Raw genomic sequence first — 72,089 nt, 5'->3', positions numbered from 1 at the left:
TCAATACAACATGCAGTTTTAAGCAACTTTCCAATTGATCAAATTTGGTATTCTTTGTTGAAAGGCATATGTACATATTGTCAGCACTACTGGGAGCTAGCTGGTGATTGGTGACTGTAGAATTATGCTTTTTTTCATTGGCTCACCAGATGTGTTCACTAGGTCCCAGCAGTGCATTGCTGTACCAAAAGAACAAAGGAAATTTTACATTAAAAGTAAATTGGAAAGTTGTATAAAATTACATGATCTATCTGAATCGTGAAACTGTCCCTTTAATTATGCATAACGAAAAGAAAAAAAAATTCAAAGACTTTGCAATTTATTACAGATAGAAAAAAACATTCTCAAGCTGCATGCTGAAAGGCTCATCAGTTGTATCGCCCTAATGATTGTACCAATGGACTCACAACTTAATATGCATGCCCAGACACGCCAAACTTTTTATAGGTACTTTAGTTTACTGCAGCATCAAATACTTCCCATTACTTTTAAACACATTGAGAGTGTAATTCAACATTTGCCTGAATGCAAAACCAGTGGTTCACAGTTTACTTAAATGTTTGTGTTACTAGGATCAGAGAGCTTCTGCAGGAGGACTGCCACACAGAGTCTTCTAGGATACCAATTTGGGGGTCGATTTATCAAAGGCTTTGCAAGCCTTTCGACCCATTACGGCTGCAGGTTCTTACAAGAGAACCTGCACAACGTATTTAATAAGCAGCGATAATCTAAGGTGGCAAAATTCAATCTCCCCGGTCTTGTCCGACCTTGGAGATTGACAGCTCCTGCCTGCACGTGATTGGCTGTGTGCGGGCAGGGGGTGGGATTGCACACAAGCGCAAAATAGTGCTCGTGTGCAATGCTGAATTCCTCCAGGGGAATTCAGTCCACCAGAGGTGAGCTGCAGCAGACAGGGGCTCGTATATGCTTAATAATAATCTACTTGACAGTGACAAGAGGGCGATTTATCATTATTATTATTATCGGTTATTTGTAGAGTGCCAACAGATTCCGCAGCGCTATGATAGATATCTATTTAAAGGGATATTAAACAGTTCCTCTTTGGTAAAAACAAATATGTAAAATCAACGTAAACGGAAAAAGGAACAGAAAAAAGAGCAAACAGCATGATCAAATCTGACTCCCTGTTATCTGGTCTATTCACTAGCCTAGCTAAGATAAAACTTCCTGCAAAGGCTCCTCATCCTTGTAGGGCTGTGACAGGAAGAAAAAAGACGCTGCACAAATGTAATGCAAAAAATAAATAAAAGGTAAAATCCATATAAATAGAAGAATAATACATATTGCAGTGATTTCAATTAAATATAAGCGACTGCTTAGTGATTTTTTTTAATATAGCAATGAAGTTAACTGTTTAATATCCATTTAATTAGGTGCTACATGCCTAAAATGATTTGTTGGTGCAACAATATAACAAGGGAGTTTACTAGACATGTGCACGGACAAAACATTGCTTTGGATGAATTGTTAGTCCTGAGCAGCTGAACATTAAACACTAAATACATTTCATGCACCAACCTCCAATTATGGGTGCCACCATTTTGGAACCTACACTGCAGGTATCTGAAAGAGAGTTGCTACGTGAACCCGTCAGCACTGTAATGCAATGAAAACTGAGTTTCAATTGTTACAATGTGTAGGGTTGTTGGTTGCTATGCTCATGACAGATAGTTGCTAGGACAACTTGGCATCACCCACTAAGTAGAGGGAGGCAGTGAATGACCTCAATACTATGCTTATAAAATGTATTTAGCATTTAATGTCTGTTACGGTACCAACAGGATACCAAGGGTTAATACCAGATGAACGCTGTACTGAATATGGGATCAGCAACTCACAACCCAACCAGTTCCCCCCTCAAACATGAGACCAGGTTCCACATTGAAGGTAAAAACAGAATGTACTTTATTGAAGGCCATATGCCCAGTATTTATGCAGGTCTGACCCCAGATGGGGGGGTTGAAAGAATATTGTACATTAGATAGAGGGAAAACGCCCTTTGACAGGCCACAATAGAATTACATTACTTAAGCAGATAACCAATTTAAACACAAGAAAACAATCCTTATCACCAACAGTCTGACTCTGGAGGTGATTAAACAATGGGAATGTTTATCACTAAACTTAATTACAGCACACAATAGCTGATGCCAGCAACCTTGTATTTAGAAAATAGATTCTTAAAGCTGAACAAAGTTAACTCTTTCAAGTTCTGACAGAAGGGTCTGTCACAATGTCCCTTTAAAAAAAGTTAAATAAGTAGCTAGTGCTGCTGCTACAAGCCAGCAACAGCACAAAAAAATATTTTATTTTTTTGTTTCCAGGATCAAAAGTGAAGCTTACATCAATCAGCTAATAAGGACATTTCTAAAGCGTTATTGATTAGTGTCAATTTGAAGCTTACCCATCCTTACAGTAATGGTTTTAATTTGAACTTCTGTTATTGCTGCGTGCATTCTTTAGTTTATCGATTCAATAAAGGGGCTACTCATTTATCGTTAATTTGACCATTTCTCCAAAAATTAACGCACATGTCTAGCGTTTATATTTCTGCTCCATTCATCATGTGCACCAAAGTGCTCAAATAAAGAAATAATAACATCAATTAAAGAATTATACCATGACTGTGACAATACGGTCCTTTTAAAATACTTATTTCTTCAAAAAATATAAAGGTTTTAATAATGTGAGAAACCTGTGTGTCCATTGTTTCTCCTTTTGTGCGATGGATTCAAATTTGTGTACACACGTGTATAAGCGAATGTTGTAAAATGGACGTAGCTGTCAAGGTTGGGCTGTCAGTGTTTTTGAACAATTTATAGGGACAGTAAACAGTTAGAGATTTATATATAAAATATTTAGTTATGTGTAATGTAACAACTTTGCAATATATTTTCATTCTTTATTTTGTCCCCTTTCCATGTAATTTAGCTATCAGAATTTAATAATTTCGAATTCTTAGAACTTAAAGGGCAAATTTTACCTTTCTTGCAGGAGGACAGTTTTGCAAGTAGTGAACCTGTCCGCCTGCAATTGCCACGGTTGCATCACGTGGCAAAATTTAGCATTGCACGAGAGGTTTCTTGTGCAATGTGGCTCCCTGCTCTGGTGCAACTTATTGATCTAGAGCAATGGCTGTCAGTCACCCGAACAAGCAGGTGATGGGGTGATTAATCTCATTGCCCCTGAAATATGGGACAGCAGGCTCACTTATGCACTTTCCCCACATAGCGCAAAAAAATCTGTAAATGCAGCTTCTTAAATCCCCTATATATACCCTGCTGACTTCTCAAGGCTTACTCTGTTACATGCATGTATTTAAATTGCTTTATCAGATAACAACTGCAAAACAATGCATTTTATACTAACTGTGTGAGAGTGACTAGCCTTGTTACCTGTGAGCTAAAGTTTAGATTAGTATTATATTATTATATACTTTATTTATGAAGCGCCAACATATTCCACAGCGCTGTCCATGGATACAATTAATTTATATAAAACAATATAAGACTTGTAAGAGACAGGACAAGATTTACAAACACATACAGGAGGGATTGAGGGCCCTATTCCCGTGGGAACTTACAATCTAGAAGGGTAGGAGGTTGAGAAACAGGAGGTGAGGCCTGCAAGATTGAGAAGGATGTTAATACAGAGTTAGATGAGGGAAATGTTAGGTAAGTGGAATTCATTTATTATTGAGTTGGGTGGTCAGCTTCTCTGAATAGAAAAGTCTTCAGGGAACATTTAAAGGAAGACAGATTTGGGCAAAGCCTGACAGCACGAGGGAATGTGTTCCAGAGGGTAGGTGCTGCACGACAGAAGTCCTGCAGTCTAGCATGAGAGGAGGTGATAGTCGCGGATGCAAGAAGCAGGTCATTGTTGGATCTTAACTATGTGAATCTTTAAAAATTTATTATACAATAATCGTATAATCATATAACAATAGTGCCGGCACTGATTAAAACAGTATAGTAAAAGGACATAAACATAAAATACATAAACAATGGGTGTTGATTTCAAGTAATATTGGCAAAGGATAAAAATGGCAAGAGAAAAAGTTAGCTTGCTAAGTATTTGGCAGCCTAAACTTCAAATGTGTCCGTATTGGATAATTCACAACTGTTCTCATATAGGGCACATTAAATTACCGTCTCTGCTATGTGTGGAGTTGTCCGTTGTTTTTATTAAGTCCCGTGACTTTGTGCAGAGTGATTCTCCTGGTGTAAGTAGAGCAAGTATTAATGTAGAGAGCACGCTGGTAATTGTAATCCTTCAGTGCTTGCTGTGAGTGATCCTGTAGCGTCCTAGGGTAATGGCCACATAAAGTGTCAACGCGTTTCGGCCCTTCCTTAGGCCTTTAGCAAGACCCTAGGACGCTACAGGATCACTCACAGCAAGCACTGAAGGATTACAATTACCAGCGTGCTCTCTACATTAATACTTGCTCTACTTACACCAGGAGAATCACTCTGCACAAAGTCACGGGACTTAATAAAAACAACGGACAACTCCACACATAGCAGAGACGGTAATTTAATGTGCCCTATATGAGAACAGTTGTGAATTATCCAATACGGACACATTTGAAGTTTAGGCTGCCAAATACTTAGCAAGCTAACTTTTTCTCTTGCCATTTTTATCCTTTGCCAATATTACTTGAAATCAACACCCATTGTTTATGTATTTTATGTTTATGTCCTTTTACTATACTGTTTTAATCAGTGCCGGCACTATTGTTATATGATTATACGATTATTGTATAATAAATTTTTAAAGATTCACATAGTTATTATCTTTTTTAGACATATTTTTTATACATCACCATATTAGTATAGATATACCATATACAAATTGAGCTCTGTGCTTTCATTAGCGCTACCCTGCACCTTTTTTCCATGTTTTCTCACATTAGCGTTTTGGAGATTCGCTAATGTTCTGGGTCAGCTACAGAGCCTGAGAGTGTTAGTATCTTTCACATTAACTTTTGCATTGTTGGATCTTAGTGTGTGGGCTGGAGTATACTTGTGTATTAGAGAGGATAGGGAGAGGGGAGCGGTGTTGGTGAGAGCTTTGTATGTAAGGGAGATAATTTTGAATTTAATTCTGCTGTGAATGGGGAGCCAATGAAGGGACTCGCAGAGAGGCTTCTCCCAAAAAGGCAAATTGTGGGTGGAGCTTGTATATTGAAAAATTATTGCAGCAAAAAACATGTTGAATTTTTGTTTTAAAAACATTAAGACTTCACTGTTATGTTTTTTTCTATTCTATTTTGTAATTGCAACGTGTTTAGTGTCTCTTTAACCAGTTTTGTATCTATTTATTTTCAGTATTACAGTTCCAACCCTTGAGTAATAAAACACATGCATTTTTTCATCATTTACTATAAGAGAATTTTTTTGTTGCTGTTTCACAATATTGATTTTAGAACATAGGATCTATTACATCTTCAAGGCTTCTATACAGTAGCTGTAGGTCTGTTATCAATCTACTAGGAATTCCTCGTCCATTAGCTTGTGCAGTATTCTCTGTAAAATCCTTTGAACCTGATGGTGATCTATACTTTGACACGACACACTCACCCGTTGCATAACTGACTCTTACTCATTATTCAGTAATTCAGTAAACGTAAGCTCAGAGCTATTTCATTAGTTGGTGGATACCCCTGAAGCCTGACTCATTTAAAGTCTCACTGAGCTACAGTGGGATAAGATGACGGATGCTCAGTAATAATGAAATGATATGTGCAATGTTGCAGGGACAAGGAGACATGTATAGGAGTGATCATCTATAGGGTAATGATAGGAAGCAGTTTTCAGAGCTCTCAGGCAACAGTTTGCTGCTCTCCATCCTATTTATGTAACAATTTATTTCTAACAACCGCAGAAGTATCAAACTGACTGTGTGTCTTGTTCTTTATAGGTCTCTGCTGAGATTATTCCCAAAACAAGTTTCACAAGACAGTCAAATCAATTTTATATTTCTGGGGGCTTTGTGCAACCCTTCATCATGGGCGTCCACCGAACATTTTCCAGGGAGGGGCAATATAGTTAAATATTCCCTGAAAATACTTTTAACAACTATTCCAGTACGTCAGTAGGAGGACTCTGCACAGAAAGTGTTAACTCAGAGCACATTACCATTAATGAGATATCTTATTCTTTGCTGCTGCTATAAAGGTGATGGGTGTGGAAATCCCCCTACATGTCGCTTAGCACATACACACACACAGCATGGAGGAGGGGGCACAACCTCATGCAAAACATTCTGCCTTCCATGAAGCTCACTTCCCACCACTGTAAAACGTATGCTGGGAATTAGAGTCCAGAACTGTAGTGGTGCAATATGGAAAGGGAAGTGAACTATAATTTCCAGAATGCTATGTAATTCCCAGAATACTGTGCTTCTTCCTCTAAAAGGAGTTACATTCAGGGGAATTAAATTAAATTGTCTTTTTTTTCTGCAGTTTGTTCTCCAGGTGGGGAGGAAAATCCAGGGGGGAGATGCCCTCCCCTGTGGACACCCATGCCCTCTATAACTGTACAGGTAGAATAGCAACCTATTTAAGGGACAATAAATACTTTGCAATATAAACTGTTTAAATATTCACACTGTGAGAATGCTGAATTGTGTGTAGTAAAAAAAAAAAAAAAATTGAAAATATAGTCATTATTTATTTTGTCCCCTTTTCCTACAAATTCAACAAAGCCTTACACTGCAATACTCTCCACAGTCTTTGTTTATTCCCTTTAGTAGCCCATTTATATATATATATTTTAATTGGCCTCAGCTAAGGTGATAAGGGAGTTTTAGATTTATTATGGTGGGGCTTATTACTTTATAGAGACTAACATTTTACACTAACGTCTTCAATATTTAAATAACTAATACAGTTTTAAAACACACATCTGCATATTACTCTTTGGCAAATATTTTCTTTAAATAATGTCTAGCATTTATTTAAAAAACAAAAAAACAAGCAAACAAAGAAAACTTAATATACCAGATAAGCGGCTAGATTACGAGTTGTGCGTTAGGGTAAAAAAGCAGCGTTAACAGGTCCTAACGCTACTTTTTTGTGCCCGCTGGTATTACGAGTCTTGCAGGTTTAGGGTCACCACACACTTTTTTGGCCTTACCGCAAAACGACTTACGTAAACCTCGTAAAGTCTTTTTTCTATGGGACTTCCATAGCGCAGGTATTACGAGTCTGTCCTGGGAGGCCAAAAAGTGAGCGGTACACCCTACCCTGTCAAGAGTCCTAACGCATTTAAAAGTCAGTAGTTATGAGTTTTACACTACAACGCTGTAGCATAAAACTCATAACTAAAGTGCTAAAAAGTACACTAACACTCATAAACTACCTATTAACCCCTAAACCGAGGCCCTCCCACATCGCAAACACTAAAATAAAAATTTTAACCCCTAATCTGCCGCTCCGGAGACCGCCACCACCTACATTATATTTATGAACCCCTAATCTGCTGCCCCCAACATCGCCGACACCTATATTATATTTATTAACCCCTAATCTGCCGCCCTCAATGTCGCCGCAACCTACCTACACTTATTAACCCCTAATCTGCTGCCACCAACATTGCCACCACTATAATAAACATATTAACCCCTAAACTGCCACACTCCCGCCTTGCAAACATTAGTTAAATATTATTAACCCCTAATCTGCTTCCCTAACATCGCCGCCACCTACCTACATTTATTAACCCCTAATCTGCCGCCCCAATGTCGCCGCCACTATACTAAATGTATTAACCCCTAAACCTAACCCTAACACCCCCTAATTTAAATATAATTTAAATAAATCTAACTAAAAATTAATATCATTACCTAAATAATTCCTATTTAAAACTAAATACTTACCTGTAAAATAAACCCTAAGCTAGCTACAATATAACTAATAGTTACATTGTAGCTATCTTAGGGTTTATTTTTATTTTACAGGCAAGTTTGTATTTATTTTAACTAGGTAGTAACTATTTAATAACTACCTAGCTACAATAAATACAAAAGTACCTGTAAAATAAAACCTAACCTAAGTTACAATAACACCTAACACTACACTATAATTAAATAAATTAACTAAATTAACAACAATTAAATAAATTAAATTAAATTAGCTAAAGTACAAAAAAACAAAACACTAAATTACAGAAAATAATAAACAAATTACAAGATATGTAAACTAATTATACCTAATCTAATAGCCCTATCAAAATAAAAAAAAAGCCCCACAAAATAAAAAAAAACCCTAGCCTAAACTAAACTATCAATAGCTCTTAAAGGGGCCTTTTGCGGGGCATTTTTTTAGGTTTTTTAGATAGTATTTTATTTTGGGGGTTGGTTGTGTGGGTGGTGATTTTACTGTTGGGGGGTTGTTTGTATTTTTATTTACAGGTAAAAGAGCTGATTACTTTGGGGCAATGCCCCGCGAAAGGCCCTTTTAAGGGCTATTGATAGTTTAGTTTAGGCTATGGTTTTCTATTTATTTTGGGGGGCTTTAGATATCTTGTAATTTGTTTATTATTTTCTGTAATTTAGTGTTTGTTTTTTTTGTACTTTAGCTAATTTAATTTAATTTATTTAATTGTTGTTAATTTAGTTAATTTATTTAATTATAGTGTAGTGTTAGGTGTTATTGTAACTTATGTTAGGTTTTATTTTACAGGTCAATTTGTATTTATTTTAGCTAGGTGGTTAGTAAATAGTTAATAACTATTCTACCTAGTTAAAATAAATACAAACTTGCCTGTAAAATAAAAATAAACCCTAAGCTAGATACATTGTAACTATTAGTTATATTGTAGCTAGCTTAGGGTTTATTTTACAGGTAAGTATTTCGTTTTAAATAGGAATTATATAGGTAATGATAGGAATTTTTAGTTAGATTTATTTAAATTATATTTCAATTAGGGGGTGTTAGGGTTAGACTTAGGTTTAGGGGTTAATACATTTAGTATAGTGGCGGCGATGTTGGGGCGGAAGATTAGGGGTTAATAAATGTAGTTAGGTGGCGGTGATGTTAGGGATGGCAGATTAGGGGGTTAATAATATTTAACTAATGTTTGCGAGGCGGGAGTGCGGCGGTTTAGGGGTTAATATGATTATTATAGTGGCGGCGACGTTGCGGGCAGCAGATTAGGGGTTAATAAATGTAGGTAGGTTGCGGAGACATTGGGGGCGGCAGCTTAGGGGTTAATAAATATAATGTAGGGGTTGGCGATGTTGGGGGCAGCAGATTAGGGGTTCATAAGTATAATGTAGGTGGCGGCGGTGTCCGGAGCGGCAGATTAGGGGTTAATAAATATAATGCAGGTGTCGGCGATGTCAGGTACAGCAGATTAGGGGTTAATAAGTGTAAGATTAGGGGTATTTAGACTCGGGGTTCATGTTAGGGTGTTAGGTGTAGACATAAATTTTATTTCCCCATAGGAATCAATGGGGCTGTGTTAGGGAGCTTTACGCTGCTTTTTTGCAGGTGTTAGACATTTCTCAGCCGGCTCTACCCGTTGATTACTATGGGGAAACCATGCACGAGCACGTACGACCAGCTCACTGCTGATTTAAGCAGCGCTGGTATTGGAGTGCGGTAAGGAGCCAAATTTTGCTCAATGCTCACTTCTTGCCTTTTAACGTTGGGTTTGTAAAAACCTGTAATACCAGTGCTCTAGGTAAGTGAGCGGTGAGACAAAACTGCTCGTTAGCACCGCACAGCACAAAAAGAAAAACTCGCAATCTAGCCGAAGGTGTATAAAAAAAAAATTGAAAAAAAAAGGAAAGAGTTGTGCTTAACAGATAACCTCTAGCTCTATTACCGAACTTGCTCACACATGCAAGTGGAAAATAAGTGTAAAACATGGGTGGGTAGTTATAAAGCGCTGGGAAGCAGTGAGGTGACAGATGGATAATATTAGACTCTACTAAGTGTGGTGGGAAAATACAATGTGAAATACAAATTGTATTTTTATAGGAGATAGAAATAAAGTTGGATATAAGAATAGTAATAAAATATTTAATTAAATATATCAAACACCTATCGTGTATCAAAAATGCATATACATAAGCATAAAATAGTGTATACAAAAAAAAAATTAAAACATATCTATATGTGACCGGTCACTTTCAAAGTCCATGTATACTATTAAAAACACTGGTATAAAGCATACGGTGAGAGAGGAGATATTTTATCCTGCTCGAATGTCCCAATATTAGTCAATAGTCTCTGTGCAGAGATTCTAATATTGCTCAGGAACTTCACTCGTATCAATTGCTGTTTAGATTTGTTGATCCCTTGAATGCCATCAATGCATTTCACTATTGTCACGGCTTTTTCAAGGTCTTTAAAAAGCTGTGACAATGGCGAAACGCGTTGATGGTATTCAAGGGATCAACAAATCTAAACAGCAATTGATACAAGTGAAGTTCCTGAGCAATATTACAATCTCTGCGCATAGACTATTGTCTAATATTGCGATCTAACATCCCTACACAAGGAAGAGTGCATCGGATTGGTACGTGTAAACACAAGGGGTGTTAGTAGCCAATCAGCACAAGTGTACCAACAGCAGCACCTCTTTTGATCTAAGACGGCGCCTGGAGACGACAAGTACACACGCATTACTCAGTGTCCGTGAGAAACGACAAAGGGTCGAGCCTAGTTCAAGAAGCGAACAACAAGCAGCGGATGTCTGAATGCGGTAACGAACAGGAACTATAAGCTAAGTACAAACATTTGTGTACCCCAAATATATTGCTGAGGCATTTTATAACAGAACAGCATCTTCCGAAAAAGTGTGTTCTCCTCTTTGGATTACATTCGAGCAGGACAAAATATCTCCTCTCTCACCGTATGTTTTATACCAGTGTTTTTAATAGTATACATGGACTTAGTAGTGTATAAAAAAATGCTGCTTCCCTGATTGTTGTAGATCACAGGGAGAATCTTTTTGGGGCTATTCTCTTGTTGAACCTCTGATGTCACAAAATCAAATTGCATAAATTAATTACACACTTTGGAACATATTGACCTATCAGACTTCACTCAGATCACAACATCTCTTTTTATATATTAACCACTTGGGTGTCAGTTAGGACCACCAGAAATCAAGTGCAGGGGGGGTGGATTACAGGGGACAATTTAGAGGTGAAGATTCTATGTTGTTGATCATGAAACTTTATCCAATTTTACCGCCCAAAAAAACAAATCTTAACTATGATCCTACAAATAATGTGTACACTATCGGCTAGATTCCGAGTTTTGCGTTATGAGGGGTGCGGTGCTAACTTGCACGTTATTGTCCCCGCTCACTTACCTACAGCGCTGGTATTACAGGTTTTTATAAACCCGGCATTAAAAGACAAGAAGTGAGCGTAGAGCAAAATTGTGCTCCATACCGCACTCCAATACCAACGCTGCTTAAGTCAGCAGTGAGCTGGTTGTACGTGCCCTAACCCTATCAAAATAAAATAAAAAAAACAAAATAAAAAAACCCCAGCCTAAACTAAACTACCAAAAGGGCCTTTTGCTGGGCATTGCCCCAAAGAAATCAGCTCTTTTACCTGAAAATAAAATACAAACAACCCCCCCAACAGTAAAACCCACCACCCACACAACCAACCCCCCAAATAAAAGCCTAACTAAAAAACTAAGCTCCCCATTGCCCTGAAAAGGGCATTTGTATGAGCATTGCCCTTAAAAGGGCATTTAGCTCTATTGCGGCCCAAACCCTAACCTAAAAATAAAACCCACCCAATAAACCCTTAAAAAAACCTAACACTAAACCCTGAAGATCCACTTACAGTTTTGAAGAGCCGACATCCGTCCTCAATGAAGAAGGGAGAAATCCTCAACGAAACGGCAAGAAGTCCTCAACGAAGCCGGGAGAAGTCTTCATCCAAGCCGGGAGCAGTGGTCCTCCAGATGGGCAGAAGTCTTCATCTAGACGGCATCTTCTATCTTCATCCATCCGGCGTGGAGCGGCTCCATCTTCAAGACATCCGGCGCGGAGCATCCTCTTCCAACTAAGTCTTCTTCCCGAATGAATGTTTCTTTAAGTGACGTCATCCAAGATGGCGTCCCTTAGATTCTGATTGGCTGATAGAATTCTATCAGCCAATCGCAATTAAGTTTGAAAAAATCCTATTGGCTGATACAATCAGCCAATAGGGTTGAACTTCAATCCTACTGGCTGATCCAATCAGCCAATAGGATTGAGCTTGCATTCTATTGGCTGTTCCAATCAGCTCCGTGCCGTCTGGATGAAAACTTCTGCCCGTCTGGAGGACCACTTCTCCCAGCTTGGATGAAGACTTCTCCTGGCTTCGTTGAGGACTTCTTGCCGCTTCGTTGAGGACTTCTCCTGGCTTCGTTGAGGATGGATGTCGGCTCTTCAAAACTGTAAGTGGATCTTCAGGAATTAGTGTTTTTTTAAAGGAACACTCAATCAAAATTACACTTTCATTATTCAGGTAGAGCATGCCATTTTAAACAACTTTCCAATTTACTTCCATTAACAAAATGTGCACAGTCTTTTTATATTTAAACTTTTTGAGTCACCAGCTCCTACTAAGCAAGAATAAGTGTGTATGCATTTGTGAATGGCTGATGGCTGTCACATGGTACGTGTATGCATTTGTGATTGGCTGATGGCTGTCACATGGTACAGGGGGAGGGGAGAAAGACATAACTTTCAAAATTGTCAGAAAAAATCTATAACTCATTTGAAGTTCAGACTAAGTGTTATTGCATTGTCTTGTTATCTTACATTTGTTGATTATGCAAATATACTGTGTTGACTGGTCCTTTAAGGGTTTATTGGGTGGGTTTTATTTTTAGGTTAGGGTTTGGGCCGCAATAGAGCTAAATGCCCTTTTAAGGGCAATGCCCATACAAATGCCATTTTCAGGGCAATGGGGAGCTTAGGTTTTTTTAGTTAGGGTTTTATTTGGGGGGTTGGTTGTGTGGGTGGTGGGTTTTACTGTTGGGGGGTTGTTTGTATTTTATTTTCAGGTAAAAGAGCTGATTTCTTTGGGGCAATGCCCAGCAAAAGGCCCTTTAAGGGCTATTGGTAGTTTAGTTTAGGCTAGGGTTTTTTTTTATTTTGGGGGTGCTTTTTTATTTTGATAGGGCTATTAGATTAGGTGTAATTAGTTTAAATATCTTGTAATTTGTTTTTTATTTTGCGTAATTTGTGGGGTTTTTTTTGTAATTTAGGTAATTGTATTTAATTTAGTTATTTGTATTTAATTTAGGTAATTTATTTAATTGTAGTGTAGTGTTAGGTGTTAGTGTAACTTAGGTTAGGTTTTATTTTACAGGTAAATGTGTATTTATTTTAGCTAGGTAGTTATTAAATAATTAATAACTATTTAGTAACTATTCTACTTAGTTAAAATAAATACAAACTTGCCTGTAAAATAAAACCTAATCTAAGTTACACTAACACCTAACACTACACTACAATTAAATAAATTACCTAAATTAAATACAAATAACTAAATTAAATACAATTACCTAAATTGTAACTATTAGTTATATTGTAGCTAGTTTAGGGTTTATTTTACAGGTAAGTATTTAGTTTTAAATAGGAATTATTTAGTTATTAATAGTAGGTTTGATTTAGATTTAATGTAATTATATTTAAAGGGCCATAATACCCAAATGTTAAAACACTTGAAAGTGATGCAGCATAGCTGTAAAACGCTGACTAGAAAATATCACCTGAACATCTCTATGTAAAAAAGAAAGATATTTTACCTCAAAAGTTCCTCAGTAGCCACATCCAATTGTAAAGGACTTCTAAGCAGCATATCAGTATGTCTGTCCCGGGACAGCCAAAGGGATGAGCCTCGTGCACTCTCATGTTATTTCCCTATTCAGTTTAAAGGAAGTTTACTATGAAATCTCATGAGAGTTAAGTTAAATCTCATGAGATCACAGTAAAATAGTTCATGACCTCAGCACTGTTGATGCTGATTGGCTGCTGTTCATTTCTTCATTTTTTTAAATTTTTTTTACCTGCAGCTGGGAGCCGGTGAAGTATAACTTTTTACACAGAACTTACTCTGCTGAGCTGAGGAGATTGTCAGGTAAAATATCTTCCTTTTTTACATAAAGATGCTCAGGTGATATTTTCCTGTCAGTTTTTTTACAGTTATACTGCATCAGTTTCAAGTGATTTAGCATATGAGTATTATGTCCCTTTAAGTTAGGGGGTGTTAGAGTTAGATTTAGGTTTAGGGGTTAATAAATGTAGTATAGTGGCGGCGACGTTGGGGGCGGCAGATTAAGGGTTAATAACTGTAATGTAGGTTGCGGCGATGTTAGGGGCGGCAGATTAAGTGTTAATAATATTTAACTAGTGTTTGCGAGGTGGGAGTGCGGCGGTTTAGGGGTTAATATGTTTATTCTAGTGGTGGCGATGTCGGGAGCGCCAGATTAGGGGTTAATAATTTTATTTTAGTGTTTGCGATGCGGGAGGGCCTCAGTTTAGGGTAGTTTATGGGTGTTAGTGTACTTTTTAGCACTTTAGTTATGAGTTTTATGCTACAACTTTGTAGTGTAAAACTCATAACTACTGACTTTAGAATGCGTTACGAATCTTGCGGGATAGGCTGTACCGCTCACTTTTTGGCCTAAAAAAAAAGCTTGTAATACCGGCACAATGGAAGTCCCATTGAAAAAAGACTATACGCAAATTGCGTAAGTTGATTTGCGGTAAGGCCAAAAAAGTGTGCGGGACAGCTGTACCTACAAGACTCGTAATAGCAGCGGTAGGAAAAAAGCAGCGTTATGAGGCTTAACGTTGCTTTTTTACTCATAACGCAAAACTCGTAATCTAGCCAATTGTTTACTTTACTTTGCCCAGGTTATAACTTCTCTCCCCATATGGTGGAATTCAAATTTACATGTTTTCCCCATCTAAAACATGGTATTTAGGGTATTTTAATATTTTTTTGTTTTGATTTTGAAAAATTGATGGTCCTGTGTTGAAAATATTTTTGCTCTTATGGTAGTGGTGCCTATCATTGTTCATCAATAGAATGGCAGGACTGTTCCTTAAAGGGACTGTGTGGAATATAACAGTGTCCTGCACTTCCATTTCTAACAGGAACTCAAGAGCTCACAATTTCAGAATGGAATTACAGGAAAAGGGGACAAAATAAATAATGAAAGTATAATTTTATATTACCATCTCAAAGTGTTTAATGTCCCTTTAAAAGCGTGTGAGTTCCTATTCTGCAGACCAGTTGTATTTTCTGTTAGTTTTAAAATAAAAATAAACATCTTTAAATTGACGGTGTAATGCAAGAATGGTAAGCTGTAATTCTTTAGTTCATGTGAATTCTACACTACTGACTGATACACTCTAACCCTGCAAATGGGTTAAACACATAGATACAGTCTTCCTTGGGAGCTACAAGCACTGCAGCTTGCCAAGCTGAACACTTCTGTTGATTGGCAGGTTGTGTGACTGCCACTGCTAATTGGCTTACCAGTAGTTCTCTGTGGGTTCATCAGTGGGACTTTATCTATGTTTTTCACCCCTTGGCAGGGTGTTAATCATATAGAGTTCCAGGGTGAGTAGTGCAAAAGTTACAGCATCTAAAGAGCATGTGATGCTTCCACTAAATCATCCCTTTAAAGGGACAGTATACACTCATTTTCATATAACTGCATGTAATAGACACTACTATAAAGAATAAGATGTACAGATACTGATATAAAAATCCAGTATAAAACTGTTTAAAAACTTACTTAGAAGCTGTCAGTTTAGCTCTGTTGAAAAGGTAGCTGGAAAGCCCACTGCAAGTGGCAAATAAGACACTCCCCCTCCCCCTTCTTTTGTATATGAAAAGACCCTTTACACAAACAGGAGCAAGCTGGAGAAGGTAGCTGACGGTATTCACATAAAACTTTGGGGCTTGGTTAGGAGTCTGAAAATCAGAGAAATGTTATTTAAAAATAAGCAAAACTATGCATTTATTTAAAAAAAAAAAAACTTTATGGGCTTTATAAATAGATCATCTACAAAACATTTATGCAAAGAAAAAATGAGTGTATAATGTCCCTTTAAATCCACCTCCCATTTTCAATATGTTTCAAAAGCGCAAGATAGAAACTTGTTGAACTGAAAATGTCTATAAACGTTTGAGATTGGGGCCTTGGGGGTTAAAACCACTGTACAGTCTCTGGAGTAATATTGGTTGGCTATAGGATAATCACAGTCTCTGTCTACTGCAACAAAGGGGTTAAAGGGATGCAGAAATGTATCATAAATATCTTTTTATATTCACAATAGTATGAAAAATCCTCTGGCCACAGGTTCCACTTTAACCCTTTAGCTGCCTACAAAGTATTGCAGTACAGATCTGCAACAGAAAGTCAGCAGGTCACATGTAATCCCAATACGGCTGTGGTTTCATAGATATCTTAATTATCCTGTATAATAATTCACATTCCTGCTGCTACTATGTGACATAAGACATTTCCACCCCTGGTGTGGCTGCTATTCTCAGAAGGGACATAGTATAAAGTGTCTGTACAGGGGTTATTAGATTCTGCTGCATTCTTTCCCATATTATATTGATACACGTTGTCTTATGTTTCATACAAAGGCCTCTGGGGGCCATTCACAGCCAGCACTGTAATGTACCCTGACATTAGAGCTCAGTCACAGCTGATATAGGTCTCCCCCTGCTGGCCATATTTATGTAGTGCTTCAGACTCATCACAATTATTAGCTCTGTATGAGCAGTAAATGAAAATTATTCACTTTGCAGAGCAGTTGCTGGCAAAAAAAGGATCTGTATAAGTCTATAAGAAATGGGCAGAAGGTTTTTAATAAAAAGACCACAATGAACATTATAAAACAATGAGCAAATTCACAGTTGTTGGTTCTGAAAAACAAATAGTGAGTGTAAAAAAGTGAGGTGACCACTGACCTGCAAAATAACAAAAATAATAAAAATAATGATGATGATGATGATGATGATGATTGATGATGATGATGATGATGATGATGATGATGATGATGAAATAAATAAAAAAAAATGATTGCACAGACTTTCTGTGTATCCTCAAATAACTGCTTATTGTAGCCCCATATATCTGTAACAGAAGTCAAACTCAAATAGGAGATTTCAGTTTTAAACAAAGGTCTGTTGACAACTCCATGAGAAGAAATAAGAGACAGTGATGAATATGTTTATGAAACCCTTGGTACATTTGTAACATACACACATATACACCAAATGATGATCAATTTCATTAAACAATCAAATGACTCTCCAGATAAAATTATTTTTGCATTGTCCCTGTTATTCTTTGGACATCTTTGATTAACTTGCACTTTTATTAGACTATTTGCCTAAACTGGAGATATTTTTGTACTAGAAATTTCTTTAAAGGGACAGTCTACACCAGAATTTTTATTGTTTTAAAAGATAGATAATCCCTTTATTTCCCATTTCCCAGTTTAGCATAACCAACACAGTTATAATAATATACTTTTAACCTCTGTAATTATCTTGTATCTAAACCTCTGCAAACTGCCCCTTTATTTCAGTTCTTTTGACAGACTTGCAGTTTAGCCAATCACTACCTGCTCCCAGATAACTTCACGTGCACGAGCATAGTGTTATCTACATGAAATACGTGAACTAACACCCTCTAGTGGTGAAAAACTGTTCAAATGCATTCTGAAAAGAGGTGGCCTTCAAGGTCTAAGAAATTAGCATATGAACCTCCTAGATTAAGCTTTCAACTAAGAATACCAAGAGAACAAAGCAAAATTGGTGATACAAGTAAATTGGAAAATTGTTTAAAATGACATGCTCTATCTGAATCATGAAAGTTTATTTTGGCCTAGACTGTCCCTTTAAATCATTACAGATATTGATAAAGATTAAATTCTGCTTGTATAGGTGACCAATGTCCTCTAAATACATCTTTGTTAGCCATAAAAGTAAGATCTGCAACATGCAGCTTCTGCTAGACATTAACTGATAGAATGATATATGAGAATGTGTGTGCAGGTCTGTAGGTCACGTGCATGCACATCTGTCTACTGCACATGCTCAGAGTCATGTGATGTGTTGCATGAATGAACCCATGGGTGAGAGGCAAATGTGTTGGCAAGTTTAGTTTGCAACCTGCAGCTAGGTGGTGTGAATATAAAGTTGTTAAATTCTAGCAGCAGTTTAATAAAAAAAAAAACTTTGTTTAAACCCTGCTATAATGCAAGAAATGCTACTTAAAGGGACATTCCGGTCAAAATTTAAACGCACATAGATGAATTACATCTTTGAATAGAAACATATTTGCAATATACATGTACAGTATGGGCAAAAATGTTGCTAGTAAACGTTATCACTGTTTTAGTGTTAACATTTTTCTCTGCACGTGCATGTGAAGCATAGCTGGATATTCTCACTGCGCCTACAGTTTAAATATTGCAGCTGCTCAGATCATCAGTGGGGCTTGCATCATGTCAGCAATTAACAAATCGAGTCATTACTAGTTGGTACATGCTTGTTAGGCTCTCTGAGCAAGTCCTGTGTTTAAAATACTGGTGCACGGTGCATACTTAAATACTCTTTTGAAACAGCTATAGCTTGTATTAAAAGCATTTTTGCTAATGCATGTATATTACAAAAATGCTTCTGTTCAATACCGAAATGCATTCATGTGGTTTCAAATTTTGGCTGCAATATCCCTTTAATACATTTGCAATGCACTGGTTTGTTTTTCCCATAATGTTGTTATGGGACTTTAAAGGGATATTAATAATAGTTAACGGTTTTCTTTGTGTTATCTAAAAGTTGCCTTTTCAAAATCTATTTCATACATATATATATATATATATATTTTATTATTATTATTATTATTATTTACATTCCTGTCCTAAATACATCAATGCTATTAACCAGTTGCAGTTGTCTTTATCAGCCAGTGAGGACTCACAGAATCAGTACTCCAGTATTAGCTTCAATTGTAGTTTTTGCTTAACATTTTTTCCAGACATAAAAATAAATCTATGAGTACAATGTACATTTAAATATACTACAACTATTTTGATATTATATATAGATGACATACCACAAGTATATTTAATTATATTTATGATATACAATTATCAGAAATACTAAGGTCGTGCTGGTGTTAAACTGTGATAGTTTGTGATATAAACATAGTTATGCTAAGTACCTAGATCAATTAGGGAAACACAATACAATATTGTTTAAATACAACCATCTATTGAAGTACTATAAATAAAATATTGTCTTCAGATGTTGTACATGAATATTATATAACAATTCTAAAAAGAGAATAGTTAAAAAGAGTAAAGAGAAATTGCTACAAGCTGGTGGGCATAATGTTAATATTAAGAGTTGCAGCCTGTGACACATTGTTTGTGCAGGGATGTGATGTGTGTGTGAAATGAAGCATTTAGTGAGTAGGAGACCAGGGGGACAGAGGCCCCCAGCTTTTAGAGAAATACACAAATCTCCAACATAAATAATCCATTTCAGTTTTGCAATCTTGTTCTATAAACACATCTTCAAAAATCAACAAAAAAAATATCTGTTTACCTCTCATGTTAAAGAAAGTTAACAAACTTTTCATTGTTTATAATAAACATGTTACAATTAATATTCATTTCTTTTCAAACAAAAACTCTGGTTCTAGATACATTATAACTAAATGCATGGGGTCTTTTCATTTTTGATTCTGTACCCCCCCCCCCCCTCTCTAATGCCACCTAGGAAGGGAACTTTAAATGTGGGTGCCATTTATTTTTTATAGTATGTGTGTGTGTAGGGCTTGTGGGTTTTTTGTCTGTCTGTACAAAGGGCTGGATTGCAGCTGTCTGTGCAGTCTTCTGTCACATTACTCTGCTAAATAAGAGGTGAGGGGGTATGAGGAAAGGGTGGGGAGGGGGCTGTTTGGACAGAGCAGGGTGGTAAGAAATTTGCAGCATTTGGAGGTCTGTGGAGCAGCATTCCTGTAAAAGTTGTGCGGCTTCTCTGTTTTAGCCCCCCCATCCACTCCCTGGGTTGACCCCCACCCCTCCCCACCATTGATTTGAGAGAGGGAGAGCTGCCTGGGTGGTCTGCCTCTCTTTGCTCTTTGGTGAGTTGTTGCTTAGCAGCTAATAATAGGAGCTGTTTGCAGAGTAATTTGCCTCTTCCTCAGCCAATGGGAATCTCAGCACATTTCCATCCAGTGTAGCCCTCCCTCCTCTCCCCTTTCTCTCGCTCCTTTTCAGGGGCTGTATAGAGTAGCCTTTAGTACAGATGCTCAGGGACAGGAGGAACACATGCTCACACAGAGCTACAGACCCCTGAACACAACATCTCCTTTATTGGATTCCTGGCATTTTCCTATTTTTGAGACTTGTATTTTTTCTTGTTGGCATTTTTGTTTTTACTTCTTTATTGATTTATTGGAGTTAGCATGAAGAAGACCCCAGGATCTAAGGATTTACCCACCTAGATGGCACCCAGTGGAGTTTGTTGATCTCTTGTATGGATTATTGTGGTCCTCAGTTGCTGCTTGTGCTGGTGATCGGTACCCTGTCCTGGTGACTCCAGCAGCTTGTGCCACTTGCTTCCCCCACTATTTGTTATAGGATACTGATGGCCTCGGTTCCCCCCAACGCGGGGGCCAGGGGCTTTATAGATCTCCCCCCGGGTTACAAGACTTCTCAGCCGGCTCCCAGCTCAGACTTGCTCAGGAGACCTAGTTATTGTCACGCTTCCTTTGCCCTCAAACAGATCGCCAAGGTGAGTGGTGGTACAGCTGTCAGGGCTACTGGCATGGGAGAGATGGCTATTTGTGTGTGTGTGTCATTAGTGAATGAGTGTTTCTGTGTAATTAGTCAATCACTGTGTTGTGTAATGTGTGTGTGTCATTAGTGAATGAGTGTTTCTGTGTAATTAGTCAATCACTGTGTTGTGTAATGAGTACATTTGTGTATTTGTACTTAGTGAATTACTCTGTGTGTGTGACTTGTGTGTCTGTAATTAATGAATTGCTGAGTGTGAGAATCTGTTTGTATTATTAGTACATTCCTGTGTGTATAATGTGTGTGTAATTAGTGAATTAGAAAGTTTGTATGGGTAGGTACATATTACTTGTGTGGGTGCTTATATGTAAATACTGTGTGTACATGTGGGTTTGTATATTCTGTATCTGTGTTTTTGGCTATATGTGCAAGTTTGCAATTTTGGGGGTATGTGTTAATATTGAGTGTGTATTTAGGGGTGTATGTCTGCAATTATTGTGTTTGAGGTATGTTAGGTATGAATATAAGGATGCTGTCTATCTGTATGTGCATGTGTTTATAGGGATTTACAGTAAGTTGTGTGTGTTTATACACAATCAGATATATGCTGTATGTGTATAAGCTTTGTGTATATACACAAGCAGATATTTGCTGTATGTGTATAAGTTTTGTGTATATACACAAGCAGATATTTGCTGTATGTGTATAAGTTTTGTGTATATACACAAGCAGATATATGCTGTATGTGTATAAGTTGTGTGTGTGCATTGGTAAATGCTAAAGTGTATAAGTATTATGTAGTTGTGTTTTTCTGTAGAGGTATGTGCATGTAGTGTATGTTGTGTGTGTGGGTGTAGGTGTATGTTAATTATTGTTTACATATAAAGAAGTAAGAGTATATGTACCTGTATTTGTATTTCACAGCTAATATTGTCGGTGTGAGTATATGTGTGTGCAACTATTGTATATATCATGTGTGTATCTAGACATATAAGATATTTGTGCATGTGAACTTGAGTGTTAAAGTGTGCATAACAGTATATGAAATCGTTGTGTATATCTGTGCACACATAACAAAAAGAATTTCTTATTACACAGTTGGTGCACTGCATTTTATATTAGATGATGTATGAAATGACTGTAGTGCAGGACTTGTATTTACTTTTAGGTCACAATGTGTATTTCTTATGCTTTAGCACAGAGTCTGATATGTCAGAACTACACATAAGTTATTAGTATATTTGCAGCTGATTGCTTCCTGTCAAAGGAGCTGAAAATCTGTTCCACCACAGGGGTTACACTTTATACAATATGCCAGGAACAGAGTTCATGCAGGGAACATTCTCCTTTGCTTATTATTTTACATTCTTATATATTCTAACGCACATTTGTTTTATGTGTATTTTATCCAAACGTTTGAATCCTCTTCCTACCCACACATGGGAAAATAACCCCTCAGATACTCAGCAGACCCAGTGTGAGTGGGGGGCCTTTGTGATTCATTCTGCTGCTAGATGTTTTCAGTGTGGGCCCTGTCTGAGGATTCTCTAATTACTTGGTTTTATCTCATTGTCCATCACTGGGAGATGGATGGGAGGGGGTTGGGTGTAAGGGGCTTTCACTATCTGGGGCCGGGATCAGCATGTTAATATAAAATTGGGAAAAGTGACAGCTGCAAGAATACCTACAGTAAGGGTTAACAAAATGATGTGCTTACTTGCAAATTCTTCATACAGTTTGTTTGTGAGGTCTATAGATCATGTAAGCTGTGAACTGTGTAACTCCTTGGAGTGAGTCAAAGAGCTGACAATCTAACTGGCTTTTTGTAATGATGTAGCTCATTTTTAGGTAAAAGATTTGTCTTAGAAAATGAGACCTTGCAGAAGAGAGAGTACATCAGACACTAAATCTGTGCAATAGTTGCTATGTGTGGGTTTAGGGGGCCCTTACAATATACCTTAAGTTACAGGATAAGTGGGTAAATTCTGACTGTCACTTGTGTAATTGAGAGTCGTCATGTCGCTGAAAACGTTGTGATGTCTTAATTGGCAAAACTAAGTGCACATTTTTGGTGACATTCCAGTATCCGAGTTATATCAACTCCTGCTCTGTAGAATTTTCAATTTTATAGTCTCTCCTGGCACCTGTGGCACAGGAAGTGTTAATCGGGCCACCACTGCTGCAGCCAGTGGGAGCCGAGTGTGTGTGTGGGTCCTTGCGTCATTTGTCGGTTTTGGATTCTGTGGCTTCTGGGAATGGCCAAACATCAGTCCTGTTAGTTTAGTCAGTGGCACAATATGTTGTAGGGTACTGCACATACAGGGCCACCTGGGTAGCAGAAATCCCTGTTCTGCCACAGGATGCCAGTTACCCTCCTTTGGTACCTCTGTGGTTGGCACATGTTCAGTTTTCCAGCCACAGGGGACTGGCAGACTCTGTCCATGGCCACAAAAATGAGAGACCATAGGTGCCTGTCTCACCCTTCTCTACTTGATTTGTTTTGTTTTTATTCCATCACCAAAACCTATTTCATTTCTTTTACTGACATCTTTCCTTTATACTCGTTATTTTCCTTTACTTTCCATCTGTTTCCACAAAATCTTCTTTTTCCCTTTTTGCTATGACACATTTGATGAACAAGCTCTGTGAATTGAACAGCTCATGTTTGCTCGTGGCATTTCTAATCTGTTCTTTAACTCACAGTTTAATGCCTTGGTTTCCACATCATAAGAAAAAAAAGTTTATGACTTTGAGTCCATGTAAAGCATCTATAAAGACCTGTCCCATAAAAGTTATAACAACCTGCAAAAAATATAGTGGTCATAGATGACACATGGTGTACAGAGCTCCTGTGCGTTTACATCTGTGATCAATCTTCCTGCTGGCACAACCTGCTAGAGGAAACTGCAGTCTGTGAATTTGGTGTTTTATTATTATTATTTTTTGCTGCGTAACAACAAACAGGTATCTTCCTAAATTGCTCTTCTTCAGGCATTTAAATGGCAAACTGTTTGTGGCAGGGAGGGATCACTATATTATTCCATTGTCACTAAAGTCCTGACATGTTCAGTAATTGTGCAAACCAGAGTAACAAAGGTAGAATGACAGTAATGATAAATGATAGATCAAACACAGGATAATGAGACCCTCATTTAAAGGAAGCTTACAATCTGTATGCATCAGTTTTTTGGTGAAATGAGTTTTGTGACATATTGTCTCTCTCCCCAGGGCAAAGCGGTGGGTCAGAAGGCCCCTCTCTGGCTGCGAGCGCAGTTCCAAGCACTGCTTTTCTCTTTGGGTTGCACAATCCATAGACACTGCGGCAAAGTACTTTTCGTTGGGCTCCTGGTGTTTGGGGCTCTAGCTGTGGGTCTACGAGTGGCTTCCATTGAGACGGACATTGAGAGGTTGTGGGTAGAAGGTGAGTGTCCAGAGCTGATCAGATGAATGTAATGAATAAATGTATCAACTAGTTTTGGTATCAATAGGTTATATACAAATGTGTGATTCCTCTATTGTTTGGTTGAAAATCAAATACAGGTTTTTAATAAAATATTGATTTGATCATTTACAAATTGTGATGGGTTAAGAAAAAGCATTGTCAGAACAAGAGGTTGTATACTTTGCTAGCTATAGTAGTGCACAAACATCAACCTAGCGTTTATTAAAGATTTGCATCAGCCAGAAACCTTTGCAACTATAATAGAATGTAGGCCTTGTTTAGTGTTCTCATTGTATAGACACACATCTCTGTTTTATTAGAAAAAGGAACAGAAATCATACTTTTTAAATCAAGGAAGCAAAACTGAAGTTAGTACGGCCTGATATAAATATCACTTATTTAAAATGTTTTTAAGCAAAGACACCAAGCAGTTTCTTGCAGTGTTGTGTATTCTGTAGATAGCGTAAATAAAGATTTTTGCAAGAACGTTGTTGTTACAGGTGATGGGGCAAAACAGACAGATTGTTATATGCATTGCGGTGTCAGTCGTCTTACACTAACAGGACAGTAAAACTTTGCCATTTGTCCCTAAGTACAAGTAATAGCCAGTGGCCTTGCCAAGCATAATCTGATGTTTCATGAAAAAACAAAATGGCTTTATCACTATATTTAACCCCTTGGTTGTCAAACAGGTTGAGACTCTAGCAGTCAAGAGGTTAATGCATTTAAGAATTAACTGCCTTTAATTTAACGTCTATGTATATTTTTATATATATATTCATTGGCCATTTCTCTGCTCAAATTTAAATCTCACATTTTTTTTATTTTATAAATTTCATTCATTCATTAATCCATTTGTGTGAGCTGACACTCAGCACATTTTATTTTATGTTGCAATAAAAAAGATATGATCTTGGCATTAAGGAATATATTTTTTTCTTTAAGTTCTTCTCTGTTTTAAATGTTAGCTGAGGTCTGTCAAGTGCATCTAATGCTACATAAATACATTAAGGGCACTTCAGAAGTTTACAGATTGCTGTGTGACTGGCACAGACCTGGTATTTTGGCACCTAAAGAATGTAAGCGCTCAGAGAAGAGGTCTGGAGAAATAAACTGTGAGTGAGCCTCAGATGCATACAGAGAAAAGGAAAACAAATTGTGATTGCGGTATTCCTCTGCTTATAGGTTCCTTTCTGTAAGCAGGAAGAGGAGGAGGGGGTGAGGGGGGAGTACTTGGTGCTTGGGTGGTCACCATAGGTAGTGGGTGGTCTTGGACCTAATAGGAGGGCCACAAAAGGGTTCTTGGTGGAGCTGCAGGGATGGTAAGCAGCTGTGTTGTGTATAGAAAGGGGGATGGGAGACTGTTAAGCTTAGACTGGGATAGATGTGAAGATAGATAGATGATAGATAGATAGATTAGATTTGTAATGTGCGATTATATTCTACAGCATGATCATGGGGCATAAAATAAATTTACCTTTTACTATTGTACCTAATTTTCAGATTATATATATATCATTAAAACCCTCTCTTGAGTCATAAGACATATTTTCCTAATATTCTGGCTTGCTTCTGAATTTGATCAATTTGGCATTTCTTATATTTGTGTTTATTATTATTATTATTATTATCATTTATTTGTATAGCGCCGCCAAATTCCGTAGCGCTGGGTACAATGATGGGGGTATACAATGACAAAGATTTGTGATAAGATACAAAACATAACAAAACTAAACAAATCTAGCACAGGAGGAAGAGGGCCCTGCTCCGGAGAGCTCACAGTCTATAGGTTTAGGGTGCAGAGACATAAGGTTGGGGTACATTGGTTGTATTTGCAGCAGTGAGTCAGGCAGTTCATGTATTAGTTTATATAATTCAGAATGGACAAATTCAATCAAATCCAAGGCAATGCTGCTAATGTTCCCATGATAAGACTTAACAGTTTGGCTTTTTATACGTTTTAAATGGTAGTGATAATATTAAATCATTCCCTGTCTCCTAAACGTTGTATGATAGATAGATAGATAGATAGATAGATAGATAGATAGATAGACAGATAGATAGATAGATAGATAGATACTTTTAATGTTTGTCTTTTTTTCATTTGGATTTACTTCTGTTAGATATCACATAATTGTCTCTATGACATTTTGCTGCTTGAGTTTTTATTTTTACAATTACATTTTGTCAGTTGAGTTGCAAAAAGGCTGCCAATTGCTAAAAGAGTTAGCTCAACAGGTTGGACAATAAAAAAAACAACAACTTGCAATTCATCATCACATTTCTGGCAACAGAAGAGTTAAATTGCTGCATGTTATTTTTTTAGACAAGCGTATTAATATAGCTTTTAATGGCCCTCTCTGACTGTCAGGATTAGGGGTTTGTGCATCTAAGTCTGTGCTCTGTGTGTAAATGTTTTGAAGGGAATCTGGAATAAATAAGATTTTATTTCCAGGGAATTAGTTTGTGAAATGAGGAACAGATTGTACAGAGGGTTATGCATAAAAGTGTATACATCTGTCTGGAGTATAAACTTTGAAATAAGTGAGGTGACGGTAAATTGTCACTTTAGCTAATGATCTCGATAATATCCCCAACACAAAGATCTGCAGTCTCAATAAGGAAAGGGAGGAGCGAGCTAATTTGAGGGGATTATTACTAATGTGTTTAATTAGCTAGTTATACTTATTATGTTTAATTAGACTTGATTGTACAATTTGGGTGTGAGGTGTTTAATTGGTGGATATGCCCCTGAAACAACCTAAAATATCTGCATAGCTTATTCTACACATTCATTAATGCTGTTTGCTTGTTGGAAAATGCCTCTTTACAACCTGACATTTAAATAGCCAAGAAAATTGTCTAGAATTTCTACCAATCTCTTGTGTTTTAAAAGAAGCATAAACATGGGAACTTAAACATAGCATTGACTCTAATTAGATGTTTGCTTTCTCACAAGACATTGAAAAACTATAATTATATTGAATTTCTAAGGGTCATTAAAGTGAATATTATCATTTGGATGTGGATTTTTTAAACTGTATCTCACTTTCATTTAATTTTTTTTTTAAAAGAATAAATGTCCCTGACTTCATTAAAATTACTGTTTCTTTTCATGCATGTGATGTGGATTGTGGGAGTTTTGTTTACCAACCAATGAGCAGTCTGACCTTAAAGGGACAGTCAAGTCCAAAAAAAACTTTCATTTTTCAAATAGGGCATGTAATATTAAACAACTTTCCAATTTACTTTTATCAACAATTTTGCTTTGTTCTCTTGGTATTCTAGTTGAAAGCAAATCTAGGAAGGCACATATGATAATTTCTAAGCCCTTGAAGGCCGCCTCTATTTTATTTACTTTTCACAGCAGGGGAGAGCAAGCTCATGTAGGCCATATAGATAGCATTGTGATCACGCCCGTGGCTAGTGGCAGACACTTCACTAATTGGCTAAAATGCAACTATATGCAAAATAACTAAAAGTCATGTGATTTGGGGCGGTCAGAAGATGCTTAGATACAAGTTAGTCACAGAAGTAAAACGTGTATTAATATAACTGTGTTGGTTTTGCAAAACTGGGGAATGGGTAATAAAGGGATTATCTATCTTTTTAAACAACAACAATTCTGGTGTTTACTGTCCCTTTAAGGATGAGAGGTGCACAAACACACACTTCCTGTTGTTGTTCAATTATCGTACATAGTTTTAACTTAGGCCGTTCTTTATGGGAATATTATATTTATTAATATTTAGTCGCTGAATGATAAAGCATTTCTTGAGTTATATTATTTTTCCAGTATTCTGACTGATATTATGTGTAAAACTTGTAATGGCAAAATGTATAAGAAATAGATCAATTAACTATATATGGAAAATGTCAAAGGGAGACAGTTTTGTTTTAACCAGTTGGATGCCACTTCATAGGAGTTAAAATGACCAAATGGTTGATTTGATAGAATCAGTCTGACAATCACTGAGTGTCAGACAGGAAAAAAAATGTCACTACAGTTCACAGTCTGAGATAGGTGTAAGAATTCACACAGTGTATTACGTATTTACAACAGGACACAATTGGCCACATTTTTTTCTTTACTCAATCCTAGTGACGATTATAACATTTGTGTGCAAATACATGGGCGTATGTTTATTATGTAAATAGGTTTATGTTAGTGGAGAATATCATTTGACCAGAGGAAGAATTTTAAAAAGAAATTCCAGGACAAATGTCTGTGTGTATATGGGGGGGGGTCCCTTTTCCACCTCATTCTGCCCTGTGTTGTGCTTGGATATTCAGGCAAGCAGACAAAGGCCTGGGCTTGAGTGAGTAAAGCCCTTTTGAGGCTTGGGGAGGATTCAGCATCTGCTCCTGGTATTTATGGTCTGAAGTGCTTGGCTGGAACCTAAGTGCTGCTGCAGCATTTCTATAGGGTGTGGGAAAAAAAACTAGAGACCGTGGTTAAACTCTTGTGCTGGGAAACATTGCTGCCAATTCTATCTAGAATCGTTTCTTTTCTCCCTGTTTTTGTTGCTTTCTTGAACTTAAAAATGATCTGATACAAAAAGATGTATATTTTAAGTCATTGTAAGAAAATATTAATTGTCAGGAGCATGTAGATTTTGCTTAATTTACCCTAAGCTAATGGGGTTAAACACATATGTATATACCCCCCTCAGGAGCCTCAAGGTTTGCAATACCTGAGCAAGACATGGCTGATAATCAATCAGAAAGAGCAGTCACACACAGCTGCCAATCATTGGCCTTTTCCTACTTAGCAGGAATTAAAGACATACACCGAGATTATGAGTTTTGGGGTAACAGGGGTGCGTTGCTAACTGACAGTTTTTTTTTCACCGCTCACTTAAAGGGACATGATTCTGATAGAGCATGTGCTTTTAAACAACTTTCCAATTTACATCTATTATCTAATTTGTTTTGTTCTCTTGGTATTCGTTGCTGAACAGGATACCTAGGTAGGCTCAGGAGCTGCTTATTGGCTGCTGCAGATATATGCCTCATGGTTTTGGCTCACACAATGCTCCCAGTAATGCATTGCTGCTTCTTCAACAAAGCATACCAAGAGAATGAAGATAATTGGATAATAAAAGTAAACTGGAAAGTTGTTTAAAATTGTATGTCCTATCTGAATCATTTTGGGCTTCATGTCCCTTTAAGACAATGCTGGTATTACAGGTTTCTTTAAACCCGGCGTTAGCTGCAAAAAAGTGAGCGGAGAGCAAAATTTAGCTCCACATCTCACTGTAATACCAGCGCTGCTTACGGTAGCAGTGAGCTGGCTAAACGTGCTTGTGCACAATTTCCCCATAGGAAACAATGGGGGAGAGCCGGCTGAAAAAAAGCTAACACCTGCAAAAAAGCAGCGTTGGGACCTCTCAACGCTGATTTTTAGGCTAACGCAAGACTCGTAATCTAGCCGATGGTTATCTAAAAACAGAGAGCTATAGTCTAACAGAGAAATAGAGAAAATAGTTTTCTTGTGTTTTGTTGCCATTTTATATCATATTGTTATCAGGTCGCCATATCATTTGGTGATTTCGGATTCTCACAATGCTATATCTCTCAGTAAAAAATATTTGAAGTAATATATTAAAAATGTATCACAATCTCCCTTAAACAAAAGTATATGCAATGCTAAAGTCTGTGGGTTGACAAATCTGTTTAAAATTTAGGAGCCAGTTACAATATTTAGGAGCCAGGCAGTGTTATTTGTTTATAAAAATATGAAGAATAACCCAAAAAGTGGTAAAATTCTAGGAGCCAATGGCTCTCAGGTTCCTGGGTTTGTTGAGCCCTGTCAGCCAAACAACATGCCAAAAAGACCTGACTGGCTCTGGCCTAGTTCTCTGGATCTGAAGCTAGAAGGTACAATTCAATTCAGTTCTCTACAAGTTACTCTGAGAATCAGTTGCATAGATCAAATAAAACAAGAGGCTGGGGAGAGCAGTTAATGATAATATCACAGGTTAAGTTGTTGATTACATTGACAGATTGGTTGACTTTTATTCGGGAGTGGGGGGAAATCAATAAGACTTAAAGACCATATGTATGAGAGGAAAAACAATATAAATACATCCAATATAACCAAAAACCAGGTGCTCTTGGTGGGAATTTCCTGGTTTTGGATATCTTTGAGACCAGGTAAAAAAGAGCTGGATTTATAAATGAAATATCTCCTTGTGAACAGTGTAGTTCCTTTCTCACGCTCTTTAATCCTGATAATCCAACGCCATTACACTTAGAGATGACCCACCCAAGGAGTTCAGCACTAGAAAACGGGGGAGTAATTCGGGACATGAGGAAGCAGGTGTCAGAGCGATACCTCAAATATTTATAACCTGGATATTATTTTTGTTCCTGCTCTGGTGAGAGATATAATTCTGTATTGTACAGGTACAGTGTATTAGAGGTGGGCTGATCTAATGATAGGTTTATTTTGGCTGGGTAGGTATACAGGATAACTTTATTCCCTATATTCAAAGAAAGAAAACTCAAACTCATTTTTTGTTTCACCCAAATTTTGTCACTGTCTGTGTCTATCTCTCTATATGCTGTATGTTGCTCTGTCAGATTATTACTAGCTGTTTATGTATGTTCGACCATTTTTACCTTTAGAATATGCCACTTTACTTATGTGTTTATCCCTTTGCACTTTCGGCAGACTGTTTATATAGTCAATGCCTAACAATGAAAGCATTTTATTTAGCTATGGAGCTGGCCCGTATATAATGCAATAAGAAGGTATTTTTGTATCTTTATTAGCTGTATAAGGTAGGTTATTCCTTCAGGATTTTGCTGTTGGATGGGTGCCCTGGGACAGACAGCCACCCTCACTGGTATGCTGCGTCTTTCCGTTTTTGCACCCAGACTGCCAAGAAGGTGTGTGCTGGTACAGCCTCTGAGGCTTATGGAAAGGGTGTGTGGGTTGCTGTAAGTGCTTGTTATCACATCTGCTGTGAAGGAAAAGTTAACTATAGGGTGGGAATATTTCCTGTTTAAATGTTACTGGGTGCAAGAGACTAGCAAAATGCTTTAACCCCTTCCCCCCCCCTAGACATACCCCACAGACAGTGGAATGTGACTGTTTGTTTTACAGCAGAACAGGGACTGACAGATGTAATGCAGCAGTTTGTTTGGATCTCATTCTCAATGCTTAAATGTGCACTAAAATACCACTGTCAGTAAAAGGGTTAATGATGCAGTAATTCCTGACAAGATCCCTCTAGAACTGCAATAAAACAAAAGCTGTAACTTGCCCACCTGTGTTTTTTTAAAGGTTTATCCTAAGATTCAGTATAAGAGCGCTCTTATACACAATGCACATGTGTCATTTTGTTTGTTTGTCCTACTTGGAACTCAGGAAATTACTGAGTTTCTAAACTGAAGTGGGCTATGAATATCATCTCTGAACAGATTAACACAGGCGGAATGAGGCCTCTCCAAATTACAAAATGGCTAAAGGTATGGTAATGAACAAGACGAAGCAAAATAATTCCAGCATTATTCTTTAAAGGGACATTGTTCAGTAAAAACTACTCACTCTTAATTCTTTACATGTCATATTTGCATTAATGACTCTAGATATCTATGTGTTTAACGCATGCTAAGATCCCCTCATGAGCCAAAAACATTTTAGAACATTAGCCTGGAAGCCAATCAAAAGTGACAGCTGCATATAGCTGCCACTCATTGGTTGTGTACTGCAGTGCTTGATGCTCTTGGGTGGGGCTTTACCTATGTGTTTAACAGCTTGTTGAGGATTCAACACATAGTAAGGTAGGATAAGTAATGCAAACATTACATGTTCTAACAGTTTAGACTAGAGCATGGGAGTCCAGACTTTTTTGTATTAAGGGACGGTCATTAATATATTATAATTATATATTATACTCAAACTTATGATAATGCCTCACAATACAATTTGATTACTATTTCTTTTTGTAAGTTAAAAAAAACACTAAAAAATATCCACATGCTTCATTACCTATTGAGAAGTGTGAAACTGCACTAATTACTGATGTCAGTCTTCTTCTCAGTGGTGGAAATGACTCACAAAAACCCTTGGAGAACTGAATGTGGCCCCTGAGCCATAGTTTGGGCCCTGCAATGTTTGTGTTAAAATCTGACAATGGTTATATTGAGATGACAATGTGATCAGTATCTTAACTGTTTGCTTTAAGTAAAAGAACATATTTAAGCTCAGTATTTGTAGAATCCCTTCTGATCTGTAAATAAGAATGCAAACTCTATACAAAAGAGAACATACACACACACACAGATAAATGCCGTCACAATACTACAACATTTAAACAGTTTTAATAACCCACCTTGTAGGAATTTTGTATTTAACCAACAACAGTTACAGCACATCTTCATTACAACTGATAAATTAAACTCAATCTAAAATATCACTGACATTCTGGATCTGATTTTATAAATCAATTTAATCTACAGAGGGGAAAGCTATTAAAGGTAGTCTGGTTAGAGTGTTTGTAGTCAGTGAATATGTCATTTGTGTAAGTAAGTGACACATCTGTATTTCTAGAAATATGTTTTGGACATGAATAGACACCACACAGTAATGTAAATAAAGGTTTCATGACTTCATGTTTATCCCATATATAGAATGAGTTTTGCTTATACCAAGCTTTTCCAACATGTGCAGCTGCTTATATTTTACATATAACTTTTTATGCACTTGTAAAAGAGGTCAGCACTATCTATGTCAAGGCCACCAATAGGCCAATCCCTTTTGTGTAGTAGCAAATTTTATTTTTTACAAACCAGTCTAAGGGGTTACTTATGATACTGTTTTGTACAAGGTAATTGACCTCAGACACTAATTGCACTGACCTACCATTTTTTAGTGTCTTGGGCATGGGAGATTTTGCGTGGGAGTATTCAAAATGAGTTTGTGTCTTCAATTTTTGAATGAGTTAAACACCAGGCTGGATCACATGGTGACCAGATGAGAGATGAGATATTTATTTGGGTGGTCCAGATGGATGGAAGAACACAGTACAGAGAGCAATATAAGTTCTTGTAATTAGGAAGCATTTTCTCAACATCCTGCTGTCTCGTTGCCTATTCATGGTTGACAACCACATGGAATCTTTCTTATAGGTAATGTTTCAGATCATTAGCATTTAACGTGCATAGCCCTGCTGCAATGTGGGAAGCATATTTCTATAAATACTGTCTCTTTTAGCAATGGCTAAAATAACTTTGCTGTAGTTCCTAACTTTGACATAAATTTGTCAACCCCTGACATATACGTAGTACTAAATCATGCAACTAAAGGAAAAGAGCACAAGCTGTCTTCATTTCGGATCACTCAGGGGTAGATGGTTAATATATAGCTTTGGAAGGTGCTAGCTGGGTCAGAAGACCTTGAGGCCTAAATGTCTAAGCAGGTGTCATTGGAACAAACAGTGCCCTCTCCATCCTATAAACTGGTTTAGGGGAGAGTACACCTCTCATCCCCCCTTCCTCTCCAGCTTTAGAGCAGCTTCACGTTTGAAGTTTGTCCTTTCGGTCCCGCTGCCTCCTCTTTTCATGTCTGTTCCCTGGGTTAATTAGGGAGTTGAAATTCCTCAGCCTCTCTCAATGGGCTTTGAAGCCCAGATGGACCCGCACTGCTTCAAATTAGCGCTAATGACGAGAAACTTTCTTTCTTCCTCAGAAAGTTCGCAAGTGCTGCGTTGAATACTCAGCTCGCCTTTCCCATAGTTTGGAAACTCGTTATGACATGCAGATTTTAACCTCTTCTTGCCAGGAATACTTACAGTGTAATGCATAGCAAATAATGAGGTCACGTGACATATTTATACAGTACAAAAATATTACGAAATATTCCTTGTTTTCAGATTGTTTGTTCCATGGTTCAGGTTATCCAAAATGAATGCAATTTGGTCACTGCTAACTTATGAGGAATGTTAACCTCTTGCTTACATATATTAGATGGATGTTCCTATCTATATTCTAAGTTTTTATTCCTAATAGTTGTATAAAGATGGCACCAGGTTGATAATAAGCAAATATCTGATTAATGCACCTGTGAAACATTGAGTTTCTAGAACTTTGGTTTCCATTAAATGACTTATTATGTTTGTCCACAAATGTAGCTGTTAAATATCTGGAGTGATTAAACTTTTCCCAGATACTTTACGACCTTATTCCCAATTTTTCTTTCTACAGCTGGAAGTAGAGTTAGCCATGAGCTCCGCTACACGAAGGAGAAACTTGGGGAAGAATTTGTATACACATCACAAATGCTAATCCAGACACCGAAGAAGGAAGGAGAAAACATCTTGACTCAAGAGGCTTTGTTTCTTCACTTGAAAGCGTCTCTAGCTGCCAGCAAGGTTCAAGTGTCCATGTTTGGAAAGTAAGTAACTCAGAACCTCAAAACATTGATCCAGATCAGAGTGGCTGTGGATATTGCTTTATTAAATAAAAGCTTGAGTCAAATCTGTATGAGTGTACACTCACTGTTATACTATGAAAAATTTGTATATTATATGGATGACCATATAAGATAATGCAGCATTTTGCTTGGCAGTTATGCTGACTTTAAAGTATAAACATGGCAGGTGAAGATATCTTATTGGCAAATTGTTTCATATAAGGTCTGAGTTTCATTTTGGTTATTATCCCCTAATGTTTTATTAATCATTACTTTTTTTCCTATAGATCATGGGACCTGAACAAGATTTGCTACAAGTCTGGAGTTCCAATAATAGAGAATGGGATGATTGAGCGGGTAATTTTTCTTTTAATTTTAAAATTGGGATATGTATTCGAAGAAAGGTGTATATTTTGGCATATATGAGATGTAGTGACATTAAAGTGCTCATAGGGGGAGTAGTAACGTAGTAATATATGGTGGTCGTGGTCAATAAAATGTGCTTATAAACATGGATGTGCAGTCAAAATTACAGTGCATTGAGTTTATAGACATACTATTCAAAAATAGTATTAATACACTCTCATGTTCCTTAATCTATATATTGAGCATTCCATGTTTAAATTATGCAAACAAATGGACAATTTAAGCACAATTACAGTACAAAAAAATGTAAAGAGAACTACAATCCTATAGGCAAAATGTAATGACTTCATGTTTTTGTTCCTTCTTGTAGATGATTGAAAAGCTTTTCCCCTGCGTGATCATTACCCCTCTGGATTGTTTCTGGGAAGGCGCTCAACTTCAAGGAGGATCTGCATATCTTCCGTAAGTCATTTTTATTTTGTCACATTTATTAAATGTTTCATAAACTTCTAGCAACTATTCTTATTAATATTTCTATGAGATGGATAACACAGCAAGTATTTAAGATATTACCATTTATGTTTCAAATTGTTTTTTACTTTAAAGTGAATGTCAATTTTGATGCTAAAGTGCCCGGTTTTTAAGAATTTGATTAAAAACAGGGGCACTTTAATTCATCAAAATTTACATTTCACTCCTGTTGTGAAAAAAAAAAAACTTACCTTTTAAACTTCACAGCAGCTCCAGCTTCCTCCACCCATCGCAAAGCCTCTTCCTGGGTCTAAAATGAGGAATCTGGCTTCCTCCAATCACGGCGTTGAGTCAGACAAAGATTCCCCCGTGGGGGAAACCGTGATTGGAGGATGACCTATCCATAATTTCTGACATCAGAAATGGCTTGCAACGACCGGAGGAAGCTGGAGCTGCTGTGAAGATTAAAAGGTAAGTTTTTTTTCACAACACGAATGAAATGTAAATTTTGATGAATTAAAGTGTCCCTGTTTTTAATCAAATTATTAAAATCCGGCCACTTTAGCATCAACATTGACATTCACTTTAATTAATAAATAAAGAGGTCTGCTTAATTTCTAGAGTAAAAAAAACCAGGTAAATGAAAACCATAATTTCCTCTGCAGAACACAGCTAGTAATTGGCCGGGTTGTGCAATCACCACACCTGATGAGAATCAGAAAATCAGTGCCTTTAATACCAAACCAGACATGACTATTGCAGTTCTTTTGTGGTCACCAGATTCTTGGTGCAGGAGTAATGTCCATACTTACTCTGGACTGATGATTTGCTACAGAATCTTTTTTTTTGGGGCGAAGGGGGCATAAACCTATTATAAGCACATAATGATGGCTATGGTTATACAATAATGAGGACTGCTAGGTAACCATTTTGCTCTGTTTTGTCAAGAAAATGAACTAAATAGAACTCAGACATCTGCATCCTCAGTTGCTACTGTGAAAATAAAAAAGAAAGTGTTGGCTTCTCCTTGCCATAAAACTCAAGTCTTTAGCTGTCTGTCCTGTTATAAGTAGTGTCACTGTGTCCATTCTAGGCTTGTCCTCATACCGGTCGTGCTCACCCTTCATGTAATTATGTTTCTATTAAGGCCAAGGGAGTAGGGATTTCGGCTTGGAAGGGTAAAGCAGCCGAGAGATTTGGTGAGGGGCGGGTATGAGCATGGGGTGGGGGGGATGGAGAGCGAATAGAAGATGAAAACACAGACAATAGCGCCCATTCTTTCTGTTTACAAGTGTGTTTATGTATATGGGGCCCAAGCTGAGCTCCTGCATTGTCAGCAAATGGTAACTGGGCACATTCTAATGTTAATGATCCTGTAAATGCTGTGAGTTGCTAAACAAATTGAAATGCTGGCATTATTCAGACCGCTGATGGAATAAAGGACTGTAAAACAGAGAGGGGGGAAATGAGAACCAGAAGAGAAATACAGGGGACCAGAGAGGCTGAACAGGACTTTTAGTTTGGCATTAGTTTTTTAAAACACTGAGAATTGTTGTCTATTTTTTTTAAACAAAATAATAATTATTCTAATTAATATATAATTAATAATTTTTTTAATTTAGCAGATTATTTTAACACGTTGATTTAGAGGTGTGATGCTGCCCACTCTGGCAGTCAAGAGGTTAACAGTCAATAGACTGATTTTTGAAATTGTAGAATGTTGCTGTTTTGTGGATAATTGGGAAGTGCTGTCTCACATAACAGCACAATATTTTGACAGATGGATTTAGAGTCCAAAGCAACAATTTTTAGCTGAACGGGCAGTGAAGACTTTTTTTTTTTTTTAAATGAACATATGTCCGCACCTGTGTACTTGCAGGTGGATCTACCTCCTTGATACCAGGTTTTGGGGAAACTCAGTCTTGCAGGCTGTCTCCCCTCCAGATGCAGTTTAGCTTAGGGGATCTCTCCCTCTTTTTAGCAAAGAGAGGCAGAGGGAGACGCTGTGCAACAAAGGGGTTGCAATGTGTGCAAAAAACAAAAGCCTTGAGTTGGCTCAGTGAAGCAAAAAAAGGCAGATAAAGAGGCTTCACTGTGGAAGCAACTGCCAGCCGCTTGGTATGTGGGAATCTGGAAGAATCAGCCTCGTTTCTAGCCAGATTTAATGAATTATTGCACTGCACTATGTAAGCTCACCCCCCCCACCCGCTATACTGATTTTGTATGTGTGTGTCCCTTTTTTTGTTTGTCCTTCAGATTTTTATTTAGTAGAGAGGTCGATTTTTTTTTTTTTTTTTTTTTAAATAAAACAAAAATCTTAACAATTCTTCTTGAAGTTTCAGTCATGTGATGTTTCACAAAATGTTTGCAGGTTGGTTTTTTTTCCCCACTCCCTGCTTGGGGATGTTTTGGATGATGGGTACTCAGTAAAAGAGACTTAATTCCCCCCTCCTCAGCTCTCACCTCTCTCATTTCTTTTCTTTTTTCTTCTGTACTCTTACCCTTTCTCACCCCCTCCCCCTTCTTTCACCTCCCTTTATCAGGGGGCTTGAGAAAACACAGAACTTGTTATATGGGGTCATCACATCCTTTGCAAGAGTAGAATTCTGAGTTTCCCAGCTACTGGAGAGGGGAAGCAGGGACCCCTATCCTCTATTGCTTGTTGTTTGGGGGGCCCTACCTAGGCATGGCTGCCCCTCTTAATAAGATCATTTCATTTGCTTTGCCTTAACCCTTTTGTATCCACTTTTGGTGTCTGTTTACTGGTACAGATATGGAATCCCTTAGATTGTTGTTAAGCACCTGATTTACCCATAGACTAGAGGTTTAGCCTTCAAAATAAATCTTACAGACAGACTATCTATCTATCTATCTATCTATCTATCTATCTATCTATCTATCTATGTATCATCTATTTATCTATCATTTAAATGACTTGTAGATTGGCAAAATCATACATATAGCACTGACACGAGAGTTCCCAGAATCCTTTGGAATACTAATTGTTTAGGTTGAAAGGGAAACCATTTTACAGAGTTATATATATGAACGTTTATAAAATATATGTTGTGTATAGCATATGGATATTCTGCTTTCTGTTCCTACCTTTCTTTATATGTTTCTAAGACATTTGTTTCTTTGAAGCATTTCTAAAGACATTGGCTCACATTGACCATGAACCTTCTAGTCTCTGACCAAAGACAAGAGCCCCTCTTACTGTGATAAAAAGGTGTTATCATTACGCTATATTCTGGTTAGGAACTTTAGTGCCCATACTTGTAAAATTCAAATTATTACTATTATTATTTTTTTAAATATATATGTATTGATCTTACATCACTTGGCATTCAGGACAGTCAGCTAATAGGAATAAATGTAAACATTCAGGTGATTGGGGAGAGACTGGTGATTCTTGTTGCATCAAAACCTACTCTTACCTTGCGTTCACTCAGCTCTTGCCTTGCCTTCCACGCTGGGCTCTTTGGCCTATCAAGATGTTACCAAGTTGTTGTTAATTGCCCTGACTTGCGCTGTACACCGAAGAAATGGAAGCAGACGGCTTTGTTCCCCTGTGTAACAGGATAATACATGCTCTTTTGCTCAGCATCTGGCACGCCTCGCTGGTTAAGGGGAGATGCGGCCCCCAGGAACAACACAGATAAGGAGGTGAACGGGGAGAAAGTGCCAATCAAAAGAATTCAAATAACAAAGACATTTTATAGAAAGTACTCCCTGGCAGGCAAGGGTTAAGTGATGGGGGTATTCAGCCTTTTTCTTAAAGTCTAACAAGGATTTTGGATTTATAACTTTACGAGCTCAAGGTTCCAGGTGTTGGTAAACAGTATACCTGTGTGTTTATTGTAAAAAGGATTTATTCTCAGTATTTAGCTGACCATCTTATTAGGTTTCCTAGGTACTGTGTAGCAGGAAATTCTTGTGCTTCTGGGTCATTAATTGCATTATATATTTTTCATTTCGATCTGTGAGAGACACTAAATGAAAGTTAACTTAATTGATATCTATTATTCGGGTAATCCATAAGTGATTGCTGCACCCTATAATTGTTTAAACTGCTTTATTCTGAGGTCACCAATGCTGGACAACTTGGAGTGCATTTTAAGAGCAGAATAAAGAGGGTCAGAATATTAAAATGACCATAGGATGGAGCAGCCAATAAATGGATAGCCATTAGGTGAGATTAAAGAGGCAGTCTACACCAAAATTGTTATTGTTTAAAATATATATAACACCTTTACTACCCATTCCCTAGCTTTGCACAACCAACATTGTTATATTAATATCCTTTATAACATTTAAACCTCTAAATGTCTGCCTGTTTCTAAGCCACTAAAGACAGCCTCGTATCACATGCTTTTTATTATAAGCTTTTCACAAGAGACTGCTAATTCATGTGTGCCGTATAGATAACATTGTGCTCACCCCCGTGGAGTTGTGGCTGACACTGCACTGATTGGCTAAAATGTAAGTCAATAGATAATAAATAAATAGCCATGTGATGGGGCAGTCAAAAGAGGCTTAGATACAAGGTAATCACAGAGGTAAAAAGTGTATTAATATAACCGTGTTGGTTATGCAAAACTGGGGAATGGGTAATAAAGGGATTATATATCTTTTTAAACAATAACATTTTTAAAGTAGACTGTCCCTTTAAGTTATCTTTCTAGTTGAGTGTCTCTTTAACCTCAGCAAACTGATTATTTGTATGACTAGATAATCAAGTTAGATAGAGGTAAAATGAATCATGTGTTCCTTGCAGGGGAAGACCAGACATCCAATGGACTAACCTTGACCCAATTCAGTTAATGGAAGAGTTGGGCCAGTTTACCAGTTTGGATGGCTTCAAAGACATGCTGGACAAGGCAGACGTTGGACAAGCATATATGGAACGGCCGTGTCTTGACCCCTTTAATCCTGAATGCCCTGAAAGTTCTCCAAACCAGAAGACAAAAAAGGTGAATTATCCTAACGTACATTATGATGTATATATTACAGTAGACATCTTCTGCTTTGTTCCCCACTATCATCTATATGTGTAAATGGGCTGACGGTGTCCTATAGTAGAGTATAAGTAGACTGGAGCCTATAATTGTCTTCTTAGTCACAGTAATTATGTTTTTGTACACAGTTAAATGCATTGAGCTTTTGCAGAATAAAGAATGGGGTATTTCCTCTAAAATTGATGTATTTTTTTAAATTTAATTTGTATTAAATACAATTTTATTTGTTTCCTCCTCTAGAACCCAGACATCCCTTCTACACTTCGTAATGGCTGTTATGGTTTCTCCAAGAAATTCATGTATTGGCAGAAGGAACTGATACTGGGAGGAATGGTGAAAGGAACAAAAGGCGATCTCAAGAGGTAGGATGCACCCAGCTCTTTAATAATTAGATGGATAGGAATAAAAAAAAAAAAAAGAATTTATTCAAAAATAAAAATAAATTGTAAAATACATTTTGAGGAACATTAAAGCAACACTCTAAATTAAATATTAAGTCTTATATGTTATGTCATTTTTGCTTTGAATAGCTGTAGCTATGTTTAAACCTTGCAAAAATGTTAAACAAATTGAAGTTCCAGAGCAGAACACGGTCTCTGAGCCAATCAGGTGTGGTAGTCACATGTAGGTTCCAATGACATGCCGCGTCCTGCTCAGGAACAGCAGTGCTTAGGGCCCTTTTGCAGGGGATAATCATGTAGTAAGGTAGAGTCAGTAATACATTAATGACATGCTCTAGTGATTTTTGCATTTGAATCTGCCTTTACTATTAGAATTATATGCTGTTCTCCTTGAGGTTCTGATAGTAATTACCGGTATCTGCTTTCTTTAGTGCTGAAGCTCTCCAGACCATGTACCTCCTGATGAGTCCAGGGCAGCTTTATGAACATTTTAAAGATGATTATGAGATTCATGATATCAACTGGAATGAAGAGAAGGCTTCTGCGATTCTGGAGTCCTGGCAGCGAAAGTTTGTGGAGGTAATTAATAGAAGAAAGTTCTGTGAATGCTGAAGTCCTTCTAGATGAGGCTGGAATTTAAATAAGGCTAAATTACAGGTTATAAAGAGATGCCCTTTGGTATCTTATCGTCTAGAAATGTATTATTTTAAACAAAATTACAGTAAATAAACATTTATTTTTGAAAATCTAGAATATGCTTATTGGATTATATGATTGATATCTGTTAAGGTTAATGTTGGTGCTATTTGGAATGTTGGCAGTGATTCATGAATCAATATTTAATTGCAACCACATTACTAAAAGCTATAATTAGAAATAAGATGGAAGCAAACTCTAAAAATGTATATTGGGAAGTGTGTACCTGTATACAACTGGTCCTTAAGGACTGATTGCTCACTGGCTGATCAGCAAAACTCCCAGTGCATTATATGCATACAGTGACACTCCTCACAAGCATAAAACAATAGGAACATTATTTTTTTATTTAAAAACACTAATACATTTTAAAATATTTTTTTTATGCTCAAAGACAAAAGGGTTATAGTTTTGTGTAGCATCTTACAGTTAGATAATACAGGGCAGATTGTGACATGTAGTGGCCAGTTATATTCAGGGGGATTGTTGTAAACAGTGCAAAGGGAATTTCAGCAGTAATGGGTGGGGGTGGGTAGTTTTCCTGATTCTCTTTCTGAGCTGAACCTTCTCCAGAGACCAGGTGACCTCAACCAACCTTTGCCCTATATGACCTTCAGCATCTGCAGCCATCACTCTTTGTTGTCAGGGACTCAGGGATTGGAGATTTTGTGGGGGGAAAAAGGTAGAAAAGAGGTGAAAAGGGAAAGAGAATGTGTTGAATTCAGCTGTATAGCCCGATACCCAGATAACAGCAATAAAACCTCCCATTAATGGCCGATCCCAGCATGAACTCTAATCTCCTTCCCCTGCGCTGAAAGACCTCATAGAATAGGAACTGCCTACAGACATACCTGTCATCCATTTAATTCCAGCGTCCTGGAGGTTTAAACAGAAATTGTCTGTTTAGATGGTTCATTTAAGGACTAATGAAGAGTTTTCACTGCTAAAAGTGAGTGAAGGAAAATGTTGAAGCAACTTCTTCCTATCTCTCTAGTGCAAGTGGGAGACTGTATATTTAGACTCAATTAAACCAACATTACTATCAGTTTTTATATGTGCAAAGTATATGTCAGCAGTTAAACATGTTCAAATCAAATATTTTAAAAGCATTTAAAGCTGAAATTATTTTGCACACACTCTCCTTCAAAAGTTTCTTGAATATGGTTTATCTTATCTCTTTCATGACCAGTTAAAGTCAGATATAAATTAGTTCTTATACCTGTCAAGCAATCTCTGTGTAGAATGTTGCAGAATCCTGTAGGATACACCCATATAGTCTGTCCTGGACAGTTAAAAAACCAAAACAAACAAGTTAAACAGGCACTAAAGTCAAAATGAAAGTTACCTTATTCAGAGAGATTATGCAATTTATAAAACAAACAAACACAAAATAACATTCTGATTGACTTATATTATCAGACTTACTTATTTCTCTTTATATTCTTTGTTGACTTTAGTGTCCATTTAAATTAAATGAACAAGGGTCAACATAAATAAAGAAGGTTCATTACAATGTTTTGTTTCTATGCATAATTAAATGATTTATATATTAATGACCCCCTTATTTCTCACACAATATTCTCTTCTCCTCAGCAAGCTCAGCAGTCAATCCCACAAAACTCATCCCAGGATATTCACGCATTCTCCACCACCACCCTGAATGACATTATGAAGTCTTTCTCCGACATCAGTGCCATCAGAGTGGCCGGCGGATATTTGCTGATGGTACAGTATATATTTGTTGTTATGAAGCTAGCGATCAGAAACTTTAATCCTCCCATAAGTATTCATATTTAGAACTAATTGACCCCACTGAAGGTAATGATACAACGTAGAGCAATACGGTTGACATGTTTTTTTAGGGTGGGCAACCCTTACATCTGATAAACTCTACTCAAAATAACTACTTTTTTATACTTTATAAATTCTAACTATTAATAATTTCAACCTATGATTAGAATCTGTAAACACAAATTAACCCTGTAGAAACAGTGGCACAGGGAACAGTAATTGACCATCTAAATGTTACATGTAATAAAGTAACATGGAATTACACTTGCAGTGTGATTATATATGAATGTTTTCTTGCAGTTGGCTTATGCTTGCGTCACAATGCTGCGGTGGGACTGCTCTAAGTCTCAAGGGGCGGTGGGACTGGCTGGTGTCCTCCTTGTGGCACTTTCTGTGGCATCAGGTCTTGGACTTTGCTCTCTTCTGGGTATCTCCTTCAATGCAGCTACTACTCAGGTATGGCACTTGTTCTTGGCAGACAAAAGTTATATAGTGCACCAGTTTAGCACAATGGTTTGCAAAGTGTTTCCTTTCCCTTCTCTGCAGGTCCTGCCTTTCCTTGCCCTTGGTATTGGCGTAGACGACATGTTCCTGCTCGCACACGCATTTACAGAAACCAGCTTGAGTACCCCCTTTAAGGTGAGCAGGATCAGGCGCCCTGTTGTACATTATGCTTGTTTTCAAAGATTTGATTGCACTGCCGGTAAAATAAAGCAGATCATATTTTAAAATGTTTGTTTCTTTCTGCACTTGTAATAGGAGAGGACAGGTGAATGTCTGAGACGCACAGGCACCAGCGTGGCACTGACATCTATCAATAACATGGTAGCTTTCTTCCTGGCTGCGTTAGTGCCCATCCCTGCCCTGCGGGCGTTCTCTCTGCAGGTAAGGCTGCCATATTTCATCAGAACTAATATACTTAAGGGGGATTTCTTTAACTCCTTTTAAACCCTTATGATACACAATGCTTTGCAGCAGTCACAGGGAAGCATAAGGTTGAAGGATAGACACTATTTATAATAGATACACAGACACTTCTCCTGCTGGTGTGGGAGGTCCACTGTGTGATACTAGAACATATGCTGTCAGTTAGGATCGTTCATCTCCATCCACCAGTCTCATACTCATTCACTGACCCTGAGGGGCAGTGAAAGGTAAAACCAGCAGAAATAGGCCTGGTGTGGGGGCGGTCTGCTCAGGTGAAAGAAGTACAAAGGCCTGACATCCATTTATACGTCACCTCGGGGACTGACGGGGGGGGGTAGGGGGCACAAATCTCTACCCAACTCTATGGGGGGTCTTTGTGATAAGGTTGGAAAGTATTTACAGTGACATGCAGAGATAGATAACCTATGGACATAGTGCAGAGCAGGAATTTAAACCAGTTTACCACTTTAAGGGGCATGAAAGTATTTTTTTTAATACATATCAGCAGTCAAACACTGCATTGCACAATATCTGCATAGAAAACATATGTACACAAGTGTTTAAAACTGTCTTTTAGCAATTTTTTTGCTTTTCAGGGACATAACTATTGATAAGTTTCTTACTTTTGTATCTATATTTACTTATTTGATGTGGCAATTTAAGGACAAATATAAATGCACTGATGAAACAATCACTACTTAGAATACTGCAGGCTCAGGGTTTTCTATGATCTATGAAGATTCCTTAACTGTTTGGTTTTTTTAACACAGAATAATACCCGGGCAGTCAGCAGGACATAACTCCCTTCCTTTTTGTTTCATGTAGGCTGCCGTAGTTGTTGTGTTCAACTTTGCAATGGTGCTATTAATATTTCCTGCCATCTTGAGCCTGGATCTTCACCGAAGGGAGGATCAGAGACTGGACATTCTCTGTTGTTTCTACAGGTAGATATTCCTATAGTATCTTCTCGTTGTTCTAAAACAATACATGGCATTGATAAATGTACTAGTGTAAATGTCTGATTTTGTTGAACTTCTATTTGATAAATCTTTTCAATAATTTATTTATTTATTTATTTATGAAGCCCATGCTCATCCCGAGTCATCCAGATCCAGCCTCAAGAGTTTGCTGATGCCAACGATAACCACACTTATCACCCCTCATCATATGGAAATCCCACCATCACAACCAGCACCCATATAACCACCACTGTCCAGGCCTTCACCCAGTGTGACCCATCAGGCCACCACATTGTAACCATCCTGCCTCCCACCTCTCAGATCTCAACTTCCCCATCTGTTATTGTGCCTACGGCGGATCCTCTGGGCTCTCAAGTATTCACTTCCTCCAGCTCCACTCGGGATCTACTGGCTCAGCTAGATGAAAACAAAGGAAGGAGAGAATGTGTTCCGCTGCCCTTTCTAAAATGGAGCCTCTCTGACTTTGCTAGGGAGAAGTATGCCCCATTGCTTCTCAAAGCAGAAACCAAGGTAATTGCTATGACCATACTGGAGGAGATGTGTCACATGTGCCAAGTCAGTGTTAATAACATTTCATCCTGTTACTTACATTGTAATGTTTATTTACAGGGTATTGTTGTGGCTCTCTTCATGGCTCTATTGGGTCTTGGGCTATATGGTACCACCATGGTCCATGATGGGCTCTACCTGACAGACATCATCCCTAGAGAAACCAAGGAATACAACTTCATTTCAGCCCAGTTCAAGTACTTCTCTTTTTACAACATGTTCATTGTTACCAAGGGAGGGTTTGATTATCCCAAAGCCCAGGAGTCTCTGTATGACCTTCATGAGGCCTTTGACTCTGTCAAGTATGTTGTGCGTGAAGAGGAACGGGAATTGCCAAAAATGTGGCTTCACTATTTTCAGGACTGGCTGAGAGGTGAGTCTAATTAGTGTTTAATTTAATTACTGTTGTACTGACTTGGGTATCTACGTTTCTCTTGCTAAGGAAAAACGGACTCTTCAAAATTACTTGACTTTATTTTTGAGGTGGTAGACTCAGACAAACATCCTTCTCCCTTTTTAGGGATCTCTGGTTTGGCAACATTCAATCTTGTCTGATTCAATCTCCCCATAGAGAAAATTCCGGTGGTCTATCAGCACTGCCAATACGCTTCAGTTCAATAACATTTTCAAATAGTTCTTGAACAACCATATTTATTTTGGAGTGTAGACTTGATGGTCTGGGTTCCAACAGTTTTGCTTTGAAAATTAAGAGATCTGACTTTTAAAATAGCCACGTGAGCAAAAATATGCAAAAATTCCATAAATCTTAACTCGGAATAAAAGAAAACACACAAGCTAAAATAAAACCATGAGACAGAATATGATCTTTGTACATATTATTTACAGTTGACATCTGTGTATGTTTGCAGGTTGCTGTCAAGTCTTTAGATTAGTGAAGTGGAACCTATGTATGCAATGTATTTATTGGTCTTGAGAGCACCTAGTGTTTGGTTTACTTTAATAACTTACAAAGTAATAGCACAGATTGATGATGCAGAACTATATAAACATGTCCGAAATTTAGAAAATGTTCCTTTGTTTCCTCTATTCACCTCATTTTCTTTATGTTGTTTTAGGTCTGCAGGCAGCTTTTGACAAGGATTGGGAGTCAGGTCACATCACTCGCGAGAATTACAAGAATGGAACAGAGGACGGCATACTGGCATACAAACTGCTTATTCAGACTGGGAACAAGAAAGAACCCTTTAATTTCAACCAGGTGTGTAGCCTGTGTACACGTAGCAACTTGAGGAATCAATACAAAACATTACAATATACAGGTTTTTAATATAGGTTTCTCTGGAGCCAACTGCTGCAGATAAATACACATATATATATATATATATATATATATATATATATATATATATATATATATATATATATATATATATATATATATATATATATAAATAGGATATCTTGTAAAATGTTATGGTACGGTTATGAGCACCTGTGTACAGCCTCAGTTTATTCTACAACCACCTTACCTTGCATTTAAATATATACACAGTCATATGCATACAAATCTTGCTGCTGTCAGTAACATGCTTATGTTTTGACGTTTTCTCTTGGACAGTTGACAAGCCGGAGATTGGTGGATGAGAAGGGATTTATCCCACAAGATGCTTTCTACATCTATTTGACTGTCTGGGTCAGCAATGACCCACTGGGCTATGCCGCGTCCCAGGCAAATATCTACCCTCAGCCACCTGAATGGATACACGACAGATATGATACCACTGGAGAGAACTTGAGAAGTAAGTTATAGTGTTCTGGCACTAAATGTGCAGAATCTATTATCACAAATTCTCACTTCTCATTAAATAGTAAACTATAACTTGACATCTGTGCTTAGAGGTAGATTAACTTAGATCACTATAGAATTAGATTATTTTAGTTACCCTCTGCTTTTTTTTTTTTACAGTCCCAGCTTCAGAACCCATTGAGTTTGCCCAATTCCCATTTTACCTAAACGGCCTTCGCCAGACATCAGATTTCATTGAGGCCATTGAGAGTGTGCGCTCTGTGTGTGATGAGTTCGCCAAGCAAGGAGTCTACAGTTACCCAAGTGGATACCCCTTCCTTTTTTGGGAGCAGTACATTGGACTACGGCATTGGTTTCTGTTGGCCATCAGCATTGTGCTTGCATGCACATTCTTCGTTTGTGCCATCCTTCTTCTTAACCCCTGGACTGCTGGCATCATTGTAAGTATTGGCTTTGAAGTATTAAAGTTACTGCTGTGCACCAGTTGTTGCACCTAGTGATGATGTTGAATGATAATTGAAATACCAGTAGAGTGAAATGTTTAAAGGATCACTAAACACAGTAGAATAGCATAAGCAATACATGCATAATAAAAAGACAATGCAAAAACTCTTAGTTTGAATTTTTCATGAACAGTAGATTTTTTTCTGATACATTTCAAAATTGGTTTTATTTTACTTCCCTCTGTCTCATATGACAGCCATCAGCTAATCACAAATTGCATATATGTTCTGTGAATCTTGAACATGTTCAGTAAGAGCTGGTGCTTCAAAAAGTGTGCATATAAAACAGACTATGCACTTTTAGATAATGGAAGTGAATTAGAAAGTTGTTTCAAATTGTGAATCATGATAGTTTAATTGTGACTTTAGTTGTCCTTTAATATGTGTTCTTTTTGACAATAGGTATTCATCCTTGCCATGATGACAGTAGAACTGTTTGGGATCATGGGTCTTATCGGCATTAAACTTAGTGCCATCCCTGTGGTGATACTCATCGCATCTGTAGGAATTGGCGTGGAATTCACCGTCCATGTAGCCTTGGTAAGTGACCTTTAAATGACACCTAGATCACTCTTTTTTAGAACCATCTTTTTGTAACTAGCTTGTTAATAGCCAACAGTATATAACAACTATATACGGAATATTCTAGAAATATTTCACTATGTAGATGGAAAAGCTTCAACGCTTTTTTCTTCTTTCTATAGGGATTTCTCACAGCTATTGGAGACCGGAACCAGCGCTCAGTCCTTGCCCTTGAGCACATGTTTGCTCCGGTTCTGGATGGCGCCATTTCTACTCTTCTTGGGGTGCTTATGCTTGCTGGATCCGAATTTGACTTCATTTTAAGGTATGAGACCAGATTTAAAACCATGTCTCAGTTTGTATATTTTTACCTGTATTCTAATCTTCATAACTCCCACACACTGAATATTAAGCCACCATTCATGCGTTTGCCAAACAGATGGGAATATATGTAACTCTGCTTTAAATAGGATGGTTAGGAAATCAGAAGACTCCCGAGATTATTTGCATCTGTTCTATAAGGAAAGGTGTCTTATTTGTTTCTAGCTAAGCTAGTGTCACTAACTATATTGTATTACTCTTTAATTAAATCCTCTACTACAAGCCATCCCAGGGGATTTTTAGTTTGTGAAATTCAGATTCCTTCTTAGGCAGTGAAGGAGTTACAGCAATTATTTAAAATATAAAGAACCACAGCCCTTTGACGCAATTTGTGCTTTGAGTGATTCCTGGGTCGTAAGCTGAGCTTGGGAGGGATGATAGTCTATGTGCTGTTTAAGAGACACAGTTTCTGAATCCCTTCCAAGCCCATTCCTTTCAACGTGGGAGGTCCTGTTTAGCGGAGGAGGGAGGAGGGAGGAAGGCAAGTCCTGGCTGATCAGGAAATAGCAGAGCTATCCCTCATGTAAACAGACGTTCTGTGCAGAGTTTGTTATAAACAGCTGAACTAGTTCAGAGATCTGACACCACCCCCAACCCCCAGGCCTGCGCCTGTGCCCCCTCCTAAACTAAACACTCAATGGGAGAGATTATAGGACCTAACATAAACATCACATCTTGCTTACAAGCATGATACTGGGTCACAGCTTGGCATTTAGTCCAGTTAACCCCTTCACCTTTCAAATCAAGGATAATTTTGGGGTCCTTTTATGTCCTTGTTTAAACCCTAGGCTATCAGACAGGGCTGCAGGGAAGGCATTACCCACCCTTAGGAATTATTAGATAAACGGGTTTATCAACCAATCATAACAGGTGACCCAGTTGTGCTCACATGAGCTCTGTTTTTAATGCTCTGCCAAGGACTCTCACTCTCCCTTCACCTCTCCATCCATCCTGTGCTCTGTTACAGCTTCCAAGTTTCACCCATCCCCCTTCCTCCTCAGGGTCAGAATGAAGGTTTAATGGATGAATGGGAAGGAGGGGAAAGTTCAGGAAACAGGGCACCCGCTCTGATAGACACAGAGACCCAGGGGGCAGAGTACTAATGTCTCACCTGAAGCCTTTCTAATCTGGAAACACAACTCACATGGAGTGTCCCCTTAACTCAGCTTAGCCTGTTTATTGTCAGAGCTCTCCCTAAGACTACATCATCTTGTGAGCTTTAGTTAGTTAACGTGAACTTGAAAGTTAAAATCAGCTGAACAAAAATAATATAAATATTTCATAGACCAATTAATCCGCTCACCCACCCTCTTAATAACCACTTCATCAGGGGGGTAATTCCATGTAGATGCCACCCTTTGCACCCCAACATTTTAAAAGTAGTGCTTGAAAAAGTCTTAAAGCCTAAGAAGAGCTTTTAAGTTAGTGAGCAAGTAAACCCAAACGATTCTGACTCCTTTTCCATCAGATTCTGGCAACACATAAATGTTTATTTGCATATTTACCTTAATGCTTGTCTCTCTATCTCGGCAGGTATTTCTTTGCAGTATTGACTATTCTTACCATACTGGGGCTGCTAAACGGATTGGTCTTGCTCCCTGTTCTGTTATCCCTTATTGGACCCCCAGCTGAGGTAATTCACTAGTCTGCACTTTCTTCTGTTGGTGCATAGATGTGGGTAATTAAGTTAAATTTATATTTTATGCTGTCTACAACTGTATTCAAATATATATTTCCCACCCCCCAGGTGACACCCACAGATAATGGAAGCCGTCTCCCTACTCCATCTCCCGAGACCCTCCCACCACCTCTCAATCACCATTCCTTCTTTATGAGGCACAAAGCTAAGAACCAAGGTGGCTTCAGTGACCCAGAGGACTCTTCCGAATATTATTCTGAGACAACCACGTCAGTAATGGACGAAGACGATCCCCAGTTGTATGAACGCAGCCCATATATCATTCCCCCAAAACCTTCACACATTCTACTAGAGGCCAGCAAGAGCCCTTCATACCCAAAAATCATGGTAAGTCCCTGAGACACAATCTCTTAACCCTCTCTTACATACATCTATATAAATAACTCAATGTTATTCTGTTTTCTGACCTGTTACATTAAAATCAGTCAAACAAAGCAGTGGCATTATCTGTCTCTGCTAATACACTAACTAGATTCCTTTATGAAGGGTGGGGTGGTGTTGTAAGCTAAGAGTAGTTTGCTTACTCCAGGCAGATTATGGATGGAACAAAAAATCTTATAATGGAACATTCTAAGAAAAAAAAAATGTGTTTCAAAACTGCTATAAATACAACACAATTCAAGCCACAAGTCAATATAACAAAGTGTGTGTGTGTGTATATATATATGTATGTGTGTGTGTGTCTTCTTCAATGGTGGAGAAGAACCCACTTCTGCAAGTACGAAACGCAAATGGGGAATACAAATAACTGACATATATGAAATGCCCTCTTTTAGAAACATAGAAAAATGTTTACCACAGTGTCCCTTTAATGTGTAATTAAATACCAGAATTACACTTACCTGCTCACTTGTTTAGTCTTCTAGGGAGATTTACACATGTTCAGAATTGTATATATTTTAAAGAACACCAGGTTTTATCTGTATTGCTCATATAGCAAACCCTCTTTGATGCTTTTTGTGATTTATTATATGAAGTTTGCTTCTGGTCTGAGTCATTTGTATACCTTATCTATCACAGTTGGTGAAAACCTGCAAAGGAAATCAAGAGGAACCAGCAAAGAAGGATCCTCAGGACTGTAATAAAAATGAGGAGCGTATTTCCACTGACACATACCGGAGTAGCTGCCAAAAAGACTTTCAGGAACCAAGAGAACGGTGGAGACAGGAGGCTACAAGGACTAACAAGCCTCCCCTCTCTAGCGCTCAGCACAACAGTAGGGCTCAGAGCCACAGGACTGTACCTCCAGCCTATTGTGCTACGTTGCCTAATGGGTCAGTTACAACAGTAACAGCTACAGCCTCAGTGACTGTTGCCGTGCTCCCCGTTCTGCCAGGAGCAGTACAGGCTTACAGCCATGAGGGTTATGAGGACAATGAAAAAGACTGTGTGGATAACAGATTTATGTGGGCAAAAAGGAGAGCGAAGCCTCCTACTGAGATTTTTGAGCTGGAAGACTTGGAGCAAGACAGAAGGCAAAATGCCACCTCTGAAAAGCACTAGGACAGTGTCCCACATAATGGTAAATATCTGCTTATTTAACTGGAAAATGTGAACACACCTTTATCAGCAAAATATGAGATAATCTTCCTACAACTAGGTTACTTTACAACTTTGATGAAGGGGGTTAAGCACACGGTTAAAGTCTGCTCTACAGCAGCAATGCACTACTGGAATCTAGCTGACACATCTCATGAGCCAGTGAAAAGAGGCATATGTGTAGCCACTAATCACCAGCTAGCTCCCAGTATTACATTTCTGCTCCTAAGCCTACATAAATTTGGTAAATTTGACAACAAAAGTACATATAAATTAAAAAGCCTCTTAAAATTGCTTGCTCTGTCTGAATTGTGAAAGCTTATTTTTTTACTTTCTTGTCTCTTTAAATGCCCCTTTAACCTTTTTTTGGAGGGGAAAACCCCATCAGTGACACTTTTTTGACATTTTTATTAGCTGCTAACTGATTTTTTTTTAGTACAGTATTCTGTTTTTGTGTGTGCCACATTTATATTGTTTCAGGGTATCTTATCCTTTTAATACTTTTGTAACAAGTGGGGGCCATACACTAAAAGGATTTTATTAGTTTGTAAAATAAATAAGCAAAAAAAATAATAATCAGTGAATCTAAACTTTTATTGTTTTTTATTGTTTTACAGTTGAAATTCTAAGGAACCCGCTCTTCAACAAGCTAATATCCCTGTACAGAACCCCTCCAACAGAATCGTCTAAAAGAAAATAAAGAATACTAATTGTGATAATATTAATATTTTATATCTAAAAAATTAGAGACTTTGTTCATATTATATATTTTAATATAAAAATTGAAGCAAAAAAAAAACAAACAAAAAAAACAAACAAAACATTTAAAAGGCTGATAATCTTGTACTGTAAATTTGGGGATGTTCCTGGATACTGCGTCAGAATATCCCCATATGAAAGAAAAAAATAATTATGTAAACCGCAAACCGGACTAAAACAATTTTGCTGCTATTAATTAACCTCTCCGGTGCTGGAGTGTTTGAGAAAAATACAAGGGCGAAGATAATTTCTTTTCACCTGAGGCTTTTTAAAATGCAGTGTGCCTTTGTGTTTAGAAACTGGGATGTGTTATCTGTTATATCCAAGTGAAAGCAACAAGAATGTAGAATTATACAAGTCAGAGACGTTTCCATGCATATAAGTTAAAAGAAAAAAAGTCTTATTGCAGCGAGTGAATCTTTACTGTCACCCATGTTCAGAGAAATCTACTGCAATCTGTAAATTTGCCTTTTTTTGTATGTATGTTATGCACTTGGTTCCAAGTTCTCATAATCAAAATCATTTATATTACACATACGTAATCTAATTGCCCTTTGGACATAGTATTGCATTTCCATAATGAGTTGCATTCAATTGCATCTATGCAAATTACAAATGTTCTTATGGTTACATAGTACATTCTATAATGTTCATCTGTTTAGGAAGCACATTTTTACTCAGTCAGAACTTGTGAATTTGTAAGCTAATTTAAAGCAAAATGTAGGGAAGTTATTTTTTTTACATTTTTTTATATTATAACACTATTGTTTAATTCTTTGTTAGAAGTTATAACAGAAACCTTAAAATCTATGGGTAAATGATTTGAAATTAGTCGGATCGTTTCCTGGATTTGAGCCGATTTCTATAATTTAAGCCACAAGCACTACAGATCTATTACAATATGTCTCATTAACCCCTTTAATGCTATCACTACCATAAAGCCAAACATTGAAGAGGTTAATGTCCTTCACCCTATATTAGCTGTGAAAAAAGTTAACCCTTTTATCCCCTGTCCCTTTAGGACATTTATATAATTGTCCCTTTAAAGGGATACACACAGTATTTGTGTTGTTTTTATTTTATTAATAATATAATTATTATTATTATTATTAGTGTGTTGTATATTTGTGTTTGTTTTGCAATGGCAGCTTCTCTAACGTGTTAAATATAAAATAATTAAGCTCTATTCTGCTGCTGGAGCGTGTGGAGCACAGCTCAGCACACATAAAATTGCTATATAATGCCGCGCAGGCTCCAGCAGCAGATAGAGGGTCTGTGTGTGTTTCTATGTTTGTTTTGTGGATTAAAGCTTGGTACAAAATGTCACTGTACTATATAAATTATTTATATTAAAAGAACAAAGTTTTATTTTTGTAGTTTGTACAGGAAGTAGCCATTCAACTGAAGTTTTATTTTTAAAGAGTAAAATATATATTATATATAAATCTATCTTGGTTGTCCTGTTTTATTTTGCTTTTTTTAAATTAATATTGTGAAACGCGTAATGGTGATGATAGCATGGGGTGACCAGATCTGAGGGGGAAAAAAGAGACACCTTCAACAATGCCACTTAACATGCTAAAAAATAAAAAAATAAATTATTAGACTACATTTTGGTTGTGGCATTTCAAACCAATTATTTTAAATTGAATAATGAATGCAAAAAATAGCTGACACTATTATCTCTGTGTATATATATATATATATATATATATATATATATATATATATATATATAGTATATATATATATATATATATATATATATATATATATATATATATATATATAGTATATATATATATATATATATATATATATATATATATATATATATAGTATATATATATATATATATATATATATATATATATATATATATATATATATATATATATATATATATATATACCAAAATCACATGCAACATTGGTGAAATCATACAGATGACAATATGTACCACAAATAAACAACTGTAATTCCTATCAGTTGTAATTGGTGAATTTTTAAGTTGGTTGGGCAGAAGACTACATCTATGTATGGCTCTCTTTATTTTATATTCTCTACCTCTCACACACCCTATTACATTTGTGATATAGATAGGATATTCATAACAGATACCCCTTCACAATAAAATACATCAGTAGTTATTAACCATTAACTCACAGAGTAATCTCTATGGTGTTTAGCACTTTCTCTGATTTTCAACTCTCTAATGTCCATCTGCCCTCTGATGCTCATTGATGTCTCTGCAGATCAATTCTGTCTCTGCTGCTCAACTCTCTCTTTGCTCACAATCCACTGGCACCCACTCTCAGATGCTACCAAAAAGGTGTGCAGATGTCTCCCGCCTCCTATTACACAAGTCCACCTCCACAGCATGCTGGGAACTGTAGTTCCCTGGCTGCAGAGCTGCTAAGAGCAATAGATGCCAAAGTGTTGTGATGTACATAAAAACAATATCAGCTCAAGTTTTCCATATATATAATAATAAAATGAAGTAAGTAAACAGTCATGATAAAATAATGGAATAGTGCGTTATAAAAACAGGACAATCCCACTAAAAACCATGATGTCTAGTCACACTATGTTGCCTTGCCAAGCCCTAAGTCACACCAGCATGTTAAAGGGACATTCTCATGTACAAATGAGACTCATTTGTTAGAGCATGTACTATGTGTATTACTGTCCGTAACTAGCTATGGGGATCTCCCAATACTTTAGAAAAGATTAAAGGGACACTAAGCCCACATTGTTTTCTTTAAAGGGACACTGAACCCAATTTTTTTCTTTTGTGATTCAGATAGAGCATGCAATTTTAAGCAACGTTCTAATTTACTCCTATTATACAATGTTGTTCATTCTCTTGTTATGTTTATTTAAAAAGCAAGAATGTAAGTTTAGATGCCGGCCCATTTTTGGTGAACAACCTGGGTTGTCCTTGCTGATTGGACAGCACCAATGAACAAGTGCTGTCCATTGGCTGAACCAAAAATTTGCTGGTTCCTTAGCTTAGATGCCTTCTTTTTTAAATAAAGATAGCAAGAGTACGGGGAAAAAATAATTTGATAATAGGAGTAAACTAGAAAGTTGCTTAAAACTGCATGCTCTATCTGAATCATGAAAGACAAAATTTGGGTTTAGTGTCCCTTTAATGATTCAGATAGAGCATGCAATTTTAAGCAACTTTCTAATGTACTCATATTATCAAATTTTCTTCGTTCTCTTGTTATCTTTGTTAAAAAAGCAGGAATGTACAGTTTAGGAGCAGGCCCATTTTTGGTTCAGCACCTGGGTTATGCTTGCTTATTGGTTGGCTGAATTTAGTCACCAATAAGCAAGCACTATTCAGGGTGCTGAACCTAAAATGGGCAGGCTCCTAAGCTTTACATTCCTGCTTTTTAAATAAATAATTGTGATTGACCCTAATGGGGCGAATTTAATAAGCACTTAGTGAATTTGTACAATTGTTCACTGCCGTAAAATTAAACTAAAAAGCTCCAAAGGTCTCTTCATCAAGATATGAGAATTTGTTATTTTCATAAAAAAAAGGAATGATCTGTGATTGAATGTAACAGATCAAACACCTGGCAGTGTTTGGACAGGGGGTCTGCACTGAACAGGGGGCCCTTAGTTTCTCTCTTGGTTTTCCATGATGAACGAAACTAACAATGAGCAACACATAACACACACACTATAACATAATGTAAGTTCTGTTATACAAAAGTTGTATTTTCATGACTTCAACTAACATACGTTTAACCCTTGAAGCCTAACATTTACAAACATGTAATGCACTTCAGGGGACTTTACTATCACTTTAATAGATTTTTTACAGAACCTTATGCTTGTTTACATGCACAAACACGCACACATGCACTGTAATAATGACATACAAAGTCCCTGCAAAATGTGTGTGCAAACTAACATACAATAACTGCACAGTGTGCACACCCAAATAGCCCTTATACAGTTTAACACCCCTACACACAAATAGCCCCTAAACAGTGTAACCCACATAGCCCCTAAACAGTGTAACACCCCTGCACCCACATAGCCCCTAAACAGTATAACACCCATGCACACACATAGCCCCTAAACAATGTAACACCCCTGCACACAAATAGCACCTATAGAGTGTAACACCCCTACACACATAGCCCATATAAAATGTTACATCCTGACACACATAGCCCCTATACAGTGTAACACCTCTACACACATAGCCCCTATACAGTGTAACACCCCTACACACATATCCCCTATACAGTGTAACACCCCTACACACATAGCCCATATACAATGTAACACTCCTACACACATAGCCCCTATACAGTGTGACACACCTACACACATAGCCCCTATACAGTGTAACACCCTACACACATAGCCCCTATACAGTGTAACACCCCTACACACACATAGCCCCTAAACCGTGTAACACAGCACTCCTACACACATAGCCCATATACAGTGCAACACCCCTACACATAGCCCCTATACTGTGTAACAACCCTGCACATACATAGCCCCTATACAGTGTAATACCCCTACACACATAGCCCATATACAGTGTAACACCCCTACACACATAAACAATGTAACAGACCTACACACACATAGCCATATACCATGTAACACCCCTATACACATAGCCCCTATACAGTGTAACACCTCTACACACATAACCCCTATATAGTGTTACACCTCTACACACATAGCCCCTATACAGTGTAACACCTCTACACACATAGCCCCTATACAGTGTAAAACCCCTACACACAAAGCCCATATAGTGTTTAAAACCCCATACACACATAGCCCTATACAGTGTAACACCCCTACACACATAGCGCCTATTCAGTGTACCACCCCTACACACATAGCCCATATACAGTGTAACATCCCTACACACATAGCCCATATAGAGTGTAACACCCCTACACACAAATCATCCCTATACAGTGAAAAAAACACTACACATGTATCCCCTATATACAATGCAACACCCCTAACACATTGCCCCTATTCAGTGTAACACCTCCATACACACATAACCCCTATACAAAGTAACACCCAACACTCACATAGCCCTTATTTATACAGTGTAACACTCCTGCAAACTGATAGCCCATATACAGTGTAACACTCCTACACACATAGCCCATATACAATGTAACACCATACACACATAGCCCCTATAGAGTGTAACACCCCTACACACATAGCCCCTATAGAGTGTTACACCTCTACACACATACGCCTAGATTTAGAGTTCTGCGTTAGCCGTCAAAAGCAGCGTTAAGGGGTCCTAACGCTACTTTTGGCCGCCCGCTGGTATTTAGAGTCAGGCAGGAAAGGGTCTAACGCTCACTTTCAAGCCGCGACTTTTCCATACCGCAGATCCCCTTATGCCAATTGCGTATCCTATCTTTTCAATGGGATCTTCCTAACGCTGGTATTTAGAGTCTTGGCTGAAGTGAGCGGTAGAGCCTCTACCGACAAGACTCCTAACGCCCATGGAAAGGCTGTAGTTAAGAGCTTTATGGGCTAACGCCAGTATATAAAGCTCTTAACTACAGTGCTCTAAAGTACACTACCACCCATAAACTACCTATGTACCCCTAAACCGAGGTCCCCCCACATCGCCACCACTATAATAAATATTTTTAACCCCTAATCTGCCGACCGCACATCGCCGCCACCTACATTATACCTATGAACCCCTAATCTGCTGCCCCTAACATCGCCGACACCTACATAATATTTATTAACCCCTAATCTGCCCCCCCCAACGTCGCCGCCACCTAACTTCAAGTATTAACCCCTAATCTGCCGACCGGACCTCGCCGCTACTATAATAAATGTATTAACCCCTAAAGCTGCTGCCCCCCCCCGCTATCGCTGACACCTGCATTATATGCCGCTCCGGACACCGCCGCCACCTATATTATCCCTATGAACCCCTAATCTGCTGCCCCTAACACCGCCAACCCATATATTATATTTATTAACCCCTAATCTGCCCCCCCAACGTCGACGCTACCTTACCTACACTTATTAACCCCTAATATGCCCACCGGACCTCGCCGCCACTATAATAAATGTATTAACCCCTAAAGCTAAGTCTAACCCTAGCCCTAACACCCCCCTAAGTTAAATATAATTTTAATCTAACAAAATAAATTAACTGTTATTAACTAAAGTCTTCCTATTTAAAACTAAATACTTACCTGTAAAATAAACCCTAATATAGCTACAATATAACAAATAATTATATTGTAGCTATTTTAGGATTTATATTTATTTTACAGGCAACTTTGTATTTATTTTAACTAGGTACAATAGCTATTAAATAGTTATTAACTATTTCATAGCTACCTAGTTAAAATAATTACAAAATTACCTGTAAAATAAATCCTAACCTAAGTTACAATTAAACCTAACACTACACTATCATTAAATTAATTAAATAAATTAACTACCAATAACAACAATTAAATACAATTAAATAAACTAAACTAAATTACAAAAACAAACAAACACTAAATTACAGAAAATAAAAAAAGATTACAAGAATTTTAAACTAATTACACCTAATCTAAGCCCCCTAATAAAATAAAAAACCCAAAATAATAAAAGTCCCTACCCTATTCTACATTACAAAGTAATCAGCTCTTTTACCAGCCCTTAAAAGGGCTTTTTGCGGGGCATGCCCCAAAGTAATCAGCTCTTTTGCCTGTAAAAAAAAATACAACCCACCCCAACATTAAAACCCACCACCCACATACCCCTACTCTAACCCACCCAAACCCCCCCTTAAATAAACCTAACACTACCCCCCTGAAGATCTCCCTACCTTGAGTCGTCTTCACCCAGCTGGGCCGAAGTCTTCATCCGATGGGGCAGAAGAGGACATCCAGACCGGAAGAAGTCTTCATCCTATCCGGGCAGAAGAGGACATCCGGACCGGCAGACATCTTCATCCAAACGGCATCTTCTATCTTCATCCATCCGACGAGGAGCGGCTCCATCTTCAAGACCTCCGGCGTGGAACATCCTTCTTCACCGACGACTACCCGACGAATGAAGGTTCCTTTAAATGACGTCATCCAAGATGGCGTCCCTTGAATTCCGATTGGCTGATAGGATTCTATCAGCCAATCGGAATTAAGGTAGGAAAAATCAGATTGGTTGATTTAATCAGCCAATCAGATTGAAGTTCAATCCAATTGGCTGATTGGATGAGCCAATAGAATGCAAGGTCAATTCTATTGGCTCATCCAATCAGCAAATCGGATTGAACTTGAATCTGATTGGCTGATTGAATCAGCCAATCAGATTTTTCCTACCTTAATTCCGATTGGCTGATAGAATCCTATCAGCCAATCGGAATCCTATCAGCCAATCGGAATTCGAGGGACGCCATCTTCATCCATCATCGGATGGATGAAGATAGAAGATGCAGCTTGGATGAAGATGTCTGCCGGTCCGGATGTCCTCTTCTGCCCGGATAGGATGAAGACTTCTGCCGGTCTGGATGTCCTCTTCTGCCCCATCGGATGAAGACTTCGGCCCGGCAGGGTGAAGAAGACTCAAGGTAGGGAGATCTTCAGGGGGGTAGTGTTAGGTTTATTTAAGGGGGGTTTGGGTGGGTTAGGGTAGGGGTGTGTGGGTGGTGGGTTTTAAGTTGGGGGGGTTGTATTTTTTTTACAGGCAAAAGAGCTGATTACTTTGGGGCATGCCCCGCAAAAAGCCCTTTTAAGGGCTGGTAAAAGAGCTGATTACTTTGTAATGTAGAATAGGGTAGGGACTTTTATTATTTTTAATTTTTTTTAATTTTATTAGGGGGCTTAGATTAGGTGTAATTAGTTTAAAATTCTTGTATTCTTTTTTTATTTTCTGTAATTTAGTGTTTTTTTTTTGTAATTTAGTTTAGTTTATTTAATTGTATTTAATCATTGCTATTGGTAGTTAATTTATTTAATTAATTTAATGATAGTGTAGTGTTAGGTTTAATTGTAACTTAGGTTAGGATTTATTTTACAGGTAATTTTGTAATTATTTTAACTAGGTAGCTATTAAATAGTTAATAACTATTTAATGGCTATTGTACCTAGTTAAAATAAATACAAAGTTGCCTGTAAAATAAATATAAATCCTAAAATAGCTACAATATAATTATTCGTTATATTGTAGCTATATTCGGGTTTATTTTACAGGTAAGTATTTAGTTTTAAATAGGAAGACTTTAGTTAATAAGAGTTAATTTTTTAATTATATTTAATTTAGGGGGTGTTAGGGTTAGACTTAGCTTTAGGGGTTAATACATTTATTATAGTGGCGGCGAGGTCCGGTGGGCATATTAGGGGTTAATAAGTGTAGGTAAGGTAGCGTCGACGTTGGGGGGGCAGATTAGGGGTTAATAAATATAATATATGGGTTGGCGGTGTTAGGGGCAGCAGATTAGGGGTTCATAGGGATAATATAGGTGGCGGCGGTGTCCGGAGCGGCATATAATGCAGGTGTCAGCGATAGCGGGTGCGGCAGATTAGGGGTTAATAAGTGTAAGGTTAGGGGTGTTTAGACTTGGGGTTCATGTTAGGGTGTTAGGTGCAGACTTAGAGAGTGTTTCCCCATAGGAAATAATGGGGCTGCGTTGGGAGCTTAACGCTGCTTTTTTGCAGGTGTTAGGTTTTTTTTCAGCCCAAACTGCCCCATTGTTTCCTATGGGGGAATCGTGCACAAGCACGTTTTGCCAGCTTACCGCTACCGTAAGCAACGCTGGTATTGAGGGTTGAAGTGGCGGTAAATTCGGCTCAACGCACCCTTTTTGGAGCCTAACGCAGCCCTTCAGTCAACTCTCAATACCAGCATTGTTTGGAAGCAGCGGTAGGAAAAAAAGCTGCGTTAGCTACGCGGGTCTTTACCGACAAAACTCTAAATCTAGGCCATAGCCCCTACACAGTATAAAACCCCTACACACATGGCCCCTATACAGTGTAACACCTCTACAAACGTAGCCCCTATACAGTGTTACACCTCTACACACATAGCCCCTACACAGTATAAAACCCCTACACACATAGCCTTTATACAGTGTAACACCTCTACACACATAGCCCCTATACAGTGTTACACTGCTACACACAGAGCCCCTATACAGTGTAAAACCATTACACACATAGCCCCTATACAGTGTAACACCCCATAGACACATAGCCCCTATACAGTGTAACACCCCTACACACATAGCCCCTATACACATAGCCCAGATACAGTGTAACACCACTACATACAGCCCCTTTACAGTGTAACACCCCTACACACAAATCATCCCTATACAGTGAAAAAAACACTACACATGTATCCCCTATACAATGTAACACCCCTAACACATAACCTCTATTCAGTATAACACCTCCATAGACACATAACCCCTATACGAAGTAACACCCTACACTCACATAGCCCTTATTTATACAGTGTAACACCCCTACAAACTGATAGCCCATAAACAGTGTAACACTCCTACAAACTGATAGCCCATATACAGTGTAAAACTCTGAAACACAAAGCCCATATACAGTGTAACACCATACACACATAGCCCCTATACAGTGTAACACTGCTACACACATAGCCCATATACAGTGTAAAACCCCTACACACAAATCCCCTATACAGTGTAACACCCCATACACATAGCCCCTATACAGTGTAGCACACCTACACACATAGCCCAGATACAGTGTAACACCTCTACACACATAGCCACTATACAGTGTAACACAACTACACACATAGCCCCTATACAGTGTAAAACCCCTACACACAAATCATCCCTATACAGTGAAAAAAACACTACACATGTATCCCCTATACAATTTAACACCCCTAACACATAACCCCTATTCAGTGTAACACCTCCATAGACACATAACCCCTATACGAAGTAACACCCTACACTCACATAGCCCTTATTTATACAGTGTAACACCCCTACAAACTGATAGCCCATAAACAGTGTAACACTCCTACAAACTGATAACCCCTATACAGTGTAACACCCCTACACACATAGCCCATATACAGTGTAACACCTCTACACATATAGCCCCTATACAGTGTAACACCCCTACACACATAGCCCCTATACAGTGTAACACCCCTACACACATAGCCCATATACAATGTAACACTCCTACACACATAACCCCTATATAGTGTTACACCTCTACACATATAGCCCCTATACAGTGTAACACCCCTACACACATAGCCCCTATAACGTGTAATACCCCTACACACATAGCCCATATACAATGTAACACTCCTACACACATAGCCCCTATACAGTGTAACACCCCTACACACATAGCCCCTATACCGTGTAACACCCCTACACACATAGTCCATATACAATGTAACACTCCTACACACATAGCCCCTATACAGTGTAACACCCCTACACACATAGCCCCTATACAGTGTAACACCCCTACACACATAGCCCATATACAATGTAACACTCCTACACACATAACCCCTATAGAGTGTAATACCCCTACACACATAGCCCATATACAATGTAACACACCTACACACATAGCCCCTATACAGTTTAACACCCCTACACACATAGCCCATATACAATGTAACACACCTACACACATAGCCCCTATACAGTGTAATACCCCTACACACATAGCCCATATACAATATAACACCCCTACACACATAGCCCCTATACAGTGTAATACCCCTACACACATAGCTCATATACAATGTAACACACCTACACACATAGCCCATATACAATGTAACACACCTACACACATAGCCCATATACAATGTAACACAACTACACACATAGCCCCTATACAGTGTAACACCTCTACACATATAGCCCCTATACAGTGTAACACACCTACACACATAGCCCCTATACAGTGTAACACCTCTACACATATAGCCCCTATACAGTGTAACACACCTACACACATAGCCCCTATACAGTGTAACACCTCTACACATATAGCCCCTATAGAGTGTAACACACCTACACATATAGCCCCTATACAGTGTAACACACCTACACACATAGCCCCTATACAGTGTAACACCTCTACACACATAGCCCCTATACAGTGTAACACCTCTACACACATAGCCCCTATACAGTGTAACACCTCTACACACATAGCCCCTATATAGTGTAACACCTCTACACACATAGCCCCTATACAGTGTAAAACCTCTACACACATAGCCCATATACAATGTAACACCTCTACACACATAGCCCCTATACAGTGTAACACCTCTACACACATAGCCCCTATATAGTGTAACACCTCTACACACATAGCCCATATACAGTGTAACACACCTACACACATAGCCCCTATACAGTGTAACACACCTACACACATAGCCCCTATACAGTGTAACACCTCTACACACATAGCCCATATACAATGTAACACCTCTACACACATAGCCCCTATACAGTGTAACACCTCTACACACATAGCCCCTATATAGTGTAACACCTCTACACACATAGCCCATATACAGTGTAACACCTTACACACATAGCCCCTATACAGTGTAACACCTCTACACACATAGCCCATATACAATGTAACACCTCTACACACATAGCCCATATACAGTGTAACACACCTACACACATAGCCCCTATACAGTGTAACACCTCTACACACATAGCCCATATACAATGTAACACCTCTACACACATAGCCCATATACAGTGTAACACCTTACACACATAGCCCCTATACAGTGTAACACCTCTACACACATAACCCATATACAGTGTAACACCTTACACACATAGCCCCTATACAGTGTAACACCTCTACACACCTAGCCCCTATACAGTGTAACACCTCTACACACCTAGCCCCTATACAGTGTAACACCTCTACACACATAGCCCATATACAGTGTAACACCTCTACACACATAGCCCATATACAATGTAACACCTCTACACACATAGCCCATATACAGTGTAACACCTTACACACATAGCCCCTATACAGTGTAACACCTCTACACACATAGCCCATATACAGTGTAACACCTTACACACATAGCCCCTATACAGTGTAACACCTCTACACACCTAGCCCCTATACAGTGTAACACCTCTACACATATAGCCCCTATACAGTGTAACACCTCTACACATATAGCCCCTATACAGTGTAACACACCTACACACATAGCCCCTATACAGTGTAACACCTCTACACACATAGCCCCTATACAGTGTAACACCTCTACACACATAGCCCCTATACAGTGTAACACCTCTACACACATAGCCCCTATATAGTGTAACACCTCTACACACATAGCCCCTATACAGTGTAACACCTCTACACACATAGCCCTTATACAATGTAACACCTCTACACACATAGCCCCTATACAGTGTAACACCTCTACACACATAGCCCCTATATAGTGTAACACCTCTACACAGATAGCCCATATACAGTGTAACACACCTACACACATAGCCCCTATACAGTGTAACACCTCTACACACATAGCCCATATACAATGTAACACCTCTACACACATAGCCCCTATACAGTGTAACACCTCTACATACATAGCCCCTATATAGTGTAACACCTCTACACAGATAGCCCATATACAGTGTAACACACCTAGTGTCACCTACACACATAGCCCCTATACAGTGTAACACACCTACACACCTAGCCCCTATACAGTGTAACACCTCTACACACATAGCCCATATACAATGTAACACCTCTACACACATAGCCCCTATACAGTGTAACACCTCTACACACATAGCCCATATACAGTGTAACACACCTACACACATAGCCCCTATACAGTGTAACACACCTACACACATAGCCCCTATACAGTGTAACACCTCTACACACATAGTCCATATACAATGTAACACCTCTACACACATAGCCCATATACAGTGTAACACCTTACACACATAGCCCCTATACAGTGTAACACCTCTACACTCATAGCCCATATACAGTGTAACACCTTACACACATAGCCCCTATACAGTGTAACACCTCTACACACCTAGCCCCTATACAGTGTAACACCTCTACACACCTAGCCAATATACAGTGTAACACCTCTACACACATAGCCCATATACAGTGTAACACCCCTACACACATAGCCCATATACAATGTAACACCTCTACACACATAGCCCATATACAGTGTAACACCTCTACACACATAGCCCCTATACAGTGTAACACCTCTACACACATAGCCCATATACAGTGTAACACCTCTACACACATAGCCCCTATACAGTGTAACACCTCTACACACATAGCCCATATACAGTGTAACACCTCTACACACATAGCCCCTATACAGTGTAACACCTCTACACACATAGCCCATATACAGTGTAACACCTCTACACACATAGCCCCTATACAGTGTAACACCTCTACACACATAGCCCCTATACAGTGTAACACCTCTACACACATAGCCCATATACAATGTAACACCTCTACACACATAGCCCATATACAGTGTAACACCTTACACACATAGCCCCTATACAGTGTAACACCTCTACACTCATAGCCCATATACAGTGTAACACCTTACACACATAGCCCCTATACAGTGTAACACCTCTACACACCTAGCCCCTATACAGTGTAACACCTCTACACACCTAGCCAATATACAGTGTAACACCTCTACACACATAGCCCATATACAGTGTAACACCCCTACACACATAGCCCATATACAATGTAACACCTCTACACACATAGCTCATATACAATGTAACACACCTACACACATAGCCCATATACAATGTAACACACCTACACACATAGCCCATATACAATGTAACACAACTACACACATAGCCCCTATACAGTGTAACACCTCTACACATATAGCCCCTATACAGTGTAACACACCTACACACATAGCCCCTATACAGTGTAACACCTCTACACATATAGCCCCTATACAGTGTAACACACCTACACACATAGCCCCTATACAGTGTAACACCTCTACACATATAGCCCCTATAGAGTGTAACACACCTACACATATAGCCCCTATACAGTGTAACACCTCTACACATATAGCCCCTATACAGTGTAACACCTCTACACATATAGCCCCTATACAGTGTAACACACCTACACACATAGCCCCTATACAGTGTAACACCTCTACACACATAGCCCCTATACAGTGTAACACCTCTACACACATAGCCCCTATACAGTGTAACACCTCTACACACATAGCCCCTATATAGTGTAACACCTCTACACACATAGCCCCTATACAGTGTAAAACCTCTACACACATAGCCCATATACAATGTAACACCTCTACACACATAGCCCCTATACAGTGTAACACCTCTACACACATAGCCCCTATATAGTGTAACACCTCTACACACATAGCCCATATACAGTGTAACACACCTACACACATAGCCCCTATACAGTGTAACACACCTACACACATAGCCCCTATACAGTGTAACACCTCTACACACATAGCCCATATACAATGTAACACCTCTACACACATAGCCCCTATACAGTGTAACACCTCTACACACATAGCCCCTATATAGTGTAACACCTCTACACACATAGCCCATATACAGTGTAACACCTTACACACATAGCCCCTATACAGTGTAACACCTCTACACACATAGCCCATATACAATGTAACACCTCTACACACATAGCCCATATACAGTGTAACACACCTACACACATAGCCCCTATACAGTGTAACACCTCTACACACATAGCCCATATACAATGTAACACCTCTACACACATAGCCCATATACAGTGTAACACCTTACACACATAGCCCCTATACAGTGTAACACCTCTACACACATAACCCATATACAGTGTAACACCTTACACACATAGCCCCTATACAGTGTAACACCTCTACACACCTAGCCCCTATACAGTGTAACACCTCTACACACCTAGCCCCTATACAGTGTAACACCTCTACACACATAGCCCATATACAGTGTAACACCTCTACACACATAGCCCATATACAATGTAACACCTCTACACACATAGCCCATATACAGTGTAACACCTTACACACATAGCCCCTATACAGTGTAACACCTCTACACACATAGCCCATATACAGTGTAACACCTTACACACATAGCCCCTATACAGTGTAACACCTCTACACACCTAGCCCCTATACAGTGTAACACCTCTACACATATAGCCCCTATACAGTGTAACACCTCTACACATATAGCCCCTATACAGTGTAACACACCTACACACATAGCCCCTATACAGTGTAACACCTCTACACACATAGCCCCTATACAGTGTAACACCTCTACACACATAGCCCCTATACAGTGTAACACCTCTACACACATAGCCCCTATATAGTGTAACACCTCTACACACATAGCCCCTATACAGTGTAACACCTCTACACACATAGCCCTTATACAATGTAACACCTCTACACACATAGCCCCTATACAGTGTAACACCTCTACACACATAGCCCCTATATAGTGTAACACCTCTACACAGATAGCCCATATACAGTGTAACACACCTACACACATAGCCCCTATACAGTGTAACACCTCTACACACATAGCCCATATACAATGTAACACCTCTACACACATAGCCCCTATACAGTGTAACACCTCTACATACATAGCCCCTATATAGTGTAACACCTCTACACAGATAGCCCATATACAGTGTAACACACCTAGTGTCACCTACACACATAGCCCCTATACAGTGTAACACACCTACACACCTAGCCCCTATACAGTGTAACACCTCTACACACATAGCCCATATACAATGTAACACCTCTACACACATAGCCCCTATACAGTGTAACACCTCTACACACATAGCCCATATACAGTGTAACACACCTACACACATAGCCCCTATACAGTGTAACACACCTACACACATAGCCCCTATACAGTGTAACACCTCTACACACATAGTCCATATACAATGTAACACCTCTACACACATAGCCCATATACAGTGTAACACCTTACACACATAGCCCCTATACAGTGTAACACCTCTACACTCATAGCCCATATACAGTGTAACACCTTACACACATAGCCCCTATACAGTGTAACACCTCTACACACCTAGCCCCTATACAGTGTAACACCTCTACACACCTAGCCAATATACAGTGTAACACCTCTACACACATAGCCCATATACAGTGTAACACCCCTACACACATAGCCCATATACAATGTAACACCTCTACACACATAGCCCATATACAGTGTAACACCTCTACACACATAGCCCCTATACAGTGTAACACCTCTACACACATAGCCCATATACAGTGTAACACCTCTACACACATAGCCCCTATACAGTGTAACACCTCTACACACATAGCCCATATACAGTGTAACACCTCTACACACATAGCCCCTATACAGTGTAACACCTCTACACACATAGCCCATATACAGTGTAACACCTCTACACACATAGCCCCTATACAGTGTAACACCTCTACACACATAGCCCCTATACAGTGTAACACCTCTACACACATAGCCCATATACAATGTAACACCTCTACACACATAGCCCATATACAGTGTAACACCTTACACACATAGCCCCTATACAGTGTAACACCTCTACACTCATAGCCCATATACAGTGTAACACCTTACACACATAGCCCCTATACAGTGTAACACCTCTACACACCTAGCCCCTATACAGTGTAACACCTCTACACACCTAGCCAATATACAGTGTAACACCTCTACACACATAGCCCATATACAGTGTAACACCCCTACACACATAGCCCATATACAATGTAACACCTCTACACACATAGCCCATATACAGTGTAACACCTCTACACACATAGCCCCTATACAGTGTAACACCTCTACACACATAGCCCATATACAGTGTAACACCTTACACACATAGCCCCTATACAGTGTAACACCTCTACACACATAGCCCCTATACAGTGTAACACCTCTACACACATAGCCCCTATACAGTGTAAAACCTCTACACACATAGCCCATATACAGTGTAACACCTCTACACACATAGCCCCTATACAGTGTAACACCTCTACACACATAGCCCATATACAGTGTAACACCTCTACACACATAGCCCCTATACAGTGTAACACCTCTACACACATAGCCCCTATACAGTGTAACACCTCTACACACATAGCCCATATACAGTGTAACACCTCTACACACATAGCCCATATACAGTGTAACACCTCTACACACATAACCCATATACAGTGTAACACCTCTACACACATAGCCCCTATACAGTGTAACACCTCTACACACATAGCCCATATACAGTGTAACACCTCTACACACATAGCCCCTATACAGTGTAACACCTCTACACATATAACCAGGGTCAGCTGCAAGGGGGGGGGGCAATGCCCACCCAAATGGAATGCTGTGCCCTCTCAAAAAATATTGATTTAATCATACGCTTTAAAAATAATAAATAAAATAATGAATTGTTATGAAATGCTGCATGCTGGGGGCGGAGTTAGCTGCCGAACTGTGAGGTTGCATCGCGCATCAGCAAGGAGCTCCATGACTTAAAGGGACACTGAACCCAAATGTTTTCTTTCGTGATTCAGATAGAGCATACAATTTTAAGCAACTTTCTAATTTACTCCTATTATAAAATGTTCTTCATTCTCTTGGTATCTTTATTTGAAATGCAAGAATGTAAGTTTAGATGCCGGACCATTTTTGGTGAACAACCTGGGTTATTCTTGCTGATAAATTCATCCACCAAAAAAAAGGTGCTGTCCAGAGTCTGAAACAAAAAAGAAGCTTAGATGCCTTCTTTTTCAAATAAAGATAGCAAGTGAACAAAGAAAAATTGATAATAGGAGTAAATTAGAAAGTTGCTTAAAACTTCATGCTCTATCTGATGTGTCCCTTTAACCTCTTATTTGGAATTTGAAGTTAATTAGAGACTTTTTGGACTTGTCTTTAACCCTATAAATTTTACCTAACTATAGTGAGTTACTCATTTTCTTAAACAAAAGACCATGATAAGAATATGATTGTATCATATAAATATAGGTCTATAAATGGCTACCGGCTTCTATCGATACCTCAAAAGTGCACTGTGATCTTAGGCCGGGCTTAGGCTCACAGTGCACTTTTGAGGCGTCGATAGAAGCCGGTAGCCATTTATAGACTTATATTTATATGATACAATCATCTTCACAGTACATAGGTTGTACTTAGTAGCCTGATATCCGTTAGTTATTGTGAAACAGGTATAGCTAAAGCTAATCTACAAAATTACCAGTACCTGAAAACCTAATATCCTCACTGCTATTAGAAACAAAGGGGTTAATTGCATTGGGGGGTTTGGGGTGCATGGCTGTTTAGGGGACATGATTGAGATTTGAGAATGAGTTTAAAGGGACACTGAACCCAAAATTTTTCTTTTGTGATTCAGATAGAGCATGCAATTTTAAGCAACTTTCTAATTTACTCCTATTATCATTTTCTCTTCGTTCTCTTGCGATCTTTATATGAAAAAGAAGGCAATTAAGCTTTTTTCTTGGTTCAGTACTCTGGACAGCAGTTTTTGATTGGTGGGTGAATTTATCCACCAATCAGCAAGGACAACCTAAGTTGTTCACCAAAAATGGGCCGGCATCTAAACTTACATTCTTGCATTTCAAATAAAGATACCAAGAGAATAAATAACATTTGATAATAGGAGTAAATTAGAAAGTTGCTTAAAATATCATGCTCTATCTGAATCACAAAAGAAAAAATTTGAGTTCAGTGTCCCTTTAAGGGTTTTGGATCATGGTGATTAAGGGGTGAATACTTTTTAAGGAGCTATTGCACTGGGGGTCTCA

General features: G+C 38.3%; 1 protein-coding gene across 1 annotated transcript; it reads left to right on the top strand.

Moving 5' to 3' along the window:
• The first annotated feature begins 20,349 nt into the window (after positions 1-20,349).
• PTCH2 (patched 2) lies at positions 20,350-54,506 on the top strand. Its single transcript, XM_053693553.1, has 24 exons — positions 20,350-20,823; positions 24,054-24,246; positions 34,480-34,669; positions 34,975-35,044; positions 35,424-35,515; positions 40,302-40,497; positions 40,783-40,904; positions 41,375-41,522; positions 43,233-43,364; positions 43,731-43,886; positions 43,977-44,069; positions 44,190-44,315; positions 45,183-45,301; positions 45,442-45,847; positions 45,947-46,259; positions 46,963-47,105; positions 47,466-47,646; positions 47,814-48,094; positions 48,560-48,697; positions 48,862-49,004; positions 50,594-50,693; positions 50,808-51,086; positions 51,780-52,281; positions 52,916-54,506. Exons 1-23 carry the CDS (start codon positions 20,677-20,679, stop codon positions 52,260-52,262), a joined length of 4,251 nt encoding a protein of 1,416 aa, XP_053549528.1. The 5' UTR covers positions 20,350-20,676; the 3' UTR covers positions 52,263-52,281; positions 52,916-54,506.
• Positions 54,507-72,089: the final 17,583 nt, after the last annotated feature.

This window comes from Bombina bombina, chromosome 10, assembly GCF_027579735.1.
Source record: "Bombina bombina isolate aBomBom1 chromosome 10, aBomBom1.pri, whole genome shotgun sequence".
In the NCBI taxonomy this organism is placed as follows: Eukaryota; Metazoa; Chordata; class Amphibia; order Anura; family Bombinatoridae; genus Bombina; species Bombina bombina.
Note: the sequence above shows the minus strand (reverse complement) of the source record. Positions and strands in the feature narration are given on the sequence as shown.

Excerpts from the sequence above, each read along its gene's own strand:
- PTCH2 (XM_053693553.1), top strand. The coding sequence starts at position 20,677 with ATGGCCTCGGTTCCCCCCAACGCGGGGGCCAGGGGCTTTATAGATCTC. Across the intron at positions 45,848-45,946 it reads TTCTCAAAGCAGAAACCAAG|GGTATTGTTGTGGCTCTCTT; the intron begins GTAATTGCTATG and ends GTTTATTTACAG. Across the intron at positions 46,260-46,962 it reads TTTTCAGGACTGGCTGAGAG|GTCTGCAGGCAGCTTTTGAC; the intron begins GTGAGTCTAATT and ends ATGTTGTTTTAG.